This window comes from Pinus tabuliformis, chromosome 8 (assembly GCF_031772625.1).
Source record: "Pinus tabuliformis cultivar Carrire ecotype Pingquan chromosome 8, CPIR1, whole genome shotgun sequence".
Taxonomy (NCBI): Eukaryota; Viridiplantae; Streptophyta; class Pinopsida; order Pinales; family Pinaceae; genus Pinus; species Pinus tabuliformis.
In genome coordinates, this window is record NC_142294.1 from 2,007,025,808 (window position 1) to 2,007,097,896 (window position 72,089).

The following is a 72,089-nucleotide window of genomic DNA, read 5'->3' on the forward strand; positions in this document are numbered from 1 at the left end:
GTTTTACATGTTCATGCCAGCTTTAACGTAATATTTCCATTTGTAGAAGTGTCCATGCATTTAGATCTTGAGAAATAACTCTTTGTTTCAGCACCATGCACGATTTCTCTTTAAACTACCTTGCTGTCTTTGGTTTTTAATAAAACAGTTAGAGTAGGTTGATGACATTTCGGTTTTGTGCAAGATATGGGTGATTTGTTTCATTTACACTGCGCAGCACCACTCTATCATTCCCTAATCCTCCTGAGCCGCGCCTAAACCATCTACTTACCTCCCAGTTTAATCATTTGCCTCCCAACTCTTCTATCATCCACATTGGTTTATCTTTTCGGCCTTCCATTGCCTCTACCCTCCTCTAGATCAACCAGCTTTACCCACTCCCTCTCCATCTCACCTCTCTGTCCATAAGCCATCACAAGCTCCCCTCCTACATCTCTATCCACCCACATAGCTCTTTCACTCATCCATCACCCAAAAATCCTATTGCAGAACATCCTGTAGAAGTTAGCAGACTTCCTGTAGAAATCCTGAACTTCCTGTAGAATCCCCTGCAGACATCCTGTAGAAGCTTGCAAACACGGTTGCCAGGCATCTGAACCTTGTGAACTTCTGTGGAATGATGCTAGGGATCCCTTAGACCCTCTCTGAGCCTTCCTGACCTTTTCCAAGCCTTCCTCCCCTTGATCTACCCATGCACAGTCAAGACCTAGTAAGAAGCACAGTCATAATAACTCCAACTACTTGAGCAAAAATACAAAAACATGTTCTCTTTAGATGAAAGTAGTTCAAACACATGCATCTCATCCCAATAGAAGTAATGGCATCACTTTTAGAAGTTGCATTCCCACCATTGCATCATAAGGATTAAGCTGGTAAAATTAGGGTTTACTAGGGTTTCCATGTTTTGTTGGCTTTCAGTTCATTCTTGCAAAGTAGGTTAATTTCCTTTGAGATAGCTTTCGTTCATCACTTAAAAAGCTTCTTCTGAGAACATATAGAAGTTGGCATGAGCCCTAGCGGACTTGTGCCAGCTGACCAAGTGACAAGTACGACAAGAGCTAGTACTTGTGCATACAGCACCGTCGCTTCCAAGTTTGTTACGAACTACCGGGTTGATAAAATTAGAGAAGGAAGCTCCAGGAGTTGTAGCATTATTGCTACAGTACTGGAGCCCACCACTACCCTACCCCTATCAGCTAATTCCCCTGTAGCATTTCCCCTTTACCATCACCCTAGCACCATTGTAATCATATCCCTTTTTCCCCTTTCCTCCTATGACTCAAACACCCAAACCCTACCAAAACGAATTCAAAACCCTACCCCATCAATACTATACCCAAAACACTCCTAAATCCCTGATAAATTCCTCCCTTTAATCCCTCTCCCCATTTCATCATTCCTCTCCTAATACTCCCTGTTTTATTGTCCCCTTGGTGACAGACTTTCAGAGCAACCACCAGTTCCATTGGATTCAGAGGGCAGCATAAAACTCAGGGTACAAGCAACAGTAATGGCATCAGGAGTTTCATCAGATTATGAGGGGGAGACCCACAGTGACACATCTTCCAGAGAGAGGGCCCATAGGAGACATCACCGGAGTGGCAGACATCTCAGAGATGATCCAAACACCTTAACGGAGCTGCAGGCATGCCCACTTGCCATGTCTTGCTTCCAGCACTTGGCATGTTATGACTTTTGCTAAAAGGTGGAAAATGTCAGAGTCCATCATGAGTTGGCCCGCCTTTTTGCACTTCATCTACAGGGAGGTCAATCTATCTTGGCTAGGGTCACTTTCACCTTGACACCGGAAACTATATCAGTGGCAACAAGGATAACAAACATTGGGGAACAGTGGCATAAGAAAAAGAAGGTGGAGAGGCATCATTATGAGCCTTACATCAAGAACAGCTATTTCAGCCAGCTCACTAGAGTCTTTCCATTCAGATTTTTGAGGGATGAGTATGCACCACTCATGAGATTGATCATGAAGTATTTCAGTTGTGAGGGAAGGTTTTGCCACCTCTATGCCTATCACATCAGGTTGCTCATGCACTTCACCAGGGTGCGGATGATGAACCTCCCATTTTTCATGTGCAACAACATAGAGAGGATGAAAAACTTTATGCAGCACAAGACCCCTTGACAGCAGCTACACAGTGTCTATCGTTTTGCTCTCATCAAGATTTTTGTGGACCATCAGTTGGGATTGCAGGGTATTGCCTGGGAGGACTTCATCTCCCGTGATTTCTTCAGCACTCCACCAGTGGTATCAGAGGCAGAGCATGAGGTGGGGGGTCCTTCACATCAGTTTGAGCGCCATGAGGCTGCCACCATGCCAGTGTACATTTCATATCAGAGGGGCAGTAGACCGTTGTTTGCAGCAACAAAGCAAGTGTTATCTCCACCCGGGGTGGAAGGGGCCTCACTTCTGACATCAGCACCGCAGGAGCAGAGCAGAGGCAAAGAGCCAGTGCACGATGAGGGGCCTTCGAGAGTGCCATCAGGCGAAAGAGAGACCTAGTTTTTTCTCCTCCACGATGATGACACCGACAGAGAGCCAACAAATGAGGAGCTTAGAGAGGTAATCCACGAACAGCAGGCAGAGATTGAGGCCTTGTCCCTTGACTTAGAGAGGGCCAAGTGGAACATGAAGTACCTGGAACAGAGGAACAAGCAGCTAGAGGACCAGCAGGTGATCATGGAGCTGCAAAACATTCGTGAACATCGCCAAGCTACCCAAAGGAGAAGGGTTGAACTCACATCCTTGGAACAAGAGAGAAATGAAGATCAGGAGGCCAACCTTGAGAGGACCAATATGCATTTAGAGAGGTTGCTAGACACAGCTGACAAGGACCTTGTGCTACTGAGGCATATGGCATTTCACTACCGGGCACGAAACATGAGCGCCAAGGCCCGAATAAAGAGCTTGAAGGAAAAATTGAGGAAAGCAACAAGGAGAGAAAAAGAGGCTAAGGAGCAAGATAGACTTAGAATCTTGGCTGAGGATTCCTTGGCTCAGCATGGCACCCTAGAGGGAAACTCCAGTCCAAATTTCAGCAAATTTGGAGAAGTTTTGGGCAAAAAACAGGAAATTCCTCCCTGTGCACTACGCCACTAGCACGACGCTAAACTTCTAGTGCTCCAATCGAGGAATGGCTTGCATTTTTGGATTCAGTATCGAAAATCACAACTACTAGTGTCCGGGCAAGAAATTTTGACAAGATATGGGCCTCCTAAAGGTCAAAAAACACTAAACAATTGCCTCTCTGCCACTTTTTTAACACACAAAAAGCAATCTTGGGAGAATGAAGATTTGGAGGGAAAAATGAGCTCCAAATTCAAAAATTCTAGTTGGGTTGGAAAGTAGACAGGACAGGCTTTCCAACAACTCCACTTAGGCACATTTTGGACACCTACAAGTGCCCCAAAATAGGCTCCAAAGTGGCGCGATGCACAGAGAATTTGGTGCGGCGCATAGGGGAAAAAGTGCCAATTTGCTCCTGTTTTGCGAAATTTCGGTTGGCGACTTCTCCAAGTGGGCCCGGTCATCTAAACTTCGGTTTTTTGGCACCAAAGGTAGAATTTAAAGAGCTTTTTCTCTAGATTGGCATCCATCCAAGTGGCAAAGGAATGCAAAGGGTCACCCCAGCCAAATGTCATGCTTGTGAGCGTTGCACCTGTAGCTGGTGGTTGGCTCTCCAGCTCCATTTTGTAATCATTCGAGTAACTCCCAAACCCTTGGGCATTCTATCTCTTCCTCGCTCATTTTATATATTTTATGCAAGCTATTTGCAAAGGGTTGGTTGGCTTATAACTTCTGGGAGACTTTGGGAGAGAAACTCTGTTTCTCCACTGTGTAATTTTGACAAAGAATTAATGAAAGGTAGCGGCTCTGTTTCATGAGATTCTTGTGGTTGTGAGTGTAGCAAATGTGTTCTTATGTTTCATATGTATCTTGTTATGTTCCATATTTCAATTCATGCTTCATTTCATTGAAATTTTTTGAGTGAGATTAGGTAGAATTCAATTTTTATTGCTCTGCCTGTGGGAAAATTTCATGTACAGTGTTATTTCTTTTGTTGAAAAAGATTCATACCACTATGCCCTTTTCACTTTCTTCAGCAATCCATTCATGCCGCAGTGACTCAAACTAAATTGCTACATTTTCTGACTACCTTGCCTCACAGAATAATCTATGCCTTTGTATTAAATTCTTTGTTCATTGCTGAGCGCCAGTCCCATACATCCCAGAAGCTCGACCATTCATTAAAATTTGTTCTCGAAATCCCTATTCACTTACTAGCCTAAGATAAATATTGCATTTCAAGTCATCTCAAATCATTTTCAAGTATTTATTCAGTGAGCGTGACTTGGAGAGAGCCCTCTCCTATTCTGGTAGGGCTAGCTACCAGACTGAGCGTGATTTGTGGTTACCCTCATTTTTGCTCTCTTTCAGCCTAGGGAAGATTTAGGTGATAACATAGTGGCGACCATACTGGGGAAAAGTTTACTTGTAGATTTTCTTGCCCCAAGTTCATATCTCAAGTTCTGATCTGATTGTTGATGGTGGACGATGATCAGACACTGGAAATGGCTGAAAGCATTCACTTGGCGACTCCATTCGCTGAAGAATCCAGCAATCGGTGCTTCATGGTGACTCCACTACAGAGATATCAGTAGCTTTGACATTTTTAAGATGGATCGGATTGCAAGAAGATATGCTCCCATGAGCCGAGATCACATCCCAGGTTTTCAAAATAAAATGCCAAAGGTAGATTGGTCAAATAATTTGCTTGTGTTCAGAAATGTGGAAGGTAATGACGCTGCTCTTCATCTGGTGAAATTTCACATTCATGTGCATAGATTGAAGATCAATTTTCCTGAAGACTGTTTGATGAAAATGTTTATGGCTACCCTGGAAGATGAAGCCCGATCTTGGTATGAAAGTTTGCTGCCTGCTTGTATTTATTGTTTAAAGGATTTTCATGCCCTGTTCATTGAAAGATATCGAGAATCTTATCCATCATTAAATCTAGTTCATGACTATTGCAAACATGTTGCTAATTTTATTGAAAGCCTTGAAAAAGACTGAGGATGATAATTTTATGGATGATGAGATTATGGAAGCCTTATATGAGAATCCATTTCAGCAACATGAAGAGAAACTAGAAGAGTCCCATCAAGATGCTCAGGAAACGTTGCAGCAGAATCAAGATCTTTGTACAGTGGAAAATGAAGGAATTTTGCATCTTGACAGTCAACATGAATTACATGAAATAGATCAGCAGGTTAAAGAGTCCCATATGGCCGAAAATGAGGAAAGAAGAAGTTTTATTTCAGATCTGGTTGAAATAAATGAGGATACGCAGGAAAATGATGTTCCAATCTCAGAAAATGATGATGATAAACTAGATCGAGAAACAGATTGTGATGAGGAAAACACATGTTGTTCCGGATCTCATAGAAGGGAATTACATTGTTGAGGCTGCCTCAAATGAAGAAGACAGAGTTACAAACCTAACTGCCCTCATCTCATCAGAACACTGCCTTCCTAACGAGGTAATTCAGTCAATTCATGAACAGCAAGATGAGAATTTTGTTCAAGTAAGTGAAAAAGGTTCCTTGGATGAATCGTTGGTAGATGATATAAATGTCATGCTTGGGTTTCAAGAATCATTCGAAGTTTCTTTTCTCATGATCGATGAATGAAAAGACAATCTAGCTGTCATATCATATGAAAGTTACCTACGATACATTCAGGCTACCGAAGAGCAGAACATTCAGGATTATCTTTCAGACTCTTCCTCATATGTTTCATGTTTTGAAGCGTTCTTTGAAGAGGAAATACGCTCATCTGCTTGTTTAGAATTTTTTGAGGACCAGGAACATACTTTTTCTGAAGTACATTATGAAGGAAGATGATAATCAAAAGAAAAAGACATCTTGTTTCCTCAGCAGGAGGTAAATCTTCATGTTTTTCATGATCCAATGGAAAATCTGCTACAGTCAACAGTCAAGGTCATTATTACAGTATTCAGTGATGAAGGAGATCATGGCCAATTATGTTTTTGGAGGCCTAGTTACCAATATCTGTTGTTGACCAGAAGATCTGATCTGGAGAATCAATCAAGGAGACACCTACTTGATTGGTTACATTGCAAGACACATTGTAAATGATTGTACATATTGCTTTAGTACACAGGTGGTTGTCATCATGATCTGAAACCCTCAAGTCTTGATGGACTGCTGCCATTGAATAAGTTTTGTTAGTTCTTGTTTTAGTTAAGTCAGTCATGAGTCATTTCCTTTTGCATTGAGTCAAGTTTCAGTCAATAAACTGAGTCATGTTGGTTTGTCGGAATAATGGACTCCATAGCCCAATGGACGAAGGCACTGTCTGCTCACCCAAAGATTTGTAGTTCTTGACACCTCCAAGGAGCTGCCATCCGTATTGGAGCCAATGTTAGTGTCAATCTTTCCAGCCTTCCTCCAGTGATCAAACATGCTCTTACAAAGTGGTTTTAAGGTGTCAAGGTCAAATTTTGTCATTTCAGTAAGTCTTCAAAGCAAAATTTGATCACTAGGCATTAGGTCTAGGGTTTGCTTGTACTCCTTCCAAAGTTGTCCAAATGTCAGTTCATGCCACCATTCAGCTGATTCTACCATCATTCAAAGGGTTGCGATCATCATGTTAGGTTCCAATGGGTCATTTTACACCTTGTTCATGCTTCAGTAGTGCCTAGCTACGGTCATTTCCCTCTCCTAGGATTTTGAGGGCAATTTCTCTTGGACGGTCAAATCATTGGCAAAACTTGTATCCTGATGTTCATACACCTTCCCTTATCCTTAAATTACCTTATCAAATACTTCCCATCACTGAGATCCCCCAAATTCTTCATTTTCGCACAAACCCTAGTTTCTTGCTACAACGTGGCAGTTTTCTAGGTTGGGCCCGTGTTTTTCCTTTTTGGACCCCTTCCCCTCACTCAATTTTAGATATTCCACTTTCTCCTACTTCCTAACATCCCTCCCTACCTCCCAAAATTCCCTCAAGAATTTAGAAGCTCCCTATCCCCTTCATTTCGCTTCATTTCAACAAATCTCTTGTTCCACACATCAGGGTAGGTTTCACTCAAATGATGTTTCTGAGCAAGGAAAGATGAATTTGGAAACACTGAGAGAGATTTTTGTCCAAAATGGACCAAGGAAGAAAAACCTCATTCACTTCTTACACAGGTGTCATGGTTTTGAAGAAATGTCAAAAATACAATTGCCTCGGGAGAATTGATGCACCTCTGAAGTGACCTTGGAAAAATCAAGCTGTCTCCTAGCTCAATTGGCCAAATTACTTACTTTATGAGTCAAATAATCGCTAGACGCAAATAAATTTCCAATGAGCTATCATGAGCTCAATTTGGAGTTGAGGAAGGCATTCAAAAGTTGATTGTAACAACACTCTCCCTTGAGGCAGCCTCACTGGGCACATTTTGACCAGTCTTGGAATATTTGACTTTTGATAGGGAAAATGAACTCCAAATTGAAAAATTCTAGTTGGGATGGAAATTAGACTCAAATACCTTTCCAACGAGCTATCCTGCACCCAATTTGGACACCAGAAAGGCCTCCAAAAGTTTCCTGGAAACGAGCGTGACCCACAGAGAGAGCGCGGCGCACTGGGAGAGATTTTCCAGTGTAAAGTTTACACTGGCGCGGCGCACACAGAGAGTGTGGTGCATAGGGAAAAAATGGCCTGAAATTGTGCCAAATTTCCTCAAATTTCTTGTGAAGCCCATCAAATTGCAAGGTAGGCTCCATAAACTCACTTGTCCATCAAATTTGTCAATGATATGGTGTTTATAAGATATTTAAATGGCACCCAAAAGCACAAGGTCAACCATGAAAAAATCACCGAGAAAACAAGGCCTCCTCATGTGTGCGCCATGCACAGACCTATAAGATCAAAAAGCCACTAATTTTCCTAAAATTTTGTGAATGAACCTCAAATTTGAGAGGTAGACCAACTACCTTCACTCTTGGCATTTATCTTGATAAGAGTCACATAATTTTGAGACTATAAATCAAAAGAAAATGTTTTTAAAGCCAACCAAAGAAGACACAAAGGAAGTCAAGAAACTAGGGTTTTGCTACAGTGACATTATTGCTAAAGTATTATCCTACCCTACCCCTATCAACTAATTCCCCTGTAGCATTTTCCCCCTTACCATCACCCTAGCACCACTGTAATCATATCCCTTTTTCCCCTTTCCTCCTATGACTCAAACACCTAAACCCTACCAAAACAAATTCAAAACCCTACCCCATCAATACTATACCCAAAATACTCCTAAATCCCTTATAAATTCCTCCCTTTAATCCCTATCCCCATTTCATCATTCTTCTCCTAATACTCCCTGTTTTATTGTCCCCTTGGTGACAGATTTTCAGAGAAACCACCAGTTCCATTGGATTCAGAGGGCAACATAAAACCCAGGGTACAAGCAGCAGTAATGGCATCAGGAGTTTCATCAGATTATGAGGGGGAGACCCATAGTGACACATCTTCCGGAGAGAGGGCCCATAGGAGACATCACCGGAGTGGCAGACATCTCAGAGATGAGCCAAACACCCTCACGGAGCTGCAGGCATGCCCACTTGCCATGTCTTGTTTCCAGCACTTGGCATGTTATGAATTTTGCCAAAAGGTGGCAAATGTCAGAGTCCATCATGAGTTGGCCCACCTTTTTGCACTTCATCTACAGGGAGGTCAATCTATCTTGGCTGGGGTCACTTTCACCTTGACACCAGAAACCATATCAGTGGCAACAGGGATACCAAACATTGGGGAACAGTGGCATAAGAAAAAGAAGGTGGAGAGGCATCATTATGAGCCTTACATCAAGAACAGCTATTTGATCTAGCTCACTAGAGTCTTTCCATTCAGATTTTTGAGGGATGAGTATGCCCCATTCATGAGATTGATCATGAAGTATTTCAATTGTGAGGGAAGGTTTTCCCGCCTCTATGCCTATCACATCAGGTTGCTCATGCACTTCACCAGGGTGCAGATGATGAACCTCCCATTTTTCATGTGCAACATCATAGAGAAGATGAAAAACTTTATGCAGCACAAGACCCCTCGACAGCAGCTAAACAGTGTCTATCATTTTGCTCTCATCAAGATTTTGGTGGATCATCAGTTGGGATTGCAGGGTATTGCCTAGGAGGACTTCATCTCCCGTGATTTCTTCAATGCTCCACCAGTGGTATCAGAGGCAGAGCATGAGGTGGGGGGTCCTTCACATCAGTTTGAGTGCCACGATGCTGCCACCATGCCAGTGTACATTTCATATCAGAGGGGCAGTAGACAGTTGTTTGTAGCAGCAAAGTGAGTGTTATCTCCACTCGGGGTGGAAGAGGCCTCGCTTCTGACATCAGCACCACAGCAGCAGAGCATAGGCAAAGAGCCAGTGCACGGTGAGGGGCCTTCGGGAGTGCCATTAGGTGAAAGAGAGACCGAGTTTTTTCTCCTCCACGATGATGACACCGACAGAGAGCCAACAAATGAGGAGCTTAGAGAGGTAATCTAGGAACAACAGGCAGAGATTGAGGACTTTTGCCTTGACTTAGAGAGGGCCAAGTGGAACATGAAGTACCTGGAACAGAGGAACAAGCATCTAGAGGACCAGCAGGTGATCATGGAGCTGCAAAACATTCGTGAACATCACCAAGCTGCACAAAGGAGAAGGGTTGAACTCACATCCTTGGAACAAGAGATAAATGAAGATCGGGAGGGAAACCTTGAGAGGACCAATATGCATTTGGAGAGACTGCTAGACAAATCTGACAAGGAGCTTGCGCTGCTGAGGCATATGGCATTTCACTACCGGGCACGAAACATGAGCACCAAGGAAAACAACAAGGAGAGCAAAAGAGGCTAAGGAGCAAGATAGACTTAGAATCTTCACTGAGGCTTCCTTGGCTCAACATGGCACCCCATAGGGAAACTCCAGTCCAAATTTTAGCAAATTTGGAGAAGTTTTGGGCAAATTTTGATTTTTTGGGCAAAAAACAGGAAATTCCTCCCTATGCACCGCGCCACTGGCGCGATGCTAAACTTCTAGGGCTCCAATCAAGGAATGGCTTGCATTTTTTGCTTTAGCATTGAAAATCACGACTACTAGTGTCTGAGCAAGAAATTTTGACAAGATATGGGCCTCCTAAAGGTCAAAAAAACCTCAAAAATTGCCTCTCTGCCACTTTTTTGACACACAGAAAGTAGTCTTGGGAGAATGAATATTTGGAGGGGAAAATGAGCTCCAAATTCAAAAATTCTAGTTGGGTTGGAAAGTAGATAGGACAGGCTTTCCAACAAGATCACTTGGGCACATTTTGGACACCTACAAGTGCCCCAAAACAGGCTCCAAAGTGGCACGACTCACAGAGAATTTGGCGCGGCGCACAGGGGAAAAAGTGCCAGTTTGCTCCCGTTTCGCGAAATTTCAGTTCGCGACTTCTCCAAGTGGGCTTCAGTTTTTTGGCACCAAAGGCGGAATTTAAAGAGATTTTTCTCCAGATTGGCATCCATCCAAGTGGCAAAGGAATGCAAAGGGTCACCCCAGCCAAATATCATGCTTCTGAGTGTTGCACCTGTAGCTGATGGTTGGCTCTCCAGCTCCATTTTGTAATCATTCGAGTAACTCCCCAACCCTTGGGCATTTTCTCTCTTCCTCACTCATTTTATATATTGTATGTAAGCTATTTGCAGAGGGTTGGTTGGCTTATAACTTCTGGGACACTGTGGGAGAGAAACTCTGTTTCTCCACTGTGTAATTTTGACAGAGAATTAATGAAAGGCAGCGACGCTGTTTCATGAGATTCTTGTGGTTGTGAGTGTAGAAAATGTCTTCTTATGTTTCATATGTATCTTGTTATGTTCCATACTTCAATTTATGCTTCATTTCAGTGAAATTTTTTGAGTGAGATTAGGTAGAATTCAATTTTTATTGCTCTGCCTGTGGGAGAATTTCATGTACAGTGTTATTTCTTCTGTTAAAAAGGATTCATACCACTATGCCCTTTTCAATTTCTTCAGCAATCCATTCATGCCGCGATGACTCAAACTAAATTGCTACATTTTCCACCTACCTTGCCTCACGGAATAATTTGTGCCTTTGTATTAAATTCTTTGTTCATTGTTGAGCGCCAGTCCCAGACATACCAGAAGCTCGGACATTCATTAAAATTTGTTCCCGAAATCCCTATTCACTTACTAGCCTAAGATAAATATTGCATTTGAGGTCATCTTAGATCATTTTCAAGTATTTATTCAGTGAGCGTGACTGGGAGAGAGCCCTCTCCTATTCTGGTAGGGCTAGCTACCAGACTGAGCGTGGTTTGTGGTTACCCTAATTTTTTCCCTCCTTCAGCCTAGGGCAGATTTAGGTGATAAAAAATCTAGTAGTTTGTAACAAACTTGGAAGCGACGGTGCTATATGTACAAGTACTAGCTCTTGCCGCGACTGTCACTTGATCAGTTGGCACAAGTCTGCTAGAAGCTTAAGCCAAATTCTATGAGCTCTTAGAAGAAGCTTTTAAATATGATGGACAAAAGCTAACTCAAAGGAGGCTAATCTACTTGCAAAAAGAAGCAGAAAGCTGAAAGGAAATGTAAACCGTAGCAAACCCTAGTTTTACTAACTAACCCTACTGGTGGAAGTAAAAGGATGAAAACTACAGAAATGGATGCCATTGACTTCTAGAAAGGTAAAATGCATGTGACTAAGCTACTTCTGAAGAGAAATATGAAGAAAACATATTTTTTCATTTTTGATTAATTTCGCAGAGTTATTATGCATGTGATTTACTATTTTTTGACTGTGCAGAGGTGTATTGGTGAAAAGGAAATGCTTGTAGGAGGTTGGGAAGGTTAGAAGAGGGCCTAAGCAGTCCCTAGCACCCTTCCATAGAGTTTCATAGTGATCAGATCTCAAGAAACTTCTTTCGTGAGCTTCTACGGGAAGTCTGCAGGGGTTCTACAAGATGTACTATAGCTTCTACAGGATGTTTCTACAGGAAGAGCTAAGAGAGGATTTTTGAGGGTTTATGGAGGAAAAAATAGTGGGAAGGTGGAAATAGAGGTTGGTTGAGGCTGTGAAGGGGTCTAGGACCTGGTGCATGAGGCTGAGAAGTGATTAAGGTGATTGGGTTTGTTCGAAGATAAGAGAAGTAATGTTGCACAAGACTATAGGGCTTAGGCCAAAGTGAGAAAATGTGGCAGATGAAAGGCAAGAATCTGAGTTAGAGGACAGAGCAGGTTGTATTGATGGAGTAAGGGTAGGCAAAGAGATATCACAGGTGTTATGCATGTTAGTTTCCAAAACTAATCAACAAAGACTAAGAAAACCAAAGGCCTAGCTATTTGACCTAATTTGACCTAGAAACCATACACATGATGAACATAAGTTTATTGGTAGAAAATCATGTAAAACAACTAAGGAAACCAAGCAAGAATGGATCTAAGCAATCACAACTGGTACTAACTTTTGCAACTAGGAACCTAACACTAGAAATTGCATGAAGAAGCAAGAACAATGTTTTTATGGCAGCAGGTGTTGTTGGGAAAAGTATCCATTCGGAATGCCCCTATCCCACTCTAAGGTGTGATAGTGCCTTAGCAACAAACAAGGAAAACTATTTTCGTATTCTTCTTTATGAAATGTAAATGGAGAAGAAGGATGTAACTAACCGATGTCTTCCGCTAGTTTGTCGATCCAATCGCTCTCTCCTTTGTTCGCTTCCCGCTGCCTGCTCCTTCACTGGTCCAGCTTCACCAAGTTCCTGCAAGATCACACGAGAGGAAAACTACACAAAAGACATAGATTTACATTCATAACTAGTTTAGGATCAGATATAAACTAAACATGCAAATATAACAAAGCATCATTGATATACAAGCATATAGGAGAAACTCAAATAGTTTTATTGATATGATAAGAAAGTCCAAGAGGAGATACAACCAAGTGAGTCCCGATCCAGCATCTACCTCCCAGCAAATGAATCCCTTCCTCTCCTCCAACAAAGCATAAATCACCCAATGCACTAATCCCAATCTCAAACCAACAGCAATTCTCTGCAAAGTACAAAATTCCAACCTCTGGATCTCTGGGATGAGGGATCCATATATAGATGTAAGCAGAGAGGATGAGTCAGCTTATGTTTTGACTTGTGGCTTCTCTCTGTCAGTTCTTGCTTCCACTTGGAGGTTGAGAGCCTCTTACTCATCACTAGTCGAATTCATTGAGGCAAGTGTCATTGGAGAAGATTCTGGAAGCTTCCATGGTCTTTCCACCTCGTTGAATGAGCTTTCCATTTGTCATTTCTCGCTCAGCGCACCCTGGTAGTGCTTTTAGATGCGTTGCAACGCACCTAGATAGTGTACTGGGGTGCATTGCAACGCAGGCAGCTAGTAGAGCATCTGAATTGATCCTGAATTGACTGTTTCTGAGTTGTTTTTGGTGGAGAACTTCTGGGAGAAGCTGTCATCGGTTGACCTTGTTCCTTTAGGGGCAGGAACAACTCTTTTAGGGACTTTGGATCCCTTGGATTATGGACATTTCATGCTCAATGTTTTAAGGCAAAAAAATGTCTATAACAGTTGCCCCCTAAAGTATGAGGCCGTTTATCGGGTGAAATGCTTTATTAGGAGGATCCGAAGTTCTTTCAATGCTGGGAGGAGACCTGTAATAAGATACAATACAATACATTATTTTTCATACTGTTTTCATGATCTAGCTGAGGCGGGCAATCCCATGCTCAGCTTTATAAATTCATTTTTCTGTACATAGGACAGACAATCGTCTGATGGTAGACTGATGATTCTGATGAAATCATCATCCTTTTGGTAGGATGATTATCTGTGCTGCAATGCTATACATGTCAATGTCTTTATTTTTCCTGAATATATATCGCAGCCTGGATGGATGAAACTAGATCCAGGGTCTTCAATCTCGTCCGATCTTCACTCTAAGTACAAGTCGATCCATGTGAGAAATGTTCTGAAGTCGAACATGGAAAGACATCGCTTGATTACCAGTCAATGATGTAAACTGTTAACAAGCGCGAGAGGAATCACCGATAATGATAATGACCCTCAAGGTACTGCAGTACAATTCACGTGGTGTGAATAAAGGACTCGGCGTCGAACACCATGCAAAATCTTTTGGTCGAAGGTCATTGATGTATACCTGTCGCTGGAAGTGAGAAACTTGCCATTGAGGCATGCAAGCTTCAAAGTACTGAAGGGGGTGTTCCTGGATCAACTTCTTGGATAATGAGCTGATGTCGACAAGAAGCGATCCGTCAAAGGAGGGCCTTGATGTATCCCACATCAGTGACATGGAACAGAGCAAATGATTTTGATGGAGGTGAAAACGATCTGATGATATATGGTTCAGGGTGGCGGTCATGAAAGAATGAAGGATAACGTATGGTAGTGGATGGGACACGGTTGACTTCTCTGGATGACTTCTCTTGAACATATCGGCGACACTTATGTGATGGATTGGTAGCATTTACCCCAAAGATGGATGGTATGGCGAGACCATGGTGATGTGACCGGTGAATGAAACAACCCAACCCGACTCAGGCATGGAGCGGAAGTGTCATGTTCAAGAGTGACTTGCTACCAATAAAAGTTCTTTGAGTTTCTTCCCAATTTTCCCCAGTCATTGCTGACCAGTACCTCTTTATTTTTGTCAAGCTTGAGGAGGATAACATATGCTTGTTCTATAATTTTCCCTTCGGGCAAACCCATCGCTATGTTTTAACGAGCCTAGCGATAGTGAAACTCGTTCTCGTCTAAAGACAAGTTTGTCGCTATTAATCTTTTTAACGAGTCTAACGATAAAGATAACTCGGTCCTTTTCATTTTTAGAGAGTCTGAAAAGGTACGTAAAGATAACTCCAAAGTTCCTTTTTCGTCATCTAATCCCTTAAGTCTGAAAAAGTATAAAACAATACAGAAGGGATGAATTTTCGATAGTTTTAACGAGCCGAACAAAACAAGTGCTCGATCTTTTTGTGCAATAATCCCTCAGGTCCAAAAAGATTAAAATCTAGAGGAGGGATAGCACTCTCGGTCGCTTTAACGAGCTGGAAGGCCAAAACTCGGCAATCTTTTCATATTTTACGAGTCAGATGAAAAGAGCTTAAAGGAGACTCGTCTTTTGAGGAACGAGTGATAAAACGGGTAGCAGCTGATTCCAGGTAAGGGTTGGAATTTTCCAATCATGGCAGTGTCACAAGGATGGCTAGTGAAATCACTCTTCGCAGCTGTTCCTCAAAATGTGTAAACAATCAAATGGAGGTGAATGATCGGCCAATGGAAAAGGGGAGGTGACGGTGCAAACACGACCAAGGCTTTAATGGCTGATAAATTTACATTCACGGTGGTTATTTACCGGAGGATAGTTCATTTTGTAACGAGCTTAAATGCGGATTGAAACACTTGCTCGATCTTATGTTTATTTTTTAACGAGCATGAACTATGTGCTAAAACTGCTCGATTAATCCAGTCATATGATAAGAATGTCTCATTTAAGATTCCATTTTTTATGGAGCTTGCGCCTTACAAAGCTTTGCTCCAGACCCTTTCTTTATGCAAGTTAGGAAACGACTAACCCAAAAAACAGATAAATAACCGCTCTTTGCTTGCACTCCAAAAGGTTTGCATGCCCCCAGGTATAAAGTATGATTTCAAGGTTACCCCTACTTCACTTCCACCAAAACAATTGTTTTACCGAGAGAGGCCTACCTCTTTCAGGTCACCCAAACATTGTTCTATTAATCTTTCAAACAAAACACTTCTTCGGCGATGTCTACCGAGATAAACAAAGGTGAGCGACGATGCCCGCCAACTCACATAACTTTAACAAAAGAATCTTATTCTAGAACAACCCCTCTTCCATTCTCTGACAGGGTACGGACTAGTCATATTCTCCCGCGGAAACCTACCCTATACCCAAAGTTTTCCTGCCGAAGCAGACCAGGACGCATGCCCCCTGGGTTCCAGTCATATCCTTCTGAGTCACTCGCGCTCATCGGGAGGACGGACCGTAGGTTGAGACATTTCTTGCATGAAGAGATCATTTAGGGATGGTATATGACTATTGCGATGCGTGATCCGGGAAATGAAAGCTGGTCCACGAGCTTGACCACTCTTCCTTCATGCGGAAAACACATTACTCTAAAGAGTGAGGAGATGATAGCTCCCATGCAATAAATATAGTCTCGTCCAAGGAGTAGGTTATAATCCAAGGGTCCTTGAACGACCATCAGGTTCATTTGAACGGTCTTCCCTTTCAATGTTATAGGCACATTGGGGAGGATCCCTAAAGGTCGACTGGTTCCTTTATCAAAGCCTGTCAGGTTTCTCATCTCAGGCAAAAGCGATGGCGAACCAAGCGCTTTCCAAGCAATAGAGAAAAGGATACTCATAGATGCCCCTTCATCAATGATGGTGCCAGCCATGACCATTCTGTATATTTGAACGATAATTCGGAATGGTATGCTTGCTGGCAAACGGGGTCTGCCTAGTTGGTTCCAGTCGAAGGATACAACTAGGTTGCTTGGTGGTGGGACTGAGTAGACGACCGGGTATCGCTCTGAAGAACTTCCTTCCTGCGATAAAGGAATGGGTGGATTGCCCCCGTGTTCGTCGGAGTCTGTGTTGATGAAAAGAATCTGGATGGTGTCATCCTTATCCTCTTCAGTGACAGTATCATTCGAAGATAAATCCTCTGAAGGCAAGACCGGGTCAACTGCCACCTCGACCTTTTGACTTTCGTCTGGTATGGATTCAGTCGGTTTATCCTCATTGATAGACGCTTCAGCTGACCACTTGAGCGGGCCAGCTGGATTCTCAACTAACGAAGGATTCGGCAAGAGTTTTTTATATCCAGGAGGAAGTCGTAACGGTGAAACCGGACGATCTTCCAAAACTCTTCTAGCTCCGTCTAAGAAGGGACAATGGTGGAGGGCATGGTTGCCTTCGCACAGTCTACAGGGAGGTCTAGCCCTCCCTTTTTGTCCTGGAACTTCACTTTCGCTAGTTGACGGTGTACTTTCAACATGGCTATCAGAGGTTGATGACACCGGATTGTGCAAACGAGGAGACCAGTCCCTTAGTATCTGAGGGATGCAAGGACAATCTCTGTGAAAGTGGTCTCCCTTGCAAATGACACATGGTGATTTAGGCCTGGTCAGTGCTGTGTGTGGACTTTCATTAGACGACACTTGTTTTCCCTTATTTTCCTTTGGCTCCTTCTTCTTTTTCTCTTTCTTATTCTTTTCCTTTTTCTCCTTAGGAACTTGGTTTTTAGCTTTACCAGTACCGTCACGTGAAGAGGAAGGAAGAGAAGAAGAATTAGAGGAAGTAGAAGGTTGGTGGGAAATTTTGGACTCGTCTAATTGTTGATTCGACTGTTCAGGAATAGTGGTGTTCTGAACGACATTGGTTGAGAAGAGCCAGACCGGCAGGCCAATTGTCAGTCCTAGAAGTGACAATGTGGCCATATGGGGTGCACCAACATCTCCCCAAGAGGAGAAGGGACTAGGATTTCCACCAAGGGGAATTCATTGGTTGGTAGGCTCCATTTTCTCAACCTAAAGATCAACGCAAGAAAAAGGGTATGAATATTCCGTTTAAAATAAATTTTAACGACGCTTAGACACAACTTGCTTTTTCAATTTTAAAGAGTCGAGAAAAAGCTAAAGATTACTCTAGTCTCCTTCGATTTTTAATGAGCCTGAAGTGACAAGTGCTCAGATGGACCTTTTCCGTTAAGGAGTCTGAAAAGGAACGAAAGGGACTGCTCTGGAGTTCTAGGTAGAGGGTGTGCCAAACTTTTCGCAAAACCGCAGAATACTTTTTAAGGTACGGGCGGTCAATCTTCCCGAATGCTGTGTTCAGTGCATTGCGATCAGTAGGGCGGCCGACATGGCTTCCTATGGATAAAGGTTTTATGCCTATAGGGGTCTCCCAATATATACTCGACGGTACGTGGGAGCACAATCCGTACTATCACTTATCGTCTCTCAGGAGGAATCACCCAACCATCAGTGAGGCGACCAGTGACCAGGTTTTACGACACCGGAACACGTCTCTGGACTAGACCTCTATGTTGTGCGTTAAGTTACAAAGCGTTGTTAAGTTCATTCAATTTATTTTAGGTTGATCTTTCTTAGAAGTTTGCCTTTTTGGATCACCACGAGATGTATGATACAATTCCTAAATGCAGTCTAAAGATGATAAGCAAGCTTTTATATCCTTTCAACAATGAAAATCCTAGCTACAAGGGGAAAAGAAAGACACAATCTTTTCTCAAAGAGCATAGAGCACACTGTAAATGCACTTTTCCTAAATCAACATACAAACTGTCAAAATGCAAATGCACATATGCATGTATTTGTTTTCACTTTCTTAATATTGATGCCTAAAAAGAAAGTTGTTGTACAAATTCGAATTCGATTTCAAGTGAAAAACACAAACAAGCTTCTTTCGAAATCAAAAAAGACGATTACGACACTTTATGATTTTGAAGTAAACACTTGTTTCGACACTAGAAATTCATAAATTCAAACCAAAAGACAAAAGTAAAAGCTTAATCAACTGTGAACAGCAAACAAACTCACTCCTAAGATCAAAACGACACTTACGACAGGTTTAGATCTAAGGGCGACAGTATGACTAGTTTACTTTTGTAATGGGAAACTGCAAATGATGTAACAAATACACAAAAACAAATACAGTTTATTTTATACAACTGAGGCAGAGTTAAGGCAAAGAAAAGGGGTTTCAAATAGGTACACACACTGATAACAGGCTGCAAAAAATCAGAGATAAAACTGAGCAAAAAAGAAGCAGAGAACCATAGCTGCACAAGGCAAAGGCTGATCAGCGCACCCCCAGCACAGAGAAACTGAATTGCAGCGCAGGTAGCCCTCTCGGGACTTGTGTTGAAATGCAGAACCTCTTCACAGAGCCTGCGCTGAAGCAGAAACGAGAATTGTCTCTGGGTTCTGGGTCACGGTTTGCAGTTTAATCTACAGTTTTTGGCCGGATAAAAGCTATCAATTAGGTACAATTAGAGGGATGATTTAAAGGAGGACTAAGATCTATCACAAAGGGTTGTTAGAGCACTTTTGGATCAGTTGTTCAGATCATAAACAGGCCCAGTGAATGGACTAGAGTAGCAGATCTCTACTTTGCATTTGTAAATGGCAAATGCAGTTCGATTCGGCACTCCTGAGTTTTTGAGATGAACAACAATAGAAACACAAATAAACTAACAAGATACTATCCCCAGCGGAGTCGCCAATTTTTTGTTGGGAAAAGTATCCATTCGGAATGCCCCTATCCCACTCTAAGGTGTGATAGTGCCTTAGCAACAAACAAGGAAAACTATTTTTGTATTCTTCTTTATGAAATGTAAATGGAGAAGAAGGATGTAACTAACCGGTGTCTTTCGCTAGTTTTTCGATCCAATCACTCTCTCCTTTGTTCACTTCCCGCTGCCAGCTCCTTCACTGGTCCAGCTTCACCAAGTTCCTGCAAGATCACAAGAGAGGAAAACTACACAAAAGACATAGATTTACATTCATAACTAGTTTAGGATCAGATATAAACTAAACATGCAAATATAACAAAGCATCATTGATATACAAGCATATAGGAGAAACTCAAATAGTTTTATTGATATGATAAAAAATTCCAAGAGGAGATACAACCAAGTGAGTCCCGATCCAGCATCTACCTCCCAGCAAAGGAATCCCTTCCTCTCCTCCAACAAAGCATAAATCACCCAATGCACTAATCCCAATCTCAAACCAACAACAATTCTCTGCAAAGTACAAAATTCCAGCCTCTGGATCTCTGGGATGAGGGATCCATATATAGATGTAAGCAGAGAGGATGAGTTAGCTTATGTTTTGACTTGTGGCTTCTCTCTGTCAGTTCTTGCTTCCACTTGGAGGTTGAGAGCCTCTTACTCATCACTAGTCGAATTCATTGAGGAAAGTGTCATTGGAGAAGATTCTGGAAGCTTCCATGGTCTTTCCACCTCGTTGAATGAGCTTTCCATTTCTCATTTCCCGCTCAGCACACCCTAGTAGTGCTTTTAGGTGCGTTGCAACGCACCTAGCTAGTGTACTGGGGTGCATTGCAACGCAAGCAGCTAGTAGAGCATCTGAATTGATCCTGAATTGACTGTTTCTGAGTTGTTTTTGGTGGAGAACTTCTGGGAGAAGCTGTCATTGGTTGACCTTGTTCCTTTAGGGGAAGGAACAACTCTTTTAGGGACTTTGGATCCCTTGGATTATGGACATTTCATGCTCAATGCTGTAAGGCACAAAAATGTCTATAACAGCAGGGACACCTTGGTCTCAGCTCATGGTCCCAAGGAGGGAGAGGTGAGATCAAGGGCTGCTTGATGGCCTTTTCTAAATATCTTTTCCCTTACCAAATTGTGAAATCAACCTGAAGCATGAAAATCTATTTTAATCATCAAAAACAACCTAAGTAACAAAACAAGATTTTAATCTAAATAACAGATTTTATTCTAAGAATGCAGCAAAGACACATAAAAGTACACAAAGGAGGTACTGGGCACTTGGGTTGGGCCCAACCCCAAGAGATACAACCTCCTAACAGATATTAGAGTTGGTGCAAAGCTGGATTCATCTTTATTGAGCAAGAAATAATAGTTACATCCCAAAAACTGTCTACAAGAAAAAACTTGAAAATGTGCTAAAATGTAAAGCTAACCTACTAGCTAAAATCTAACTAACATCTAACTAACTCCTCCTAAAGTAGAACTACAAACTAGCTAACTGAAATGAGGCCCTAAGCACTCTTATTTATACAAATTAAGGACCCCAACAGTCCTCCTAAACTTTAGGGACTCGGCTGCCAAAACTTGCAGTTAACAACAACTTTACTAGCCCTTACTCGTCTGCCCTTGTGATAATCGATGTGGTGGCCCTTGAACTCCGAGCTGCTGGTGGAGAATTTGAGATAAGGGCTCATAAATGAAGGGGACACCTTCCTGTTATAGACATTTTTGTGCATTACAACTCCAAGCATGAAATGTCCATAAACCAAGGGCTCCTAAGTCCCTAAAAGTGTTGTTCTAACCCCTAAAGGAACAAGGTCAACAAATTACAGCTTCTCCCAGAAGTTCTCCACCAGAAACTACTCAAAATTGGTCAAAACTGGATCAATGCACTTGCTCCATGGCTAGGGTGCACTGCATCACACCTTGTACACACAGGAAGTGCATTGCAATGCACCTAAATACACTGTGAGGGTGCGATGGACGGGAAAAGACAAGTGGCGGAGACAGTTTGCGAGGTGGATGATCATGGAATCTTCCAGAAACTTCTCCTGGGACACTTGCCTCTCAAAATCACCCAAGTATGAGTAAGGGATCAATGAGATCTCCAAGTGGCATCAAGAACTATCAGAGAGAAGACACTAATCAAAAACCCAGAGCTGACTCACACCTCTGCAAATATCTATATATAGATCTCTCATCCCAGAGATCCAGAGGTTAGAGGCTGGAATTTTTCACATTGTAAGGAATTGTTGTTGGTTTTGAGATAGATATCAGAGTATTGGGTGATTTATGCTTTTTTGGAGGTGAAGAGGGGCTTCTTTGCTGGGAGGTTGATGCTGGGTCAGGAATCATCGGTTGTAACTCCTCCTGGATCTTCTTGTATATCAATAAAAACTATTTGAGTTTTTCCTCCATGCTTTTGTATCATTGATGCTTGTTACATTTGTATGGTTAGCTTAAATCTGATCCTAAGATGTTTATGAATATAGATCCATGTCTTTGTATAGTTTTCTTCTTCTGTGATCTTACAGGTACTTGGTGAAGCTGGGCAAGTAAGGGAGCAAGTAGCTGGAAGCTGTCAAAGAAGAGAGGGATTGGATCAAAGGATTAGCGCAAGACACAGGTCGGTCCTTTCTATCCCCCTCTATCTTTAATTCATAAAGGAAATACAAAAGTAGTTTTTCTCTGTTTGTTTCTAAGGCAGCTGTCACACCTTAGTGGGATAGAGCAGTTCTAAATAGACACTTTTCCCGGTAACAAAATGGCAACTCCGCTGGGGAGATTGTCTAGTTAGTTTGTTTGTGTATCTCTTTGTTGTTTGTTTCATAAACTTATAAGTGGCATTCAAACTGCATTTGCCATAACAAATGCAAAGTAGAAATCTACTGCTTCAATCCATTCACTGGATCGGTTTATGATTTGAACAGCTGATTCACAAATGATCTGATTGCCCTTGTGATAGCTCTTAGACCCTCCTTAGATCTACCCCTGATTGTGCATTACTGATTGCTTTTACTCGGCCAAAAACCAAAGACTAAACTGCAAACCGTGACCCAGAACCCAGACAGATTCTCGTTTCTGGCCCAGCGCAGGTACTGTTAAGAGTTCCTGCATTTCAGCGCACTTCCCGAAAGGGCAACCTGCGCTGCAATCTAGTTTCTCTGTGTTACAAGTGCGCTGATCAGACTAGCCCTGCGCACCTGAGGTTCTTGTGCTTCATTCTTTCTAGTTTTGTCTCTGATTTTTGCAGCCTGTGATCAGTATAGTCTATTTAAAAACCGCTTTTCCTTGCTGTTATTCCGCCTCCTTTGTACAAAAGAATTGTAGATGTTTTTGTGTGTTTGTTGAGTCGTTTACAGTTTTCCAATGCAAAAGCATAATAGTCGTATTGTCGTCCTTTGATTTAGACCTGTCGCAAGTGTCGATTTCGATCATAGGAGAAAGTTTGATTACTGTTGATAGTCGATTATACTTTTACTATTGCCTTTGGTCTGAATTTGTGACTTTCTAGTGTCAAAAACGAGTATTTATTTCAAAATCTTAAAGTGTCGTAATCGTCTCTATCTTTTGATTTCGAAAAGAAGCTTGTTTGTGTTTGTCGCTTGAAAGCAAATTCAGATTTGTACATCAACTTTCTTTTTAGCATCAATATTAAGAAAGTCGAAAACAAATACATGCATGTGCATTTGCATATTGACAGTCTGTTTGGCTTGATTTAGGAAAGTGCATTTACAGTGTGCTCTTTGCTCTTTGTGAAAAGATTGTGTCTTTATTTTCCCCTAGTAGCTAGGATTTTGATTGCAGAAAAGAGATAAAAGTTTGTTTATCATCTTTAGATTGCATTTTAGGAATTACATCTACATCTCGTGGTGAACCCAAAAGGAAAACTTCATAAGAAAGATCAACTTAAAATAAATTCAATGAATCTAACAACACTTTGGAACTTAACGCACAACATTTAGAGGTCTAGGTTAGAGACGTATTCCAGCGTCGTAAAGCCTGGTAACTGTTGTCCTCACTGATGGTTGGGTGATTCCTCCACTTTGAGACGATAAGTGCCAGTACGGACTTGTGCTCCCACGTACCATCGAGTATATTTTGGGAGACCCCTATAGGCTTAAATCCTTTATCCATAGGAAGTCGTGTCTGCCGCCCTATCGATCGCAATGCACTGAACACAGCATTCGGGAAGATTGACTGCCATACCGTAAAAAGTATTCTATAGTTTTACGATTGGTTTGGTACTCCCTCTACCTAGATCTCCAGAGCAGTCCCTTTCGTTCCTTTTCAGACTCCTTAACAAAAAAGGTCCATCTGAGCACTTGTCACTTCAGGCTCATTAAAAATCGAAGGAGACTAGAGTCATCTTTTGTTTTTTCTCGACTCTTAAAAACTGAAAAAACAAGTTGTGTCAAAGCGTCTAAAAATTTATTTTAAACAAAATATTCATTACCCCTTTCCTACGTTGATCTTGGGTTGAGAAAATGGAGTCTACCAACCAAGGAATTCCCCTTGGAGGAAATCCTAGTCCCTTCTCCTCTTGGGGAGATGTTGGTGCACCCCATATGGCCACATTGTCGCTTCCAGGACTGACAATTGGTTTGCCTGTATGGCTCTTCTCAACCTCTGTCATTCAGAACACCACTATTCCTGAACAATCGAATCAGCAATTAGACGAGTCCAGAGTTTCCCACCAGCCTTCTACTTCCTCTAATTCTTCTTCTCTTCCTTCCTCTTCGCTTGATGGGGCTGGTAAAGCCAAAAGTCAAGTTCCTAAGGAGAAGAAGGAAAAGAAGAAGAAAGAGAAGAAGAAGAAGGAGCCAAAGGCGAATGGGGGAAAACGAGTGTCGTCTAACGAAAATCCACACACTGCACCGACCAGGCCTAAATCGCCATGTGTCATTTGCAAAGGAGACCACTTTCACAAAGACTGTCCTTGCATCCCTCGGATATTAAGGGACTGGTCTCCTCGTTTGCACAACCCAGTGTCGTCAACCTCTGATGATCATCTTGAAAACACACCGTCAACTAGTGAAAGTGAAGCCCCAGGACAAAAAGGAAAATATAGATTTCCTTGTAAACTGTGTGAAGGCGATCATGCCGTCCACCGTTGTCCCTTCTTAGATGAAGCTAAAAGAGTTTTGGATGATCGTCTGGTTTCAGCGTTACGACTTCCTCCTGGATATAAAAAACTCTTGCCGAGTTCGTCACTAGTTGAAAATCCGGCTGGCCCGCTCAGGTGGTCAGCTGAAGCACCTATCATTGAAGATACACCATCTGGATCCATACTAGACGAAAGTCAAAAGGTCGAGGCGGCAGTTGACCCTGTCTTGCCTCCAGAGGTTTCATCTTCAGATGATACAATCACTGAAGAGAACAAGGATGACACCGTCCAAATTCTTTTCAAAAGCACAGACTCCAATGAACATGGGGGCAATTTACCCGTTCCTTTACCGCAGGAAGGAAGTTCATCAGAGTCGTACCCGGCCGTCTATTCGGTCCCACCTCCAAGCAACCTAGTTGTCTCCTTCGACTGGAATCAACTAGGCAGACCTCGTTTACCAGCTAGCATACCATTCCGAATTATCGTTAAAATATATAGAATGGTTATGGTTGGTACCATCATAGATGAGGGGGCTTCTGTGAGTATCCTTTCCTCAACTGCTTGGAAAGCGCTTGGTTCGCCATCGCTTCTGCCTGAGATGAGAAATCTGACAAGCTTTGATAAAGGAACCAGTCGACCTTTAGGGATCCTGTGCCCATAACATTGAGAGGGAAAACCATTCACCTGAACGTAATGGTAGTTCAAGGACCCCTAGATTAAAATCTACTCCTTGGACGAGACTATATTTATTGCATGGGAGCGATTGTCTCCTCACTCTTTAGAGTAATGTGTTTTCTGCATGAAGGAAGAGTGGTCAAGCTCGTGGACCAGCTTTCATTTCCCGGATCACGCATAGGAAATAGTCATATACCATCCCTGAATGATCTTTTCACGCAAGAAATGTCTCAATCTCAATTCCGTCCTCCCGATGAGCGCGAGTAATTCGGAGGGATATGACTGAAACCCAGGGGGCATGCATCCTGGTCTGCTTCAGCAGGAAAACTTCGGGTATAGAGTAGGTTTCCGCAGGAGAATATGCCTAGTCTGTACCCCCGTCCGTGAGTGGAAGAGGGGGTTATTCTAGTAAAGGATTCTCTTGTCAAAGTTATGTGAGTTGGCGAGTGCCGCCACTCACCTTTGTTTATTTTGGTAGACATCGCCGAAGAAGTGTTTTGTTTGCGCTGTGAATAGAACAATCTTTGGATAACCTGTAAGGGGTAGGCCTCTCTCAGTAAAACAAATGTTTTAACGGACTAAAGAAGAGGTAACCTTGAAACTCTGTTTTATACCTGGGGGCATGCAAACCTTTTGGAGTGCAAGTGAAGAGCGAATATTTTTTTTTTTTTAAATTTATAGGACCTCTAACCCTTTAAACTCGTAGGATTGGTCATCTCCTAACTTGCATAAAGAAAGGATGTGGGGCAAAACTCTAAAAATTGTCGTTTTATATGAGACATTCTTATCATACGACTGGATTAATTGAGCAGTGTTACCGCAAGGTTCAAGCTCGTTAAAAAATAAACCCACACCGAGCAAATGTTTCCACCCACGTTTAAGCTCATTAAAAAATGAACTATTCCCTGGTAAATAACCACCGTGAATGTAGTACTTCAGCCATTAAAGCCTTGGTCGTGTTTGCACCGTCACCTCCACTTTTTCATTGGCCGATGATTCACCTCCATTTGATTGTTTACTGATTTTGAGGAACAGCTACGAAGAGTGATTTCACTAGCCATCCTTGTGACACTGCCGTGATTGGAAAATTCCAAACCTTACCTAGAATCAGCTGCTACCCATTTTATCACTCGTTCCTCAAAAGACGAGTCTCCTTTAAGCTCTTTTCAACTGACTCGTAAAATATGAAAAGATTTCCGAGCCATTGGCCTCTCCAGCTCGTTAAAGGGACAGGAAGTGCTATCCCTCCTCTAGATTTTAATCTTTTTGGACCTAAGGGATTATTACACAAAAAGATCGAGCGCTTGTTTTGTTCGGCTCGTTAAAACTATCGAAAATTCATCCCTTCTGTATTGTTTTATACTTTTTCGGACTTAAGGGATTAGATGACGAAAAAGGAATTTTGGAGTTACCTTTACGTACCTTTTTAGACTCTCTAAAAATGAAAAGGACCGAGTTATCTTTGTCGTTAAACTCGTTAAAAAGATTAATAGCGACAAACTTGTCTTTAGACGAGAACGAGTTTCACTATTGCTAGGCTCGTTAAAACATAGCGATGGGTTTTCCCGAAGGGAAAATTATAGAACAAGCATATGTTATCCTCCTCAAGCTTGACAAAAATAAAGAGGTACTGGTCAGCAATGACTGGGGAAAAATTGGGAAGAAAACTCAAAGAATCTTTATTGGTAGCAAGTCGCTCTTGAACATGACACTTCCACTCCGTGTCCGAGTCGGGTTGGGTTGTTTCATTCACCGGTCACATCACCATGGTCACGCCATACCATCCACATTTGGGGTTAATGCTACCAATCCATCACATAAGTGTCGCCGACATGTTCAAGAGAAGTCATCCAGAGAAGTCACCTGTGTCCCACCCACTACCATACATTATACTCCATTCTTTCATGACCACCACCCTGAACCGTATATCATCAGATCGTTTTCACCTCCATCAAAATCATTTGCTCCGTTCCGTGTCATTGATGTGGGATTCATTAAGGCCCTCCTTTGACGGATCACTTCTTGTCGACATTAGCTCATTATCCAAGAAGTTGGTCTAGGAACACCCCATTCAGTACTTTGAAGCTTGCATGCCTTAATGGCAAGTTTCTCACTTCCAGCGATAGGTTTACATCAATGGCCTTCGACCAAAAGATTTTGCGTGGTGTTCGACGCCAAGTCCTTTATTCACACCACGTGAATTGTACTGCAGTACCTTTAGGATCATTATCATTATCGGTGATTCCTCTCGCACTTGTTAACAGTTTACATCATTGACTGGTAATAAAGCGATGTCTTTCCATGTTCGACTTCAAAACATTTCTCACATGGATCGACTTGTACTTCGAGTGAAGATCAGACGAGATTGAAGACCCCGGATCTAGTTTCATCCATCCGGGCTGTGCTATATATCCATGGACATAAAGACATTAAATGTACAAGCATTGAAGCACAGATAATCATCCTACCAAAAGGATGATGGCTCTATCAGAATCATCAGTCTACAATCAGACGATTGTCTGTCCTATGTACATGAAAATGAATTTATAAAGCTGAGCATGGGAATGCCCGCCTCAGCTAGATCATGAAAAATAGTATGAAGATCATGTATTGTATTGTATCTTATTACAGGTCTCCTCCCAGCATTGAAAGAACTTCGGATCCTCATAATAAAGCATTTCACCCGACACCAAAAGGTTAACGGCCTCATACTTTAGGGGGCAACTGTTATAGACATTTTTGTGCCTTATAAATCCAAGCATGAAATGTCCATAAAGCAAGGGCTCCTAAGTCCCTAAAAGTGTTGTTCTAACCCCTAAAGGAACAAGGTCAACAAATTACAGCTTCTCCCAGAAGTTCTCCACCAGAAACTACTCAAAATTGGTCAAAACTGGATCAATGCACTTGCTCCATGGCCAGGGTGCACTGCATCGCACCTTGTACACACGGGAAGTGCGTTGCAATGCACCTAAATACACTGTGAGGGTGCGATGGATGGGAAAAGACAAGTGGCGGAGACAGTTTGCGAGGTGGATGATCATGGAATCTTCCAGAAACTTCTCCTGGGACACTTGCCTCTCAAAATCGCCCAAGGATGAGTAAGAGATCAATGAGATCTCCAAGTGGCATCAAGAACTATCAGAGAGAAGACACTAATCAAAAACCCAGAGCTGACTCACACCTCTACAAATATCTATATATAGATCTCTCATCCCAGAGATCCAGAGGTTAGAGGCTGGAATTTTGCACATTGTAAGGAATTGCTGTTGGTTTTGAGATAGATATCAGAGTATTGGGTGATTTATGCTTTGTTGGAGGTGAAGAGGGGCTTCTTTGCTGGGAGGTTGATGCTGGGTCAGGAATCATCGGTTGTAACTCCTCCTGGATCTTCTTGTATATCAATAAAAACTATTTGAGTTTTTCCTCCATGCTTTTGTATCATTGATGCTTGTTACATTTGTATGGTTAGCTTAAATCTGATCCTAAGATGTTTATGAATATAGATCCATGTCTTTGTATAGTTTTCTTCTTCTGTGATCTTATAGGTACTTGGTGAAGCTGGGCAAGTAAGGGAGCAAGTAGCTGGAAGCTGTCAAAGAAGAGAGGGATTGGATCAAAGGATTAGCGCAAGACACAGGTCGGTCCTTTCTATCCCCCTCTATCTTTAATTCATAAAGGAAATACAAAAGTAGTTTTTCTCTGTTTGTTTCTAAGGCAACTATCACACCTTAGTGGGATCGAGCAGTTCTAAATAGACACTTTTCCCGGTAACACTTCCTACAAATCCTCTCCACAAATTTGGCTGCCAAGTGCCCATTTAAACCTTTGATTTTGTCTCAAAATTGACTAAAAATCTGCATAAAGCACACATTACACTTGTTGGCATAATGACTAACCCAATTCACTCTATTAGCATAAATATAATAAAAAACATGCAATAAACTAATGATAATGGTGGATTCAGTCAAATTAGGAGGCTCAATGAGCCCATATAATTACTCATTTTTGGGGCTCATCATTTACCATGGATATCATTAAATTTTAAATAGGCTTTGCTACAATGCCATGGCCTACCAATACCACACGACAACATTCTTAATCATGGATATTCACCCCAACTTTTCCATTGATATTATGAACTTGTGAACAAGATTTGTTACAATACCATGGTCCAATACCATGGCTTATCAATACAGCATGCCCAAAAACCATACTTATTTCACAACTAAAATATTTTATAACAATATGACAAGATTCTTAATGATGGATATTCACCCCCACTTTATCGTGGATATTATTAAATTGTAAAAACTAGTACAACCACATTAATATTTGTAATGTGGTTGATATAGTTGAAGGCTTCATAAACATAACCAAAAAAAATATGAAAACACAGAGAATTCCTTACTAATGCACACATGTACTTTATTAACCATGTATAAAAAGTTTATGGGTCACCCAAAAAAAATATTACAACACGAAGAATGTCGTACTAATGCACACATTTACTTGATTAAAAATGTATAAAAAGTTTATGGCCCAACTTTAACTTAAGAGAAAAAAATTATAAATGATGTTATAAATAATAACGAGGAACTTATCATGATGAATATAATAGAATTAGAATAATCTCAAATCCCTAGAAAACTGGTACGAATCAACTTTTTAAATTTTATTAAAAATAATGGACCATTTTGCTAAACAAAATTTGCTTATATATAAATGAATGTTATCAATAATAATGAGGAACTTGTCATGGAGGAACTTATTAGAATTGGAATAATCTTAGATCCCTAGGAAATTGGTTTGCGGAGCCAGGCATGAATCTAATAGTTTAACTTTATTAAAAGTCAATGCAACCTAAAAAATATTTAATGTACTAAAGTCAATGATAAGCATTAAGACTAAGAATATGCTGAACATGTTCCTTTGAGTCAATCTAGGCCCTTAATTAAAAAAATACAATTAAAACGTCAACAGAGCTTTTTTGCTTTTTTGTCGTTTGAGAGTCATTTTCAAATATAAAAATGAATCATTATACAATTTGAGAATATTACATTTTAATTGCGTTGAAACATTTTTATTTTTATAATTGAGTTATAGTCTCATAACATAGTATTGCGGGATAAGATTAATTTATAGTTTATAATAATAATAATAATAATAATAAATATTGGTTTTGTGTAATTACTAGTACATCCACATTAAAAATATTGTAGTTGGTATAGCCAAAGGCTTCATATATATCATGAAAAACTATTGCAACACGAAAAATGCCTTATCAATGAACATATTTACCTCATTAACCATATATAAAAATGTTATGGGTCAACTTTAACTTGAGAAAAAAAAGTAATTACACATGTTATTGTAAAATTGACCATTTTGCCAAATAAAATTTGCTTCTAAAAAAATTAATGTTATAAATAATAATGAGGAGATTATCATGGAGGAACTTATTAGAATTGGAATAATCTCAAATCCCTAGGAAATTTGTGGGCAGGGAGTCACTTGACATGAATATAACTTTTTAAATTTATTAAAAGTAATGGACCATTTTTCTAAATAAAAGTGGTTTATATATAACTTAATGTTATAAATAATAATAAGGAACTTATCATGGAGGATATTATTATGGAGCCACTTGACACAAATATAATTTTTAAAATTTATGAAAAGTTAATGCAACTTAACAAACTCTAACACACTAGAACATTAAGACTAAGCATATGTTGAGCATATTCCCATGAGAATCTAACTAGGATATCAATTAAGAAACATAAAATAAAAAGTGAAAATATCATCATCGGCCTTAATTTCAGATAAAAAACCTTCAAAATTAGGCTTTCTTAGAATACCACATGCCCCAGAAAACATAACTTATCTTACAATCAAAATATTTTATAACAATACAAAAATATTCTTAACCATCGATATTCATCCCCACTTTACCATGGATATTATTAAATTGTAAATAGGATTTGTTACAATACAACGGCTTATCAATATCACATGACAAGATTCTTAATCATCGATATCCACCCACACTTTTCCATTGATACTATGATCTAATCGTGAACAAGCTTTGTTAGAATACCATGGGCCAATACCATGGCTTATCAGTATTGCATGCCCAAAAACCATAACTTATTTCACAACTAAAAGATCTTATAACAATATGACAAGATTCTTAACCATGGATATTTACCATCACTTTACCTGTGGACATTATTAACTTGTAAAACTAGTACACCCACAATGATATTTTTAATTTGGTTGATATAGCTAAAGGCCTCATAAAAATAACCAAAAAAAATATTACAACAATAATAATGACTTACTAATGCACACATTTACTTGATTAACCATGTATAAAAAAATTATGGGTCACCCAAAAAAATTATTACAACACGAAGCATGTCTTACTAATACAGACATTTACTTCATTATCCATGCATAAAATGTTTATGGGGCAACTTTTACTTAAGAAAAATAAATAAATGTAAGTGAATGTTATAAATAATAATAAGGAACTTATTTTGAGGAGTATATTGAAACTAGAGTAATCTCAAATCCCTGGAAAATTGGTCGGTGGGGAGTCACATGATACGAATCAATTTTTAAAATTTTATTCAAAATAATGGACCACTTTGTTAAAAAAAATAAAAAATCTTATATCTAAATGAATGTTATAAAGAATAATGATGAATTTATCATGGAGGAAGTAATGAAAATTGGAATAATCTTATATCCCTAGGAAATTGGTTGGCAACAAATCTATTTTTTCTAATTTATTAAAAGCCAATGCAACCTAACAAACTCTTTAATACACTAAAGTTGATGATGAGAATTAAGAGAACAATTCGAGGGAGCACAGCGCTGCGGGGGAAAGCAGAGAATGAGGATTTGAACCAACAGGGATTGTTGGTAGCCATGGAAGGGCGAGGAGGGGGGAGTTCTACTCCCTCCTACAGCCATGTAGTGACAAACAGAAACAAGGAAGTGGGTTTGAATCGCTTCAAAAAGGCAATGGAGGTAGGAACAAAGAGGATTAGCACAGAAAAGCTGGAAAACATCAGTTCTCATGAGCAGGAAAAGGATCATGAGGAAGGTAGAGGAGAGAAGAGAAAAAAAGGAAGAAGTTAGAAGACTAAGCATATGAGTGTGACAAGACTCTGAAAACCCAGGTTAGCCATTAAACCCTGGGTTGTTTTAAATAATCCGGCGCTATAAGAGCATAGGGATCACATGGCAACATACGCAGTTATCTATAAATTTATGGCGATATGGCCAACGGAGAAGGCTTTATGTGTTTCGATAAGAAACCAATGGAAACCTAAGGGGGAAATAACCCTCCACCTTGGGTCCAAGGGTTTCTTCACAGTCGTATTCAAAAACCTAGAGGACAAAGACAGAGTGTTCGAAGGAGGACCTTACTTCTATGCTGCAGCTGGCCTCTACATGCGACCATGGGTGATGAATTTTGTCCCAGAATGAGAAACATTCACATCAGTACCGATATGGATATGAATCTACTCCCTACCTTTAGAACTCACTACCTAAATCCTTAAAGGCCATAGGCAATAAATTAGGTCGTTTTTTAAAAATATCAGAGGCGACTCTGTGAGGAAAATACACCTCCTTTGCATGCATATTTGTAGAAATGGACCTATCAGGAGCACTTCTAGATGAAATCATTCTAGAAGTTTATGATGAATAATGGGTGTAGTTGGTGGACTATGAACATGTCCCATTTAGATGTCGTAAATGTCGTGAGCATGGGCACCTCATCAGAGATTTCCCTTTAAACAAACTGGAGGACATTATGAAAACCAACAAAGGCAAATACCTTGAAGGCTTTTACAAGATGGGAGGCAAAGGGAAAGGAGGAAAAAAGTACCAAAGGAAAACTGGTGAGGATAAACACCCAAGTCATAACAGTTTCAAGATTTTAGAAGAAGAAGATGGGAACAATGCAATGAACCAAGCATCAGAGGACAATCCTGCAGAGAAGGAAAACGATGTTAGCATGGAGGATGTACTTGAGAACAGCAAACTAAAGGAAGATCTGCTAAACATCATGGAACTTGGCAGGGACCATTGGATGACCCCAAGTGAAGTTGGAACAGAGGACCACGAACTACAGGAGATTCTTGAGAGGGAGAATCTTGATCTAGAAAAATTCTTGGAGCAGGGAATCACCAAAGGGGTTGATTCTCTACCACAAGAGGAGTTTGACAGAGTACAAAATCTCTTCCTCTAGATATCTCAAGCAAATTGTTATGGAATCAAAAGAAACCATGACCGCCAGGAAAATAGAGGGGTTAAAACGATGGAGGAAACATCAAGACACTCTTCCAAGATCACAGGCATGAAAATAGGAAGGAAAAGATAGAATGAGTTGTTGAGAGAGTGTGGGACACTCATGATTAACTCAGGTAAGATGAAAGATCTTACTAATTACTCATTTACAAATATTTGATAATGAAGCTCACAACTTGGAACATTAGGTGTCTGGGAAGTAAGAGGAAACAAAAAAATCTTAGCGATATAATAAAATAAGAAAAACCAGACATGGTGTTTATCCAGGGAACAAAATTTTCAATAGATAAAATCAAAGAGATACATAGAAAATGGCTCATTAAGTATGAGTATCTAGAAATTAAAGCAGACAACATGGAAGGCGAGATTCTCACTCTTTGGAATCCCCAGAAACATGGAATCCTAGATGTTGAGGCATCCAGGAACTACCATTGAATGGTGATCCAACCTTGGGTGATAAGGAGATATATATGATCACAAATCTCTATGGTCCTCAAAAACTGGAAGACAAACTTAGGCTTCTCACCTCACTGGAGGAGTTGATAGAGAGACATCCTGTTATGCCCTGGATTTTGGGAGGGGATTTTAATATGATCAAATCTCTTACAGAAAAAAAGGGTGGGACCAAAACACTAGGTAGAGACTCCATTTCCTTCTAGGACTTCCTAATTTACATGAGGCTAGTGGACACAGAGACAATAAATGGTACTTTCACATGGAACAATAAGAGGGGAGGGGCTTCTCAATTTGCCTCTAAAATAGATAGATTTATAATCTCGGAGGACCTCTTTCTCACTGGCCCTAACTTGACTACATCAATCCTTCCTTTTGGAGGCTTAGATCACTAGCCTATCCAACTTGAAGCTTCTTTTATAGGCACTCCGAGGAACAAACCTTTCAAGTTTGAAAAAGTCTGGCTCAATCACCCTGACTTCATCAGTAATGTTGGTAAATGATGGGTGGAATATTTGGCCATTCAAGGCACTAATATGTTTCTCCTACAACAGAGACTGAAACACATCAAACTTGGGCTTAAAGAATGGAACAAAAAGGATTTTGGAAATATTTTCAAAGCTAAAAGAGGGTTTGAATAGAAACTACAAGGAATCAATCGGATCGTTATCATAGATGGCTTTACCAAGGAAAGAAAAATGCAAGCTGACACTCTTCAACAAGAATGGGATGATAGATGCCAGCAAGAGGAGATCTTCTGGAGGCAAAAATCGAGAGTGGAATGGCTTAAAGAAGGGGACCGAAACACCAAGCTTTTTCACAAGTCAACCATGGATCACAGGGCACATAACAGGATTTCAAAACTCAGTGACACACAAGGGAAAGAGCTCAAAAACCAAAAAGAAATGGAATGTGCTCTAGTACAACATTTCCAAAACATAGCGGAGGAACCTCTCGTAGACAGATCACAATTTATCAACAGATTCACAAAGTACATTCCAAAGCTTGTAACCATGGAAGACAATTACAATCTTAACAGGCCAGTGACTGAAGAGGAAGTTACTGAAGTTATTAAAAAAATGAAAAATGTGAAATCTCCAGGATTGGATGGCTTCAATGTTGACTTATTCAAAGCATGTTGGGAAATAGTCAATCAAGATATCCTTGAAGTTTGGAGGACTAGAGAAGATCAAAAACTGTTTTGAGGGCGCTTAATACTTCTTTCATATCTTTGATTCCAAAGGAGGGAAACGCTATCACACCAAATAGATTTAAACCCATAGCTTTATGCAATGTGGTGTACAAAATTATTTCCAAAGTAATTGAAAATAGACTCAAGCCCCTACTTCCAACACTTGTGTCTAAGGAGCAAACTGGTTATGTGGAAGGAAGGTAGATTATAAACAACATAATTCAAGCTCATGAGGTGGTTCATTCTCTTAAGAGAAATAAGCAAGAGGGGATGATCATAGAGCTTGACCTAGCGAAAGCTTATCACAAGCTCAACTAGTCATACATAAGGGAAGTACTAATAGCATACAGCTTCGATCACAATTGTATAAGATGGATAATGGCCCTGGTTACTACAACTAATTTTTCAATCATGCTCAATGGCTCTCCACCCAGAACCTTTAGGCCTTAGAGAGGCCTCTGACAAGGAGATCCGCTCTCCCCCTTCCTCTTTATTATCATGATGGAAGGATTGGGTAGAGCCATTAAATCCGCCAATATAGAAGGAAGAATCCAGGGTCTGAAACTCACCCTGAATGTGGATGCCTAGACTCATCAACAATTTGTGGATGACACTATGCTACAGGGTACACCCATGGTCAAGGAAGCTAAAGCATTCAAAAAAATCCTGAACAACTTTGCTATGGTTGCTGGTACAGAGGTAAGCCTCACCCAATCAAAAATTTTCTTTTTTAATACTGACATTGCTATTCAGAGAACTTGTCTAGAATTCTCAGCTTTCAAAGAGATTAGTTACCATCCAAATATCTGGGAATACCTCCCACTGATAAACCTCTGAGCAAGGAAGTTTGTGAGCCAGTTACTAATAGACTGTGGGAAAAAAATCATGAAATGGACAAGCAGGTCTTTGAATTTAGTTGGACGACTAGTGCTTACAAAGGCTATCCTACAAACTATTCCCACCTTCATGTTTTCAACTCTTCCTACTCCTAAAGGAGTTTTGCAACTCATCATAAATATCCAAACAGAATTTCTTTGGGGCAAATGGGAAGAGAAAAAGAAATGGACTTTGGTAGCTTGTGATAAGCTGTGTAAACCTAAGAAGGACGGGGGTCTGGGACTTCATTACCCTAAAACCCTTAGCAAAGTCTTGGGGGAAATATTTTGGTGGAGATGGCTAAAGGAGTCGGCAACCCTATGGGCCAAGCTCTAGAAACAGAAACATGCAAACAATTGGCAAGAAAGGGATCATATTCAGATGTCTGGGAACATTAAGGGCTCCCACATTTGGAACAGTTCTTGGGAGAATAGAGCCATAGTTCAGAAGCACAGTTTCTAGGAGATCAAAAATGGAAACCTAGCATGGTTTTGGGAGGATAACTAGCATCATGAACCTAACCTATGTAAAGAAGGATTAACTGATCTTAAGGATGACACTGACAATAAAGGTTTACTCAAGGTAAGTGATTTTTGGGATCAAACAAGATACAAGGATAAATGGAGAACATGGAAGAACCTGGGATACAGTGAAGAAACCCCTTTGAAGGCCCAAGCAGAAGCTCTTGCAGTCATCTTGGAACAAATAAAGATATTAACATCTACATTGTCTGACCAACTAAGGTGGGGAAGAAACAATGAAGGAAACTTCAAACTCAAAGAAGCCAAAAGAATTAACATTGGGATTGACTTTCCAAACCCTGATAAGATATGGAAGGACCTATGGCAAAACTCGCACTGGATGAAAATTAAACTGTTCATGTGGTTGGTGCATCATAAAAAGGTTCTAACTTCAGAGAATCTTCGGAAAAGAGGTCTAGTTGGTCCATCTAGATGCCAGTTGTGTGGTCTACAAGAAGAAACGATGGATCACCTACTCAACTTCTGCCCATTCACCTCTACCTTGTGGAATTGGGTAGCCCTAATATTCAGGAAAACTGATAGGGATGCATCCATCATTACTCGCACTTTAAAGAATTGGCGGAAATATTTCTCAGAAAATGAAATAGTCAACAAACCATGGAATCTAATTCCAGGATTTTTGATCTCAGATGTCTAGAAAGAACGCAATAATAGGATTTTAAAGAACAAAATTGACTCGACACAAAGAATCATAGATCAGATTATAAGACAGCTAAAAGAAATTGTAAGTACATTTCTTAAGCAACTCCCTTGAAACCTTCCTCAAAACCAGGATGCACATATACTTTTGCAATTGGGTCTCCAGTTGTTGATCCCCCCAGGGAATAAGTAGGAATGCAAGCTATACAATAGTAGGTAAGGAATTTTGGTAACCTCCTCCAAATGGTTTTCTGAAATTCAATATAGATGGAGCCTCTAAATGAAACCCTAGAGTGGTTGGTTATGGCGAAGTCATAAGAGATGAGCAAGGATGCATACAGATCAGCTTTCACAGTCATTTGGGGAATGCCACTAATAATATGGCAGAACACATGGCCTTAGAGCAATGGCTAAAAGTATTGAGTAAGTTAGATTTACACAATGCTATTGTAGAAGCAGACTCTGAACTGATAAATAACTCGATCAAGAAGATATGCAATGGTACAACACCAGAAAAGGTGTTAAAACACTGGCAATTGTTGCAGGTCTATCAATGTATTCAATCCCACCTGAAAGCCATGAGAACACTCCAATTTGTTCACATACGTAGAACAACTAACAGTTTAGCAGATTTTCTGGCAAAAGAAGGAATACTCTGTTCAAAAAACAATAGAAAATATGCCTAGATGACAATGCCATTAGGGCAATTTCTTGAGGACTGTCACAAGCAGGCTATCGAAGACAGGGGGAACTTTCAAAGAATGAGAAATTAACAGAGAGAAGACCAATGGAAACAATAGGTAGTGGACTAATCACAGGGCAAAAACAAGTGATAAACTGCAGGTAGGTTGGCAGGCAACTGACCAAAGATTGCCCTGAAATCCTTCATCCTATGGATTTCAGGCAGAAAAATGCACTAGGATAATTTTTGAAATGGACTTGAATTATTATAAATCGGGTGCCTATTTAATCTTCGTGTCCATAAGAAATGGTAAAGAGTGGGCAAGTAAACAAGATCTCATAAGAAATCCTGCATCCCATGGATTTGGGGTGAAAAGCTGCACGAGAAATAATTCTCCAAACAGACCCGAAAAATTATTGTGTGGTGGCTTATAAACTCTTCGGGTCCATAAGACATGTTAAAACATGGGTATGGTGGCGTGATCGCTTGGGAACTCCACAATCCTATGGATTTTGGGTGGAGAAAATGATCGACGGTTAATTCGTCATTCGGACCCAAAAAAGTTTAGTGCGGTGGCTTATGATTCTCTTTGGGTCCGTAAGAAAGGTTAAAGTGTGGGCGAGGTTTAGGCCCGAAATCAACTCAGGGATGTTGGATCCTCAAGGGCGGGATCACACGGTCATCGGGTTTGAAAGTTAAACGAAAGGTAAGGATGGTTCTTGGGTCAATTGTGGCATTGTTTTGGGCCTTCAGTTCTGTGGTCCCACCTTCAAGGGCTTCTGGTTATTTGTTGCATGAGAGTTGATTCTTTCAAATTCTCCTTCTGGCTCGATAAGTAGGTTTTTAGTCCATTGGTCATATAGAGCGAACCTTTTGGGTTTATTTTGTATTCCTTGTACTCTGTGTAGGGCGGAATGTCTTGTCATCATTCTTTTGTAGTCTTGTTGGAATTCAGTTTGGGGTTCTACCATCCCAGTTGTCTGTTGAAGCTTCATAGAGCTGGTGTTGCCTTGCTCGGCTCCGTATGTATTTTGTTAAGAAGAGTACAATATGTATTTTGTTAATATTAATGGAAGGTTCCACACTTGATCAAAAAAAAGATGATAAGCATTAACATTAAGCATATGATGAACATATTCCTTTAAGAATCAATCTAGGCCCTCAATTAAAAAATAAAATAAAAAAGTCAACAAATATTTTTTTTTTGGTCATTTGAGAGTCTTTTTCAAATATAAAAATGAATTTCATTATACAATTTGAGAATATTACATTTTAATTGTGTTGAATTATTTTTACTGTTATAATTAAGTTATAGTCTAGTAACATAGTATTGTGGGATAAGATTAATTTATAGTTTAAAATAATAATAATAATAATAAAATATTGGTTTTGTGTAATTACTTGTACAACCACATTAAAAATATTAATGTTGTTGATATAGTTAAAGGCTTCATAAATAAATAAATAAAACTATTGGAACATGAAAAATACCTTATCGATGGAAATATTTATGAGATTAACCATATATAAAAAGGTTAGGGGTCAACTTTATATATAAATGAATGTTATAAATAATAATGAGAACGTTATCATGGAGGAACTTATTAGAATTGGAATAATCTTAAATCCCTAGGGAAATGGTGGGCAAAGAGTCACTTGACATGAATATAATTTTTAAAATTTACTGAAAGTAATGGACAATTTTGCTAAAATAATTTTTTTTATATATTAGTTAATATTATAAATAATAATGAGGAAATTATCATGGAGGATCTTATTAGGTAAAAATTTTAAATCTATGAAAAGTCAGTGAAACCTAACAAACTCTAACACATTACAACATTAAGACTAATAATATGCTGAGCATAGTCCCTTGAGAATAAATCTAGGCCGTCAAAAGAAAGATCATCATCCGTCTTAAGTTGAAATAAGAAACCTTCATAATTAGGCTATTTTACAATACCACATGCCCAAAAAAACATAACTTATTTGACAATCAAAATATTTTATAACAATACAAAAATATTCTTAACCTTGGATATTCATCCCCACTTTACCATGAATATTATTAAATATTAAATTGGCTTTGTTACAATACCATGACTTAATCATAGATATTCACCCCCACTTTTCCATTGATATCATGAACTTATGAATAGGATTTGTTACAATACCATGGCTTACCAATATAGCATGCCCAAAAACCATAACTTATTTCACAACTAAAATATTTTATAACAATATGACAAGATTCTTAACCATGCACCCCCACTTTAACGTGGATATTACTAACTTGTAAAAACTAGTAAAACCACATTAATATTTGTAATGTGGTTGATATAGCTGAAGGCTTCATAAACATAACCAAATAAAATTATGACAACATGAAGAATTCCTTACTAATGCACACATCTACTTGATTAACCATGTATAAAAAGTTTATGGGTCGCCCAAAAAAATTATTACAACACGAAGAATGTCGTACTAATGCAAACGTTTACTTGATTAACCATGTATAAAAAGTTTATGGGCCAACTTTAACCTAAGAGAAAAAATAATTATAAATGAACATTATAAATAATAATGAGGAACTTATCATGAGGAATCTATTAGAACTGGAATAATCTCAAATCCCTATAAAATTGGTGGGTGGGGAGTCACATGGTACTAATCAATTTCTTAAAATTCATTAAAATAATGGACCACTTTGCTAAATAAGATTTTCTTATATATAAATGAATGCTATAAATAATAATGAGGAACTTATCATGGAGGAACTTATTATAATTGGAATAATCTTAGATCCCTAGGAAATTGGTTGGCGGAGTCATGCACGAATCTAATTTTTTAACTTTATTAAAAGCCAAAGCAACCTAAAAAGCTCTTTAAATAGTAAAGTAGATGATAAGCCTTAATACTAAGCATATGATTAACATATTCATTTGAGAATTAATCTAGGCCCTCAATTAAAAAAATAAAATAAAAAATTTAACAGATATTTTATTTTTTTGAGTCATTTTCAAATATAAAAATTAATTTCATTATAAACTTTCAGAATATTACATTTAATTGTGTTGAAATTTTATTATTATTATTATGAAGTTATAGTCTGATAACATAGTATTGTGGGATAAGATTAATTTATAGTTTAAAATAATGATAATAATAATAATAATAAATATTGGTTTTGTGTAACTACTAGTACAACCACATTAAAAATATTAATGCAGTTGGTATAGTCAAAGGCTTCATAAATATAAAATAAAAACTATTGCAACACAAAAAATGCCTTATCAATGCCTCATTAGTTACCATATATAAAAAGGTTATGGGTCAACTTTAACTTGAGAAAAAAAATTAATTACACACCATATTCTAAAATGAACCATTTTGCTAAATACAATTTTCTTATATATAAATGAATGTTATAAATAATATTGAGGAGCTTGTCATGGAGGAACTTTGTTAGGTCCCTATAATACTAGTGATTCCCCCATTACTATTGTCATTGTAGTTCTTATTGTTATTATTGTGACCCTATTGTCCCCATATTGTTATTATTGTGCCCCATCAAAGCTTTCTACTATTGTTCTAGTGCCCTTATATTTTATTGTTACGTCCACTTTAATTATATTGTGACCCCTTAGACTCCTATATATAGAAATGAGGTTTTGTCATTGGTATCATCCAAGAATTTTCATTTGTGTAATGTAAAAGAGGTTTCCACCTCAAAGATGATGATTTTGAACTGATTGATCTATCTTTTCTTCTATTTTGTGAGTTGTTTACATAACATTTGGTATCAAAGCCTTTGGATTCTATGGTTTCACTGCTCCAAACAGAGCATCATGGCGTTTTTGCTATAATTTTTTTATACGATGTCTCAGAAGCTGAAATTAAAACCCATTTGAGACAAAATATCAATGAAACTTGGATCCAAATTTCAGATATTTTCTCGCTATATTTTCTGAGATAAGCTTTAAGGACGTCAGGGTTTTTGTAGGCTCCCAAATATTTCAAACTGGTGATGTGGGGAAAATTATCATAGCTGTTTCTCTGAGCATCAGATTTAATTTAGTAAAAAGCTACAGAAATAGGACGGCCTGTAGTCTTTTTTGTATCGATTTTCTGTCCTCAGTCGAAACAGTGACATGTGGCACTTCGTAAAAGTTCATTCTATTGAACTAGTTTATAATCAGGCCATCGTGGGAGATTTGACATAACTATTCCTTGGAGAATCCAATCTTGATTTGAATTTCTCGGTTGGAAATATGACTCAGAGGGCTACCGCAAAGTGCAATTTCAGAATTTGAATATTCGAAATTGCAGAGATACAATAGATTCAATATCGAGCTCCTACAAAGTGAAAAAAGGTGTGTAGTTTTTTTTAAATTTTGCATAAGTTTGGTTTGAAAAATTTGTTTGAAGGAATTCAAAGGGCATAGTGAACATAATTATCATTAATTTATACCCCAAAGAAATAAAATGGAAATGCATGGTAAGCAACCTGAAAGCTCTATCATGACTCATGAAGAAGAGGAAGAAATGAAACATGATCACGAGGGCTTCACTTAATGTAACTCTGAAATATCACGTGCATTCCTGGCATACTACACAATACCCCTAATTTGACTACATATTGGAAAATACCTCTAAAAATTGCGTTATTTAACCCCCTATCAATATGAGCCCAATACACCTTCTGAATTTAAAAACCCCTACTTTCACTAGATATTGTAGGTATCCATTTTTTCATTAACATTTTTTATACCCCTTTATATTTTTTCATTAACTTTGAGCTCCTTTTTTTTTATATCAACCAATATAAAATCCCTTTACCCCCTATATATCCTGCAATATATTATGTAACATTTTCCTCAATATATATCCCCCAATATGAACCCTTCTGGTATGGTATTTCTCCCCCAAGTGAAGCCCCTATGAACATGATATATCAAAATTACGAGACCATGTGCAACAAAATTCACTCTCACAAAAAGTAACAGAAGCTTAGATGGATGGCATGGAACCTAAGCTGGATGGTTTAAATAAAGGCATGGAAGCTAATATGAATGACATGGAAGCTAAGATGGATGTTATAGAAGAAAAAATTAAAGGCAACATGGAAGATTTGAAGACAAATTTGACAAAGTTGCTACAATAAATGCTTACTAATGGTGAAAGGGTAGTAAAGGAAAGTCATGGTGAGAACAAAAGAAATGTTAATCATGATTTCTTATACTCTAACGTTAGATTCAAGAGCCACCATGTTCCAAAGATCGATATGAGGAAGTTTTATGGCAAGGATCCCGTAACATGGATACTATAAATGGAGCAATATTTCGATCTCCATAATGTGAAAACCACACAAAAGGTATGCATTGTAACTTTATATTTGGAACCAAATTAGTTTGTATGGTATCGATGGTTATTCTTTCATAAAAAAATTGTCACTTGGGAAATTTTTATGGAAGAATTGATAACACATTATGAGGATACAAAAAGCAGCACATATTTTAGCTAATTAATAAATATCAAACAAAATGGTTCAATGGTGGATCACATTGAGGACTTCTAAAAATGAAATATAAGGGTAAAATATATTCCAAATGAGTATGGGATTGATGTGTTCATAAGAAATTTAAAGGATAATATCCAACATGAGGTTCATCTTTGGGAACCTGATTTATTGGAGAAGGCATTTAGGTTGGCAAGAAAAATGGAAAGAAAAATTATGGAAACAATGAATCCTACCACTCAACTATAAAGATGGAAGTGTTGTTGCCCTAATCCTTCCACAACCTACAAGGTTGATACCACAACAATTTGAAGAAAAAAGAGAAAAAGGCATTTATTACAGTTGTGATAGAAAATACACTAAAGGTCATAAGTGTGCTGAGAAGAAATTATTTTACATAGATTGTGAAGAGGAGGAAGAAAAGGAACAAGAACCGTCAAAAGAAGAGGATATACTCCAGGAAAAAACCCTAGAGAAATAAGAAATGAATCCGAGCATATCTCGTAAGGAATTTGCCAGAATTATCACTCCTCAAACTATCAAGATAGAAGGACATATCAAGAAGAAAAAGTTAATAGTGTTGATTGATTCAGGCAGTACCCATAATTTATTCATTTTAAGATAGCCAAGGAATTGAATTGCTTCCTATATCCAGCACCAGAGTGTCAAGTGATGGTTTCAAGTGGAGGAACCATAAATTTCTTTGGAAGGTGCAATAATATCAAGCTATCCATGGGAGAATATGTATTGAATAGCTAAGTGCTTTCCATTCCAATTGGTCGGGTTGATGTTGTACTAGGAGTCCAATGGCTACAATCCTTGGATACAATAGCTTTTAATTTTCAAGAAATTTTCAGGAAATTTTTTTCAAAAGGAAAGGAAGTTGAATTAAGGGGTATCGTAGGGAAACCAGGAAATATTGGGAAAAATAATCATCTCTAATGGAATGAAAAAGCTTCTAAAGAAAGAACAATGAGGTGTAATTGCACAACTATGTTTGTTAGAGGTTCCCACATCGAAATCATCTATTTCTCCATATTTCCTAAAAGCCTTGGACAATCATTCCAAGGTATTTGACAATCCCAAAGGCCTCTCACCTATTTTGAATCTCAATCATGCTATTTATTTGATTCTAGGAAGTGTTCCTCCAAACATCAAGCCTTACAGATATTTGTATGCCCAAAAGAGTGAAATTGAACGTATGGTTGGAAAAATGTTAGAGGCTTGTATAATTCAATCTAGTCAAAGTTCTTTCTCTACTCCAGTAGTATTGATGCACAAGAGTGATGGATCATGGTGCATGTGTCTAGATTATAGGTAGCTCAACAAGCTCAATATTAAAGATAAATTTCCCATTCCTATCATTGATGAATTATTGGATGAATTGGATGGATCAATTTACTTCACCAAGTTTGATCTTCGTTCAAGATATCATCAAATCAGAATGAAGACTAAAGACATTATGAAAGCAGCCCTTAGAACTCATGTGAGTCATTATGAATTTTCGGTCATGCCTTTTGGCCTTACCAATGCACCTTCTACACTTCAAGGTTTCATGAATAACATTTTCAAACCCTTTCTTAGAAAATTTGTGTTTGTATTTCTTATGCTATACTAATCTACATCAAGTCTTGGAAGGATCATGTTCAGTGTTAGGATAAGGACCCTAGGGTAAGTTTTGGGGTTAATTTAATCCAATTTTGTCAAAGTTTTGTAAAAAAGAATGTAAATCCTCTGTGATATGTGGATGTAGAGCATGCAGATAGATAGGAGTCAAAAGGGTCTTAGCCCTTGTTTTTGGTCGGTTTTAAGATTCTCCCACAATCCATGGACGATGGTATTGTATGAAGGAAAGATATAAATAGTTGAGTCTTAATGAGTCTTAGATAACTTTTGATGGAGATTTGGGCACATTTAATGGGCTTTGTGGAAGTGTTAAGGAAGGAAGGCTTTGATTCCCATGCTTAGGTGAAGAAGGGAAGGCTCCTATAGTTGAGTGCGCAAGAGGCATGGGTAGAGTCCACAGCTAAGTGTGCAGACCCCTGCAGTTGTGTCTGCAGGGTAGAGAGTCTATAATCTATGAATGAAAGATCAATAAAGATAGTTTTTTGGAGAATTACTCTGTATTTCAATTGAATCTGTTTATGGTGTCATTTACCAATTGAATTATACATTTTATGAAATAATGATTGAATACTGTGTAGGTTCATTGAATATGTCTTAATATTGAATGATGTGAATGGTTATCTACTTCCGCGAAGTTAAAATTTATTTCTCTTATGTTTATGCGTGAAAGTGGGTAAATCAATTGCTTAAGGTCCGCCAAGACTGATCATGGACCTTCGCGAAGGTTTGGAGGAAATTTTAACTTAGTTAGAGTAAAGAGCCCTAGAATTTTATCGATCTGCATGGAAAGATATCTAAGGCAATAAAATATATCACACTAGTCTCTGGATGCAGAAACTTGGTTATTGCATCCCTCAATACTACTTCAGGTGAGACTGTAGCCTGTGCTATGTGGGTTGTTGCCGAAAGGGCCAAAAGTGTAGGTTTTTGCTGGTTGGCACAACTAAATTTGAACCTCGGTCAAGACCCCCTAAGCAAAAAAATAGTTCCATTGTTGGGACTAGGATCTTCTTAAAGAGGTGTGATGTCACATCATTGGAATCCATCTAAGAAAGAGATTGAAAAATTGTTACATCAGAAGATTCATGAGTTCGTAGCTCAAGAAAACATGAATCTACACCCGACGAAGGAGGATTGGTTGAATAGGTATCTGTATACGGAGGTACATGTAATTTTCTTCTCCACTTTCCCAATTGAATTATATTAGTGGTTAGCTAAATTAACAGACAATAAAGGAAGGTGGAAAATTGATAGTACTATAGTTTGGAGTCCAAAATTGGTGCGACGACTAGAGGAATATGAAAAGAAGATCGTGGGGGTAGTCGATCAGTGGCTTGATCGAATTATGGGAGGATTTGTTACTGAATTTGCAGTTGATACCTTAGTTAGCTATGTAGAATTTCCACCGTAGATCACCTGATAATGCAATATACTGAAGCAAAATACTTGATCTACTTCTACAAACAAACTTGCAGAAGCTTAATCGATTTTTAGTTAGATCAAATAGAACAGATATAACATTTGAAGAAGAAATAATACACATGAAAAAAAGAGAATACTCTGGGGAAAGCCTCAGCTAAAAACCCCGCTATCTGTATTATCATACAAGTGGAAATATCTGAGGATTAGAGAAAGCTTTAGTTCACAAGCTATCCAACTCTCAGTACAATCCCTCACCACTACTCATAGACAGAATAGGCAACACCTATTCCTTCCTTCAGTCTTCCAAACCTCCTATTTCCTTACGCAATTTCTCCTGGGTCCTCTGGCTGCCACCTGTTTGAATTCACCTCTCGCACAACTCACCAAACACAGAAATAACTGCGCAATCCCGAAGGAGATGATTCCTTCTGCATGGATGAGTTTCCTATATAGGAAAAATCCTCCAACTAATAGTGAAATGTCCAATCCTTTGATCTCAACTAGGTCTTTGACTGAACTAACATGAATGAGTTATTTATGAAAGAATATTTAGTTATTTGAAGTGCAGTAGTTACATGTATGCATGCATTAACTAACTGAACTCACAATCAGTTCAACAAAATGTTTGAACTAATCTAACTGGATTTAACTCAGTTAACTGAGCTAACTAATCACATCTCAAACTACAACTCATCATGATCTCCTTTAATCAAGGGATAACTTACTCAATCAATGGAGAAACTGTTGCATGTCTTCACATAGACTTCATGTTTGATTTACTACAACTAATTAACTCCAGATGAATTAATTAATTATTTTACAAACAACTGCTAAGATCAAATTCAAATTTTACTTCTCAATTGTAGTTCAGTGACTAACTAAAATTGGAACCTATCCCAAAATACTATTTATACCAATGCCATTTTTAGCATTTCCATTTTTCATTCCTTATTGCTATATCCAACACTGGTACTTGAAATGTTATTTATAGTAATGTTATTTATAACATTTCTATTTTTAGCATTTCTTGTTGCCATTTTCAACACCCCCTCTCAACAAGAAAGGCATTCAACTCAAACTTGATCCTGAACCTTCGGAATGTTCTGCATGCAACACTTCTCCCAAGTAATGTTGCTCCGGCAACTCCAGAATCAAAAATCTCCCAACTGACCTCCTTGTTGGGATAGAAACATCCTCTAGTGCTGAAGCTTCCTCTACCAATGAAAAGTGCTCCCTCTGCGATCTATGAGCTGCTGCAACACTCCATGCATCTCAAACCATTTCACACCTCTCTGTGCCATATTGCACTAGTGTAACACTCTTGTGCCTCTCACATTGTTGCATCCTACTAGCTCTACATTGTCTTGGGATTCCTACACTGTAGCTCTCTCTTCTGCTCCATCTGTATCCGTCTCTACCCACTCATCCAGTCCTACTACTCCTGGTCGGGGATCTCGTAGCAAGGTCTAATCAAATAGGTTGGGTACCTCAATGATCCTACCCCTATTTCAGCCTTCTTGGGACTGTCACTCCACATCGCCCCACCTCTGACCTGGAGGTATGGATGCATGTGATCCCTCTACCCAATTGTCTCAAAATTTCCCCCTACTAGATGTCTCTACATGAGTGGATGCCCCCACTCAGTCTCCTCTCAGTTTATCCAATTGTGGCTGCTCCACAACCTCCTAAAGCGGCTTCACCAATTGTCGCTCCTCCACAATTGTCTGAGACCTCTTCTGGTGCTGCATGTTGAGAGGTAATGTACTCTCCCTCTCAACCACCAAATCTCCATCAGTTTCCTGGCTCCTTAAGGATTTGCATGCATCTTAAACCTCAAGTGCATACAGGTTATTGACTCATGAACAAATCTGCTTCACCTGTCTCATGGTGACATGTCTAAGGAAAACCTTTCCCTTACTGAAGACTACATCATAGCCTTTGTATTCCACCATTGTGATCAATACCAAGTTTTTCTTCAGTCCTAGCACATACTTCACATCTATCAAGGTAATGTGAGCTCCATGCTCCCTCTGAAAAACAACTGTGCCTACTCCCGAGACACTATACTTTTCATCATTACCCATCACTATGAGTATTTAGAGATCTTTCTCCTCCAAGGTACTGAACAAACTCTTATCACGGGTCATGTGGAACGAAGCTCCACTATCAAGAAACCAACCACATCCCACCACGGATGAAACCATTCATGCGAAGAGGCTGAAATCCAACTCAAACTATGAGGCCAATGCCTCACCTTCAGATCCTTCCTTGGATCCCATCTTGGATTTCTTCAATGGAAAATTTGTCGCAAAATGGCTCACCTCATGACAATGAAAGCATTGCACTTTCGATTTGTCAAACTTCTTCCCACCATAGGAAGAACTTGATTTGGGATGAGAATCCTTCTCCTTCCCTTTCATTTCCTTTCTCACTAAGGCACAATTTTCTTTATCCTCCTTGGATGAAGAACCATCTCTGGTGCTTCTCCTTATCTCCTCCTACATTAGATCCGACCAAAGTCGTTCCCAATCTTGCAGTTTCTCTCTTCCATTTACTGAGTCTTGGTAGCTATGCTAGCTCTTAGGAAGCCCGAGGAGAGCAAGACTCACCATGTCATCATCGGCTGTCATGATCCCTACACTTCCAAGATCATCCTTGCAGGTGGTGATCTTGTTCAGATATGTAGAGATCGTGTCGGCCCTTTCACACTTGATTTTTCGAAGCTTCTCTTTCACCACCAGCTTCCTCTAATCCCTGCTGTTCTGATATAGATCTTTTAATGTTTTCCACATTGAAAATGGTGTCTCCTTCCCATGGAGGCTTGAGACAATGTGGTCTCGAACTCCCTCAAGGAGGATTCTCCTCACTTTAGCCACAAATTTCTTCCATTCTGCCAATTCTGTAGCATTAACCACTCATGGCTTGGGAACTTCTTGATCAATGAAGTATTTTAGACCGTTGTCGTCTAATACTGCTTCCATGCGATCCTTCCAGGCCATATAATTTGAGCTGCCATCAAGGGCATACTTGAGTCTTAAGCCATTCAACACCATTGGTGAAATTTGAGATGTGATAATAATTCGAATTCTATAATCAGGAACTTGAAACTTTGAACTTCTCCCTTCTTTGTATACTATTCTTCACTTTGATCACCTTTGCTCTGATACCATGTAGAATTTCCACCGTATATCACCTAATAATGCAATATACTAAAGAAAAATACTTGATCTACTTCTACAAACAAACTTGTGGAAGCTTAATCGATTTTGAGCAAAGATCAAATAGAACACATATAACAGATGAAGAAGAAATCATACACATGAAACACAGAATAATACTATGGGAAAAGCCTTAGATAAAAACACCGCTATCTGTATTATCATACAAGTGGAAATATCTTAGGATTACACAAAGCTTTAGCTCACAAGCTATCCAGTTCTCAATACAATCCATCACTGCTGCTCATAGATAGAATAGGCAACACTTATGCCTTCCTTCAATCCTCAAAGCCTCATATTTCCTTGCGCAGTTTCTCCTGGGTCCTTTGGCTGCCACCTGTCTAAGTTCACCTCTCGCACAACTCACCAAACTTAGAAATAACTATGCAATCTTGAAGCAGATGATTCCTTCTGCATGGATGAGTTTCCTATATAGGAAAAATCCTCCAACTAATAGTACACTGTCCCATCCTCTGATCTCAACTAGGTCTCTGACTGAACTGACATGCATGAGTTATTTATGAGGGAATATTCAGTTATCTGAAGTGTAATAGTTACATGCATGCATGCATTAACTAACTGAATTCACAATCAGTTCAAAAAACTGTTTGAACTAATCTAACTGGACTTAACTCAGTTAACTGAGCTAACTAATAACAACTCAAAGTACGACTCATCCTGATCTCCTTTAATTAAGGGATAACTTCCTCAATCAATGGAGAAACTATTGCATGTGTTCACATAGACTTCATGTTTGATTTCCTACAACTAATTAACTCAAGATGAATTAATTAATTATTTTACAAATAGCTGCTAAGATCAAATTCGAATTTTACTTCTCAATTTTAGTTCAGGGAATAACTAAAATTGGAACCTATCCCAAAATACTATTTATAGTAATGCTATTTTTAGCATTTCCATTTTTCATTCCTTGTTCCTATATCCAACATTGGTACCTGAAATTCTATTATAACAATGTTATTGATAGCAGTTCTATTTTTCACATTTCTTGTTGCCATTTTAAACAAGCTATAACGAAGTGGAGCAAAGATTCTTCAAGGGACTACGAGGTAAGTACTTAAGATCATTGAATAGTTGGATTAAAATGATATTGTGTGAAAAGAAGGTAATGTTGTTACCTTAATGCTCAGAGCTACGGGAAGTGGTAGTTTCTTTAGAAGCCACAGATTAGGTTGAAATTATAGTCCATTAATTGAGCCTTCTTCAAGAAACGATGAAGGGGTGGTGCTGACTACACTACAAAGCACTTTTCAATTAATAACTTAGGGTATTCCAAGAATATCTCATCCATGCACCCCACCTCAACCTCCACTGTCACCGCATACACCTTCACCTACACCTCCACTGCCACCTGCACCATTCATCATGGAAAATTCAATAAAGATGTCGATCTTCAAGGTAATAGGAAGTGAAGATCCATAGAAATTATGGTTTGTTGTGAACACTGTATGGATAGCACAACAAATGACCGATGATAACATAAAGAAGGCATAGTTGGTTACCGTGTTGCAGGATCATGTGCTAACCTGGTACATTAAGTATTGCACTCATAAACCTCATACATCATTAGGAGAGACTCTGCTAGCCTTGAACAACGAATTTAGTAACCCTAAATCTGAGGCGTAGTCGGTAATAGAATTTAAGGGGATCCTAATGAGAGTCAATCAGTCCCTGCAGAACTTTAATCAGAGGTTGAAGTGCTAGATCATATAGGCTAACATGCAAATCTTAGATACCCAGCATTGTGACTAGTTTATCGCATCATTTTTTCCACATTTAAGGATCCCTCTCTCACAACAGAAGATAACAACATAAGCATAATCCTTAGAGATCGCGATGAGGCTACACACATCACCTATTCATGATAAAAACTTAGGGGTAAATCAGATCCACTCGTAGTTAGAGAGTTTGCACCTAGAATTACAGAGACTAAAGAAGGAAAGGGAGACTAATCCAAAAGTTCACGCAAAGTTTTGGTGCTTGAAGTGCAAAACCATGACCACGATGAATATAATTGTCTAGCATATGTGAATTATCTTATAGGAGGGGGGCCAATCCCTCTGAAGACAGAATACCCAACCGAGCATAGCACAGGAGCTATACTATGGTGTGCCATTTGTCAAGCTACTGGGCAACATGCAATGGATAACTACCACTTACTTCACAAGTTTGTTTAGACACCCCAACAGTTGTTTTGCCATTTTTGTAAATATGTGGGCTATGATGAGCACCATTCTTGAAGTTATGAGCTGAGGATAGAAAGAAACCCTACTTACCATATGTAGGAAGAAACTTAGCCTCCAGATCAAGGTGCCGGAGGAGCAGGTGGGGGTTTTTAAGGCTCAAGAGGAGGAGGAGGACTTGGTAGAGCTCGTGGTCATATTACCTGCTACAACTACGGACAACTGGGGCACTTCACGCGAGATTTCCAAAAACCTACACATATTTCATGTCAATATTGTAGACAATTTGATCATGCCATAAAAGAATGCCTGGTGCTAATATCTAAAATGCAAGACAAGATAATGAAGCCTTAGTAGCCTATGAAAAAATTACAAATGATGAGGGTTGAGACCTGTAAGGAGGACAAGATAATTAATATTGTACTACGAAGTGGTATGATGATTGGCTCAGAATGTAAGAAACCTGAAGAAGGTGGATGGGTCTGCAAAGCTCCTAAGAAAGAAGAGGCCTTTGACCTTAATTGCACTAAGAAAACATTCATGGAAGCAAAGAAGAGCTTCGCTGAGGCCTCCACCTCAAGAAGCTAGGACAAGACACCAGAGACCAGTGCGACAGAAGAGGTTGATCATTCCATACTCACTACTTTTTTAGAGATCTGCATGAAGTTATTGCATGATCGAAAGGCTATGGAAGGATTGCAAGACTTAATAGACAAGTGCTTCAACAAGGAAAAGACTCTTACAGAGCAACGCATGGTTAGAAATATTTGTAAGAATAAGGCATGAACTGGATGCAAGATGAGGCTAACAATGTAGATAGGTGATTACGAAATGGACCACGTAATTTTGGATTTGGGATTTGATACAAATGTTCTGTCGAAATAGATGCGGGAAAGAATGGGGAGAACTGTGTTATAGTTGTCTCTTATTCAACTCATAGTGGCGAATCAATAGAAACTTATCCCCATGGGATGGTTGTATGATGTGACGGTTGATATTAGAATTGGATAAGCATTAATACTAACCATATGATGAACATGTTCCTTTGAGAATCAATCTAGGCCCTCAATTAAGAAAATAAAATAAAAAAGTCAACAGATTTTTTACTTTTTTTTTGTTGTTTGAGAGTCATTTTCAAATATGAAAATAAATTTCATTATACAATTTTAGAATATTACATTTTAATTGCGTTGAAACATTTTTATTATTATAATTAATTTATAGTCTGATAACATAGTATTGTGGGATAAGATTAATTTATAGTTTAAAATAATAATAATAAATATTGGTTTTGTGTAATTACTAGTACAACCACATTAAAAATATTAATGTTGTTGACATAGCCAAAGGCTTCTTAAATACAAACAAAAAAAAAATGAAAAATGAAAAATGCCTTATCAATGCACACATTTACATGATTAAACATAGATAAAAAGGTTATGGGTCAACTTTAACTTGAGAAAAAAAATAATCACACATCTTATTGTAAAATGGACCATTTCGTTAAATAAAATTTTCTTATATATAAATTAAGGTTATAAATAATAATGAGGAGCTTATCATGGAGGAACTTATTGGAATTGAAATAATCTCAAATCCCTAGGAATTGGTGGGTAGAGAGTCACTTGACATGAATGTAATCTTTTAAATTTATTAAAAGTAATGGACCATTTTGCTAAATAAAAATTGTTTATATATAAGTTAATGTTATAAATAATAATGAGGAACTTATCATGGAGGAGCTTATCAGGGAGCCTCTTCACACAAATCTAATTTTTTAAATTTATCAAAAGTCAATGCAACCTAACAAATTGTAGCACACTACAACATTAAGACTAAGCATATGCTATATTCCCTTAAGAATCAATATAGACCCTCAATTAAAATAATTTAAAAAGTCAAAATATCATCATCCACCTTAAGTTGAAATAAGAAACCTTCACTATTAGGATTTTTTACAATACCACATGCGTGAAAAAACATAACTTATTTTACAATCAAAATAATTTATAACAATACAAAAATATTCTTAACCATGGATATTTATCCCTACTTTACCATGGATATTATTAAATTGTAAATAGGATTTGTTAGAATACCATGGCTTATCAATACCACATGATGAGATTGTTAATCATGAACATCCACCCCCACTTTTCCATTGATATTATGAACTAAAGAGTTAAACTAAAGCCGATGATAAGCATTAATACTAACGATATGATGAACATGTACCTTTGAGAATCAATCTAGGCCCTCAATTAAGAAAATAAAATAAAAAAGTCAACATATTTTTTTATTTTTGTTGTTGTTTGAGAGTCATTTTCAAATATGAAAATAAATTTCATTATACAATTTGAGAATATTACATTTTAATTGTGTTGAAACATTTTTATTATTATAATTAATTTATAGTCTGATAACACAGTATTGTGGGATAAGATTAATTTATAGTTTAAAATAATAATAATAAATATTGGTTTTGTGTAATTACTAGTACAACCACATTAAAAATATTAAAGTTGTTGACATAGCCAAAGGCTTCTTAAATACAAACAAAAAAAAATGAAAAATGAAAAATGCCTTATCAATGCACACATTTACGTGATTAAACATAGATAAAAAGGTTATGGGTCAACTTTAACTTGAGAAAAAAAATAATCACACATCTTATTGTAAAATGGACCATTTTGTTAAATAAAATTTTCTTATATATAAATTAAGGTTATAAATAATAATGAGGAGCTTATCATGGAGGAACTTATTGGAATTGAAATAATCTCAAATCCCTAGGAATTGGTGGGTAGAGAGTCACTTGACATGAATATAATTTTTTAAATTTATTAAAAGTAATAGAACATTTTGCTAAATAAAAATTGTTTATATATAAGTTAATGTTATAAATAATAATGAGGAACTTATCATGGAGGAGCTTATTAGGGAGTCACTTGGCACAAATCTAATTTTTTAAATTTATCAAAAGTCAATGCAACCTAACAAATTGTAGCACACTACAACATTAAGACTAAGCATATGCTATATTCCCTTAAGAATCAATATAGACCCTCAATTAAAATAATTTAAAAAGTCAAAATATCATCATCCACGTTATGTTGAAATAAGAAACCTTCACTATTAGGATTTTTTACAATACCACATGCGTGAAAAAACATAACTTATTTTACAATCAAAATAATTTATAACAATACAAAAATAGTCTTAACCATGGATATTTATCCCTACTTTACCATGGATATTATTAAATTGTAAATAGGATTTGTTAGAATACCATGGCTTATCAATACCACATGATGAGATTGTTAATCATGAACATCCACCCCCACTTTTCAATTGATATTATGAACTAAAGAGTTAAACTAAAGCCGATGATAAGCATTAATACTAACCATATGATGAGCATGTTCCTTTGAGAATCAATCTAGGCCCTCAATTAAGAAAATAAAATAAAAAAGTCAAAAGATTTTTTTATTTTTTTTTGTTGTTTGAGAGTCATTTTCAAATATGAAAATAAATTTCAGTATACAATTTGAGAACATTACATTTTAATTGTGTTGAAACATTTTTATTATTATAATTAATTTATAGTCTGATAACATAGTATTGTGGGATAAGATTAATTTATAGTTTAAAATAATAATAATAAATATTGGTTTTGTGTAATTACTAGTACAACCACATTAAAAATATTAATGTTGTTTACATAGACAAAGGCTTCTTAAATACAAACAAAAAAAATGAAAAACGAAAAATGCCTTATCAATGCACACATTTACGTGATTAAACATAGATAAAAAGGTTATGGGTCAAATTTAACTTGAGAAAAAAAATAATCACACATCTTATGGTGAAATGGACCATTTCGATAAATAAAATTTTCTTATGTATAAATTAAGGTTATTAATAGTAATGAGGAGCTTATCATGGAGGAACTTATTGGAATTGAAATAATCTCAAATCCCTAGGAATTGGTGGGTAGAGAGTCACTTGACATGAATATAATTTTTTAAATTTATTAAAAGTAATGGACCATTTTGCTAAATAAAAATTGTTTATATATAAGTTAATGTTATAAATAATAATGAGGAACTTATCATGGAGGAGCTTATTAGGGAGCCTCTTGACACAAATCTAATTTTTTAAATTTATCAAAAGTCAATGCAACCTAACAAATTGTGGCACACTACAACATTAAGACTAAGCATATGCTATATTCCCTTAAGAATCAATATAGACCCTCAATTAAAATAATTTAAAAAGTCAAAATATCATCATCCACCTTAAGTTGAAATAAGAAACCTTCACTATTAGGATTTTTTACAATACCACATGCCTGAAAAAACATAACTTATTTTACAATCAAAATAATTTATAACAATACAAAAATATTCTTAACCATGGATATTTGTCCCTACTTTACCATGGACATTATTAAATTGTAAATAGGATTTGTTAGAATACCATGGCTTATCAATACCACATGATGAGATTGTTAATCATGAACATCCACCCCGACTTTTCCATTGATATTATGAACTAAAGAGTTAAACTAAAGCCGATGATAAGCATTAATACTAACCATATGATGAACATGTTCCTTTGAGAATCAATCTAGGCCCTCAATTAAGAAAATAAAATAAAAAAGTCAAAAGACTTTTTTATTTTTTTTTGTTGTTTGAGAGTCATTTTCAAATATGAAAATAAATTTCAGTATACAATTTGAGAATATTACATTTTAATTGTGTTGAAACATTTTTATTATTATAATTAATTTATAGTCTGATAACATAGTATTGTGGGATAAGATTAATTTATAGTTTAAAATAATAATAATAAATATTGGTTTTGTGTAATTACTAGTACAACCACATTAAAAATATTAATGTTGTTGACATAGCCAGAGGCTTCTTAAATACAAACAAAAAAAAATGAAAAATGAAAAATGCCTTATCAATGCACACATTTACGTGATTAAACATAGATAAAAAGGTTATGGGTCAACTTTAACTTGAGAAAAAAAATAATCACACATCTTATTGTGAAATGGACCATTTCGATAAATAAAATTTTCTTATATATAAATTAAGGTTATTAATAATAATGAGGAGCTTATCATGGAGGAACTTACTGGAATTGAAATAATCTCAAATCCCTAGGAATTGGTGGGTAGAGAGTCACTTGACATGAATATAATTTTTTAAATTTATTAAAAGTAATGGACCATTTTACTAAATAAAAATTGTTTATATATAAGTTAATGTTATAAATAATAATGAGGAACTTATCGTGGAGGAGCTTATTAGGGAGCCTCTTGAAACAAATCTAATTTTTTAAATTTATCAAAAGTCAATGCAACCTAACAAATTGTAGCACACTACAACATTAAGACTAAGCATATGCTATATTCTCTTAAGAATGATCCGGATTTAAGCAGGAACGCAATAGATTACAGAGATAACCATAAATATAGAGATGCGATAACCATGAAAATAGAGATGCAGCAGAAATAATACTTCATTTCATTAATGGAGAATATTGAAATATGCTTACAAATAGAAATAAACCAACTAGGGCGATGGTAGCTTATCTCTGAGAAGAGATGTGTCGGCTACATGCCTCTGAACTGTTTCGAACTGTGTTACAATGAGGCTCGAGGGCCTATTTATTGTTGAGAAACAATGGAAAACCCTTCACATTCCAAAACCTAACCCTAGAAGATGAAACGCTAGATTGTGGGCCCCGTTTTTGGGTAAGTTGGTACATCAACTTCCCGGGGTCGCGAATTGGTCGTACTATCTCCGTTTGACGCGCATGATAGCCCGTTGGAAAGATCTCTCCGAGGACTACGACGGAAAAGACGATTTTTATCAAAAAAATCGTTGGCAGTGGATTTCCCAAAAAACGTCGTTTAGGGCCTCAAAACGGCTCCAGAAGTTTAGGACCCGAAAAACTGCTAAAAATAGTAAACTATGCTATAATTAAGGAAACTGAAAAACTAAAAGAGATAGTTGTGGGGGACCAAATGGGATAGGTGGGTGGCCACCAACATCCACCTCGATCATTCTGTTGAGAAACAATGGAAGACCCTTCACATTCCAAAACCTAACCCTAGAAGATGAAATGCCAGATCGTGGGCCCCGTTTTTGGGTAAGTTGGTACATCAACTTCCCGGGGTCGCGAATTGGTCGTACTATCTCCGTTTGACGCGCATGATAGCCCGTTGGAAATATCTCTCCGAGGACTACGACGGAAAAGACGATTTTTATCAAAAAAATCGTTGGCGGTGGATTTCCCAAAAAACGTCGTTTAGGGCCTCAAAATGGCTCCGGAAGTTTAGGACCCGAAAAACTGCTAAAAATAGTAAACTATGCTATAATTAAGGAAACTGAAAAACTGAAAGAGACAGTTGTGGGGGTCCAAATGGGATAGGTGGGTGGCCACCAACATCCACCTGGATCAAAGAATCAATATAGACCCTCAATTAAAATAATTTAAAAAGTCAAAATATCATCATCCACCTTAAGTTGAAATAAGAAACCTTCACTATTAGGATTTTTTACAATACCACATGCCTGAAAAAACATAACTTATTTTACAATCAAAATAATTTATAACAATACAAAAACATTCTTAACCATGGATATTTATCCCTACCTTACCATGGATATTATTAAATTGTAAATAGGATTTGTTAGAATACCATCGCTTATCAATACCACATGATGAGATTGTTAATCATGAACATCCACCCCCACTTTTCCATTGATATTATGAACTAAAGAGTTAAACTAAAGCCGATGATAAGCATTAATACTAACCATATGATGAACATGTTCCTTTGAGAATCAATCTAGGCCCTCAATTAAGAAAATAAAATAAAAAAGTCAACAGATTTTTTATTTTTTTTTGTTGTTTGAGAGTCATTTTCAAATATGAAAATAAATTTCATTATACAATTTGAGAATATTACATTTTAATTGTGTTGAAACATTTTTATTATTATAATTAATTTATAGTCTGATAACATAGTATTGTGGGATAAGATTAATTTATAGTTTAAAATAATAATAATAAATATTGGTTTTGTGTAATTACTAGTACAACCACATTAAAAATGTTAATGTTGTTGACATAGCCAAAGGCTTCTTAAATACAAAACAACCAAACAAAATGAAAAATGAAAAATGCCTTATCAATGCACACATTTACCTGATTAAACATAGATAAAAAGGTTATGGGTCAACTTTAACTTGAGAAAAAAAATAATCACACATCTTATTGTAAAATGGACCATTTCATTAAATAAAATTTTCTTATATATAAATTAAGGTTATAAATAATAATGAGGAGCTTATCATGGAGGAACTTATTGGAATTGAAATAATCTCAAATCCCTAGGAATTGGTGGGTAGACAGTCACTTGACATGAATATAATTTTCTTAATTTATTAAAAGTAATGGACCATTTTGCTAAATAAAAATTGTTTATATATAAGTTAATGTTATAAATAATAATGAAGAACTTATCATGGAGGAGCTTATTAGGGAGCCACTTGACAGAAATCTAATTTTTTAAATTTATCAAAAGTCAATGCAACCTAACAAATTGTAGCACACTACAACATTAAGACTAAGCATATGCAATATTCCCTTAAGAACCAATATAGACCCTCAATTAAAATAATTTAAAAAGTCAAAATATCATCATCCACCTTAAGTTGAAATAAGAAACCTTCACTATTAGGATTTTTTACAATACCACATGCCTGAAAAAACATAACTTATTTTACAATCAAAATAATTTATAACAATACAAAAATATTCTTAACCATGGATATTTATCCCTACTTTACCATGGATATTATTAAATTGTAAATAGGATTTGTTAGAATACCATGGCTTATCAATACCACATGATGAGATTGTTAATCATGAACATCCACCCCCACTTTTCCATTGGTATTATGAACTAAAGAGTTAAACTAAAGCCGATGACAAGCATTAATACTAACCATATGATGAACATGTTCCTTTGAGAATCAATCTAGGCCCTCAATTAAGAAAATAAAATAAAAAGGTCAACAGATTTTTTATTTATTTTTGTTGTTTGAGAGTCATTTTCAAATATGAAAATAAATTTCATTATACAATTTGAGAATATTACATTTTAATTGTGTTGAAACATTTTTATTATTATAATTAATTTATAGTTTGATAACATAGTATTGTGGGATAAGATTAATTTATAGTTTAAAATAATAATAATAAATATTGGTTTTGTGTAATTACTAGTACAACCACATTAAAAATGTTAATGTTGTTGACATAGCCAAAGGCTTCTTAAATACAAACAAACAAAAAAAATGAAAAATGAAAAATGCCTTATCAATGCACACATTTACCTGATTAAACATAGATAAAAAGGTTATGGGTCAACTTTAACTTGAGAAAAAAAATAATCACACATCTTATTGTAAAATGGACCATTTCATTAAATAAAATTTTCTTATATATAAATTAAGGTTATAAATAATAATGAGGAGCTTATCATGGAGGAACTTATTGGAATTGAAATAATCTCAAATCCCTAGGAATTGGTGGGTAGAGAGTCACTTGACATGAATATAATTTTTTAAATTTATTAAAAGTAATGGACCATTTTGCTAAATAAAAATTGTTTATATATAAGTTAATGTTATAAATAATAATGAGGGACTTATCATGGAGGAGCTTATTAGGGAGCCACTTGACAGAAATCTAATTTTTTAAATTTATCAAAAGTCAATGCAACCTAACAAATTGTAGCACACTACAACATTAAGACTAAGCATATGCAATATTCCCTTAAGAACCAATATGGACCCTCAATTAAAATAATTTAAAAATTCAAAATATCATCATCCACCTTAAGTTGAAATAAGAAACCTTCTCTATTAGGATTTTTTACAATACCACATGCCTGAAAAACATAACTTATTTTACAATCAAAATAATTTATAACAATACAAAAATATTCTTAACCATGGATATTTATCCCTACTTTACCATTGATATTATTCAATTGTAAATAGGATTTGTTAGAATACCATGGCTTATCAATACCACATGATGAGATTGTTAATCATGAACATCCACCCCCACTTTTCCATTGATATTATGAACTAAAGAGTTAAACTAAAGCCGATTACAAGCATTAATACTAACCATATGATGAACATGTTCCTTTGAGAATCAATCTAGGCCCTCAATTAAGAAAATAAAATAAAAAAGTCAACAGATTTTTTATTTTTTTTTGTTGTTTGAGAGTCATTTTCAAATATGAAAATAAATTTCATTATACAATTTGAGAATATTACATTTTAATTGTGTTGAAACATTTTTATTATTATAATTAATTTATAGTTTGATAACATAGTATTGTGGGATAAGATTAATTTATAGTTTAAAATAATAATCATAAATATTGGTTTTGTGTAATTACTAGTACAACCACATTAAAAATGTTAATGTTGTTGACATAGCCAAAGGCTTCTTAAATACAAACAAACAAAAAAAATGAAAAATGAAAAATGCCTTATCAATGCACACATTTACCTGATTAAACATAGATAAAAAGGTTATGGGTCAACTTTAACTTGAGAAAAAAAATAATCACACATCTTATTGTAAAATGGACCATTTCATTAAATAAAATTTTATTATATATAAATTAAGGTTATAAATAATAATGAGGAGCTTATCATGGAGGAACTTATTGGAATTGAAATAATCTCAAATCCCTAGGAATTGGTGGATAGAGAGTCACTTGACATGAATATAATTTTTTAAATTTATTAAAAGTAATGGACCATTTTGCTAAATAAAAATTGTTTATATATAAGTTAATGTTATAAATAATAATGAGGAACTTATCATGGAGGAGCTTATTAGAGAGCCACTTGACAGAAATCTAATTTTTTAAATTTATCAAAAGTCAATGCAACCTAACAAATTGTAGCACACTACAACATTAAGACTAAGCATATGCAATATTCCCTTAAGAACCAATATAGACCCTCAATTAAAATAATTTAAAAAGTCAAAATATCATCATCCACCTTAAGTTGAAATAAGAAACCTTCACTATTAGGATTTTTTACAATACCACATGCCTGAAAAAACATAACTTATTTTACAATCAAAATAATTTATAACAATACAAAAATATTCTTAACCATGGATATTTATCCCTACTTTACCATGGATATTATTAAATTGTAAATAGGATTTGTTAGAATACCATGGCTTATCAATACCACATGATGAGATTGTTAATCATGAACATCCACCCCCACTTTTCCATTGATATTATGAACTAAAGAGTTAAACTAAAGCCGATGACAAGCATTAATACTAACCATATGATGAACATGTTCCTTTGAGAATCAATCTAGGCCCTCAATTAAGAAAATAAAATAAAAAGGTCAATAGATTTTTTATTTTTTTTTGTTGTTTGAGAGTCATTTTCAAATATGAAAATAAATTTCATTATACAATTTGAGAATATTACATTTTAATTGTGTTGAAACATTTTTATTATTATAATTAATTTATAGTTTGATAACATAGTATTGTGGGATAAGATTAATTTATAGTTTAAAATAATAATAATAAATATTGGTTTTGTGTAATTACTAGTACAACCACATTAAAAATGTTAATGTTGTTGACATAGCCAAAGGCTTCTTAAATAAAAACAAACAAAAAAAATGAAAAATGAAAAATGCCTTATCAATGCACACATTTACCTGATTAAACATAGATAAAAAGGTTATGGGTCAACTTTAACTTGAGAAAAAAAATAATCACACATTTTATTGTAAAATGGACCATTTCATTAAATAAAATTTTCTTATATATAAATTAAGGTTATAAATAATAATGAGGAGCTTATCATGGAGGAACTTATTGGAATTGAAATAATCTCAAATCCCTAGGAATTGGTGGGTAGAGAGTCACTTGACATGAATATAATTTTTTATATTTATTAAAAGTAATGGACCATTTTGCTAAATAAAAATTGTTTATATATAAGTTAATGTTATAAATAATAATGAGGGACTTATCATGGAGGAGCTTATTAGGGAGCCACTTGACAGAAATATAAATTTTTAAATTTATCAAAAGTCAATGCAACCTAACAAATTGTAGCACACTACAACATTAAGACTAAGCATATGCAATATTCCCTTAAGAACCAATATAGACCCTCAATTAAAATAATTTAAAAAGTCAAAATATCATCATCCACCTTAAGTTGAAATAAGAAACCTTCACTATTAGGATTTTTTACAATACCACATGCCTGAAAAAACATAACTTATTTTACAATCAAAATAATTTATAACAATACAAAAATATTCTTAACCATGGATATTTATCCCTACTTTACCATGGATATTATTAAATTGTAAATAGGATTTGTTAGAATACCATGGCTTATCAATACCACATGATGAGATTGTTAATCATGAACATCCACCCCCACTTTTCCATTGATATTATGAAATTGTAAGTAAGATTTGTTACAATACAGTGGGCCAATACCATGGCTTATCAATATTGCATGCCCAAAAACAATAACTTATTTCACAACTAAAATATTTTGTAACAATATGACAAGATTCTTAACCATGGATATTCGCTCCACTTCACTGTGGATATTATCGACTTGTAATAGGCTTTGTTACAATATCATGGGCCAATACCATGGCTTGTGAATACCATATGCCCAAAACTATAACTTAATTCACAATAAAAAAAAAAAAATATTTTAATCTATTTTTGTAACATGTTTCTAATTAAAGCTAAAAAAATTATAATTAGTTTTGAGGTATATCTAAACCATTTATCATCATGAATACTAAAAATATTTCCATATAATTTTTTTTTGTAAGCTTGGTGGAGCTACATCTTAATCATGTCTAATATATCACCTCGATCGTCAGGGAATTGGACAAGTCACTTCACATCAAGGAGTTCCTTAATAGAGCACCTCATTATCATCGATCTAAAACAACATGGACCCCATAGAATTTAAATTAAGCTTTTAATAAAATTAAAAATAGGAATACTTTTATATTTAAAGATCTGAAATTTATATAATACAAATAGTATTAGTAAGAGACCACATAGATCTATTTTAACTAAGGATCCAAGCAATGATAACAAGAAAAGTGAAGGGAAGAGAGGGGGAGGGGGGATATAGTGACAAAGTTGAAGGGCGAAGAGAAAGAGAAAGAGGGAGAGTGATGAGGGGAGAGAGAGAGAGAGAGAGAGAGAGAGAGTTGAAAAGGGGTAGAGAGGGAGGAAAGAAAAAATACATAGAGAGATAAAGGTGGAGAGAGGGAGAGGGAGTGACAAGGGAGAGATGGAGATAGATTGAGGGAGAGAGAAGAGGAGGGAAGGGAGAGAGGGAGATAAGGGCAAGAGAAAGAGGGAGGTGAAAATATGGAGGAGAGAGAGAGAGAGAGAGTGATGGGAAGACAGACAGAGGGAGGTGTAAAAGGAACAGGGAGAGAGAACTCAAGAGAGAGAAGGATAGAGAGATGGAGTTGGAGGGGGAGATAGAGGGAAGGAAGAAGAAATACATGGAAGGAGAAAGGTAGAGAGGAGAGAGACTGAGGGAGAGAGGAGAGGGGGGCAGTGTTATGTGGAATTTTTTATCTACGGATAAACACAACTTCCCTAAGTGGGTGATCTAATAATGAGATTTTAGACTAAGATTAAGGTATTACAGACTCATGTGCATGGATTTGCCTATATTACTTAGTGCAATGGATCAATAAGATTGTGAATAACATAGACAATGAAGGAGTTGAAGAAACATAATAGGTAAACACACATAACGAAGCAAGTTTAATATGGAGTTCACCCAAAGCTCTTAGGCTACATCTCCTAGTCCAGCCTTTACATCGCTATCGCATATCCACCATTGATCTGAGTGATCTTGATCCAATGGTTGAGATTCATTTTGGGTAGCTTATGCATACCAGGATTAACCGCGTGAAAAGGATGGTTTTCTCTCTCCGGCGCCTGGCCACGTGGCAGCCAGTGTATGGGCTCAGGTGGAGCCCAGCCAATACCACTTATCACCTATGGCCTGCCCAAAATCCCACTTGTTACAGAACTCAAAATATATATATCTGCATGTATAAACCCTTTCGGGTCCATTTTATCACTTTATTCGTGTTTCCTTTTTTTTCATTTACTTAACGAAGTGAAAAATACATTGAAAAAACCCTTTTACTGGACTTGAAATATTATCAAATTTCTTCCATAATCCTATTAGTTTTGACTATCGTAGTTGCATTTGTTATCAACCTCGCTCCATGTATTACTTCGACATGATATTGCGATGCGATTGATCACAATCGCATATCGCATAGACCCCGGGCCGTTTGAAATCGCCCCTTTGTAATCTGCCGATTGCAATATTGTGAGTTGACCTGGGCCGTCAATCTGTGTGCTTGATTGACTGTCCTTGTTGACCTGCGCTAGTCACTATCACATATTTCATATGGTAGCCTCCAATAGCCTCCGTCGATTGCGATATGCCGATCAGATCTGGGTCGCTAATAGGCCAGATTTGACGGCTCTTGTGCGTCATTCCTTTGACCTTTGATAGGCCTGTTTTCCACTATTTCTTCATTTTTTCACTCCCGATAGTGTTTTCTTCCATTTCGTGAAGGTTTTCCTTTTGTGATAGTTTTGATTTTTAAAGACATAGATGGTTTTTAGGATCCATTTTGGATCACGGCTTGCCACTGGAAAAGCTTTGGACCACCAAAAGTTGGTTTTTTTTAAGCATCAATTAAGCGAGGATACAACTTCCTCATTTGTCCAACCTCTATCCATATTTCACTACTTCGGTTTTAACCTTTGAGTCTGATTCTGAGGTACTCAACATCCCCTCTACATGTAGTTCTCACCTTCCTGTCCAGAACTGTGTCTTCCTGCAACTCATTGAGATATTCAGGCAACAGGTCATCAATAGAAGGCAACTGAATTTTCTCTTCTGGATCTTCAACCAATGAAGGTTCATATAGTCTCAAGTTCTCTGCATTAATGACTAGATAGATATGCATATAAGATTGCAAATCAAGGCGAAAAGTGTTTTCACCAATTTTCTCAAGTCTCTTGAAAGGCCCATACCTTATTGGCTTCAGCTTCTTACCTTCACCTTGCATTATGTCTTTGTTGATGTACAACCACACTTGATCACCAACTTGGAAGCTATGCTCAATTCGATGCTTATGATGACTTGACTTGTACTTGGCCTAGCTTCTTTCCAATTGTTCCTGCAATGTCTAGTGAATTTCTTGGATCTGTTCATTGAACTTGGTTGCTTTTTCCACATCACTATGTCCATCAACTGTTATTTCTTTTCCAAAGACAAAATCCAAGGGATACCTTGGTGTAAAACAAAAACAAGTCTCGAAGGGAGATCTATAAGTAGAAGAGTGTTTAGCATAGTTGTAAGCATGTTACACATAACATAAATGTCCATCAAAAATCTTGGAATGCTTGCTATAATAGCCCCTAAGCAACTGGATCACTATCTTGTTGAGCACCTCTGTTTGGCCATCTGTTTGTGGATGAAATGTTGTGTTTTTCTTCAATCTAGTGTCCATCAACTCCCATAGACTTGACCAAAAATTCCCAACAAATCGGGAATCTCGATCAGATACAATAGAAGTGGGTAACCCAAAATGAACCCATACATGCTGAAAGAACAACTTTTCTCTTTCTTCAAGTATAATTTGCTTGTTACAAGGTATTAAAATACACATTTTTTTGAACTTGTCCACAATAACATATAAATAATCATGACCTTTTCTAGCTTTTGACGATCCCCCAACAAAGTCCATGGAAACACTTTCCCAAGCACGAGAAGGAACTGGAAGTGGAGTGTACAAGCCTAGCTTTCTATTGCTGAGCTTACTTTTAGCACACATGGTACACCCTTTAATATATCTAGAAATTATTTCATGCATTCTTTGCCAATAACAGAATCGTTGCAGCCACGCAACTATTTTACTTACACCAAAATGACCTGATATTAGAGAAGTATGAGCTTCTTGGATTATGTTAACTCTTTCAGTTTGAGGAATGCATATCTTTCCCAAATGATACAAGAGTTGGTCCTTAACATGATAATCCAATTCTTCTACTTGTTTTCCATGACTTAAAATTGCATATACATCTTTAAAATCTACATCTTGAGCATATTGTTCAATGTATCTTTCATGCAATACTGAGTTATGCTTAAGTATAGTAGATGCACTTATGATTGGTCTTGATAGCATATTTGCAACCTTATTGTGTATGCCTTTCTTATATCTAATGACAAGATGAAATTGTTGTAGAAAAGGCATCCACCTATAGTGTCTTGATTGTTGCAATTTAGTTTGTGAGTGCAAATATTGAATTGGTTGATGATCTTTATGTATAATTGTTTCTTTTCCCAATAGGTAATGTTCCCACTTTTTCACTCTGTGTACTAATTCATATAATTCCTTATCATATGTGGCATAATTAACTACTACAGAATTAAATGTCTCGGAATGATAACATATGGGTTTACCATGTTGCATCAACACTAATCCCATGGCATAGCCACTGGCATCTGTTTCAATCTCAAATGGTCTTTGAAGATCTGGCAATGCTAGTACTGGTGATGTACTAATTTTTTTCTTTCAAGGTGTCGAAGGCTTTCTGTTGTTTTCCTCCCCACTAAAACACCTTGTTAATCCTGTTAAAGCATGTAAGGGAGCTGCAATCAAGGAAATGTTAGCAATAAACTTTCTCCAATATTGTGCTACTCCTAGGAAAGTCCTAACTTTTGTAGTTGATTTGGGTTTAGGTCAGCTTACAATGACTTTGACCTTAGAGGGATCTATCTTCAATTCACCACCCCCTACAATATGACCCAAATAATTTAAATATGTTTTCCAAATTCACATTTTGATTATTTCACATAGAGATTTTCTCTTTTCAAAACATCTAAAGTCTTCTTTACATGCTTCAAATGCTCTTCCCATATTTTTCTAAAAACAAGAATGTCATCTAAATATACAATTACAAAATCATCAATAAAAGTTCTGAGTACATCATTCATAACTCTCATGAAAGTGGCAAGAGCATTAGTTAAGCCAAAAGGCATAACTAGCCATTCATACTTGCTTTGTTTTGAAAGCAGTCTTCCATGCATCTTGTTCTGCTATTCTGACTTGATGATAGCCACTACACAAGTCCAACTTAGAAAAGTAAACTGCTTCTTTCAACTGATATAATAGATCATCTATGCGAGGAAGAGGATAACGATTCTTGATCGTTATTTGTTCAATGCTCTGTAATCAATGCACATCCTCCATGAACCATCTTTCTTTGTCACTAACACAATTGGAGATCCACATGGTGATGTGCTTGGTGTGATGGACCCTTTATCGAGCAACTCCTGTACCTGCTTCTTGATCTCTACATTCTCTAAAGCGGATAACATGTACATTCCAATGTTAGGCAATGGAGCATCTTCCTGCAAATGAATATCATGTACTATTTCCCTTTTTGGTGGCAGACCTTTAGGTTCTTGAAATAGGATATCATATTCTAAAACAACTTTATCTAAATCAGCTTTCTATTTAGCATCACAACCTTCAAATGCATTGGCTTTATCATAGGTCTTTTCCTTTACAACCATTAGTAAAAATTGCTTGCATGAATTTACAATTCTTTTCATCTGCCCTAAGTTTATGAGAGTGTAGTTATTTTTGCACTGATGAGCTCTTACAATATATTCTATTCCATCTTTTGTGAGTTGATAATTATTTTAAGTTCTATAGAAAATGGCTTTTCTATCATACAAGTAAGGACTTCCTAAAACAATACCACATATATCCAAGGGAACTATATCTAACTCAACCTCATCTACAAAAGTTGACCCAATAGCAAACCTAAGTTTACATTGTCTAGTCACTTGTAGCTTTGCTTTATCACATACCCAACCTAATGGATATGGCTTCTTGTGAGGTGTTTTTAATAAGCCCAACTTCTTTACAGTTGTTTCAGAAATAAAGTTTACTTGTGAACCACTATAAAATAAAGTATCAATCTTTTGATGCTTGGAAATAACTCTAATATGAAAAAGCTCATGTCTTTTCCTCTCATTATCTTCATTATCAATAGATTGAGCAGAATTACTTATAGATGCTTCAGAATTTTTACCTTTTATACCTATGGCTGTGACTGTTGTTTCGTCACCTGGGTCTAACCCCAAGTTCTTCTGAATAGCAGCAACAGTCTTGTTCTTCTTACCGCCAAAATTCTTGGGTTTTAGCTCTGGATGCAATGACCAACAATGTTCATCATCATGCCCATACTTCTTGCAGTGAGTGCATGAATGTTTGTCTTTCTGTACAGCATTTGTCTTCCTCTCCTTTCATTTTTGTTTCTTCTTTTCCTTGTCCTTTCTTGCAGATGGTTTTGATGATCCCCTAATCTCTGGGTTCACATTATTGCCTCTAGCCTCTAGATGTGTAGCCTGAACTGATACATCATCTAGGCTAGTGGGGTTAAACATGAGAATGGTGTGCCTCAAATAGTTATGTAGAGCACCTATATACTTCAACAAAGTTTTAGGTGAGTCTAGAGAAATACCTAGAGTTAAAGCTCTTTTTCTAAATTCCTGGGTATAGCTTTGTACACTTTGGCCCGTTAATTAGTGAAGAGTTTGCTAACTCATCATTGCTTGCTGCATATAAGCTAGAGGATGAACTATTTCTTAATGGCAGAAACAAATTCATTCCAGGTAGAAAGAATTTTACCATGCTTCAAATCAACTTGTGTCCTGCCTTCCCACCACACTAGGGCAGTTTGTCAAAGGCGAAGGCTGGCCACCTGAATCTTTATCCTCTCTAAATCAATTTTCTTCACCCTGCAATATACATCAATCTGTCTAATCCAGTTATCTAGCTTTTCTACATTTAATTCTCCATCATAGATTGGCAAATCAAATTTCACATCTAATTTAATCACAAATGTTTTCTTCTTTTTCTTTCCAGGGCTAGGAGATGAGGATGATGGAGGTTATGGTGGAGAAGATGATAGAGGAAGATTTTCCCCTTTCCCTTTTCCCTCTGGGGCATCTAGAGAAGGTTCCTCTGCTCCTTTGTCTTGTTTGGAGGTGGAAGTACTTTCACCTCGACCTTTCTTAAATTCTCTATACATCTCTTCCATCATAGCTCTCATGGACATGAAATTGTCCATGAACTGAGATTTTGATTCCAATGGGGTTTGGTCTGCCATTCTCCTCCTAGGATAAACTCTCCCAATTTCTAGATTAGCCTCAACAAGTTCTCCTTCTCCTAGTTTGAGCTTTGACCTAGTTAGCATTCAACAATCCAACACAAGCTTGTCTAACCTTAGCAAGCCTAAAGCTCGGATACCACTTGATCTAATAATGAAATCTTAGACTAAGATTAAGGCATTACAGACTCATGTGCATGGATTTTCCTACATTACTTAGTGCAATGGATTGATAATATTGCGAATAACATAAACAATAAAGCAGTTAAAGAAACATAATACGCAAACACACATAACACAACAAGTTTAATATTGACTTCACCCAAAACTCTTGGGCTATGTCTCCTAGTCCAAACTTCAATGGTGACCACTCTATTATGTCTTCAAGAGTAGAGTTTTACAAAGTGTGAGCTCAAGTTGAGTCTCAACACAATAGATACAAAACAACAGGAGTTTGCTTGAACCCCTCAAGCCTCTCTGAGTACACATACTCTTTCTCTCCTTCTCTGGCTCTATTTTCTCTCTGTGTTAGCACTTCTTGTCACTATCTTCTGTCTTCTATGGCTTTTAATCCAATCGGTGCTATCTGTTTCTTTTCTCTTCTGGGCTCTCTAGTTCCCTGGCCTTTGTCCACTCAAATCCCCCTCTGAGTGTTAGCAATCATTGCTAAAATGACTTCAGGGATGGTGGCCACCTATTCTGTAACTGAACGACCATCGACACCTTCAAAATCCTCAGAATAGCCATTCTCTATTTACACAGAGAAATACACTAAAACACGGGAAAATCCGCCAATCTACCATTTATTGGACATCAAGTATCATTAAATCCATAGTCTAATTCCATCGGGTCCACCTTTATATCGCTATCGTATATCCACCATTGATCTAAGTGATCTTGATCCAACAATTAATATTCGTTTCAGGCGGCTTATGCGTACAGGGATTAACTACCTAAAAATGGTGGTTTTCTTTCTTCGGTGCCTAGCCACGTGGCAGCCATTGTATGGGCTCGGGCGGAGCCTGACCAATACCACTTACCAACTACGGCCCGCTCGAAATCTCGCTTGTTACGGAACTCAAAATATATATATCTGCATGTATAAACCCTTTCAGTTTCATTTTATCGCTTTATTCACATTTCATTTGTGTTTTGTTTATTTAACGAAAATGTGAAATACATTGAAAAAGCCCTTTTACCAAACTTTAAATATTATCAAATTTCATCCATAATCCTATCGGGTCCGACTATCGCAGTCGCATTTGTTATCAGCCCCGCTCCTTGTATTACTTTGATGTGATATTATGATGTGCTTGATCGTAATCGAATATTGCATAGACCCCAGGCTATTTGTAAGCACCCCTTTGTAATCTGCCAATTGCGATATTGGGAGTTGACTTGGGCCGTCGATCTGCATGCTTGATCGATGGTCCTTGTTGACTTGCGCTGATCACTATTGCATATTTCATATGGTAGCCTCCAATAGCCTCCAATAGCCTCTGTCGATTGCGATATGCCGATTGGATCTGGACCATTGATCATCTAGATCCGACACCTCTTGTGTGTCGTTCCTTTGACCTCCGATATGCCTGTTTTCCACTATTTCTTCATTTTTTTCACTACCAATAGTGTTTTCTACCATTTTGTGAAGGTTTTCATTTTGCGATAGTTTTTATTTTTTAAGACTTAGAGGGTTTTTAGGATCCATTTTGGATCAGTGGGTAGCTACCCTTAGAACAACGGAATTAAACAGTTTAACCTTTTCCTATAGAAGATAAATAATACAAGGGACCTAATTGTTATCATTTTCTTCCCTTTGTCTGCTTTGAATAGCTCTTGTCACTCCTTCTCGAACTGAATCC